The sequence below is a fragment of the Pleurodeles waltl genome, chromosome 3_1, assembly GCF_031143425.1.
Source record: "Pleurodeles waltl isolate 20211129_DDA chromosome 3_1, aPleWal1.hap1.20221129, whole genome shotgun sequence".
NCBI lineage: Eukaryota > Metazoa > Chordata > Amphibia > Caudata > Salamandridae > Pleurodeles > Pleurodeles waltl.
Window position 1 is genome coordinate 1,447,758,462 of NC_090440.1, and position 72,089 is coordinate 1,447,830,550.

Genomic DNA, 72,089 nt, shown 5'->3' on the forward strand with positions numbered 1-72,089 from the left:
AAGGTCTCACCATGAGAAGTAGACAGAGGCTTGAGTAGGACAAGAAGGTGGCAATTCACTATTTGGCCTAAAACAACACTAGAGGAGATGATGCTGACTAGTCTAATTACTGAATACAATACATGTGACATGCAGGTGGGCCATAGGCCTGGGAGAATGCCCATCTGAAAGACTGGAGCAATGAACAGGAAACAAGATCACAATGTGAAATCATCACAAGGCAGGCATGTCACATCACCAGTGCCACAACACAGACACACTAGTTGTACCCTATTTCATTGCAGAGGATGATGGATCTCCTGTGGATATGCCTGTCCAGGACTACCCTGAGGACATGGATGATGAGCTGACAAACATCAGCCACCAGAACCTCCATGATGTCCTTGGAACCATCCAGACCCCACGTTCAGTCACAAGGAGGAGCTCAGAACAAGCAGCCATCATAGAGGACCCACCCACAACACCAATTGTGAGACATGCCAGCCCCAATACAGCTGAGGACTCAGACGACACAGGCACCAGCTTTGAGAGAACTGTAGTCGGAGTACAGTGGGAGCTGGCCAAGGAGGTGCGGGTGGGGATGCAAACTATGGCAGCCAGCCTACAGGGGGTGAGTTCGTGCATGATGTCATCTGCAGATCAGGCAGCAGCCATGCAAGCTCTAACATCCATCCTGCAGGGACTACAACAAACTGTCAAGGAATTCGCCACTGCATTAAAGGAGTTGCCACAGCACCTCGCACCCCAAACTTTCCACTGCATGCACGAATGCAATCATGACCCCCTCAGGGCCGACCTGGCTGCCTACCATCGTGATGTGGCTGCTATTCTGAAGAATCAGCAGATCCTCCTTGCAGCAGTACTGCCCTTAAGACCTTCACAGGTAGCAGCAACCGGGTTGTCTGACTCCACATCTTCTAACACTGAGGTGTGTGTTGCCCCTTCACAACCACCACCACCAAGGACAGAGGAGGCAACACACACATCAGAAGAAGAAGACATGGAACAAATCACCTTCACACGGAAAAGTACCCGGAAGCACTAGTCCCTGCCACATGGCCAACTATTACCAAGGTCCAGCGTTTTGTAACACGCCAGTCTTACAACAACTGTACTCAATGACTGTTCTGCAAACCACTGTTTATCTTGTCATCCTGTACAGTGATTGTCTCTCACTTACTCATTGACAAATCCTGTCCCTCTGCACTGTCTGACACATCACCCCAGCATGTCAACTGCATTTTCCTTTACCACTTGTGTAGGATCACAATGGAAGGTGTCACTATAATGGACTCACAATCATGGACAATGTACATATACCACTACACCACTTTTGAATAAATAGCACTTACACAACCACTTTGTCTCTGTGTAATGTGACACATCAACTGTGCAGTAGATAACTGAAATGTGCCTCCTATCAAATTACGTAGCTTGTCAATACAACTGTCCTGAAATTATGTAGTCTAATAACTATGCACAGTGGCCTGGATTGCATCATACTCTGCCCTTCCTGAGGGTAATATCTGATGAAAAGAGAAACCATACACCATCATGCTGTGTTGGACAGAATAATGCTTCATCAAGGGATATCTAAGCCATCAAATAGTGGCAGCAAAATGTTGTCACCATGAAATACTAACACATATAACAGTGCCCACAAATCTAAGCAAACAGTAAAAAAACTGCATGAATGAAGGTGTCTGAGTTTACATCCAAATAAGTAATCATGCTGAACAGTGTCACAAATGATGTCTGTGAGTCATGAAGACGATACTACAAGAGAGCTTATGACCATTCACCTTGTAAGGGTTTCCTTGAACATCACACTGCAGTCAGACATAAAACAGCTCCCACAATACCAAATCTGGAAGCACTGTTTGTGGCTTTGAAAACATATGTAATGAAAAAAACACGTTGGGATCCATAGTAACTGTGATTGGTGATTGCAATGAATGGTGGAATCTTTGCAAGGTAGCTCTGGGGTAGCTGCCAATCTTACAGCTCAGTTGGGATTTGTTCGTAGCATAGGACACAAATGTAATAGAACAAAATTCATGTACACTTATGCCAAGGCCCTGACCAACAAGCATTTAACACATACTGTAAAGGGTTCACTATATATTTATGAAACGTTAATAACAGAAAAGGAAACTCAGGGAAAAGTCTTACCTACCCTAATCTACCCTAACTACTCATTACCCACAACTGTCCCTAACTAACCTAAGCTAAACTTACTTATCACATGTAACGAAACATTCTAAACATCAACCCCCCACCCCCCTTATGAGACGGGACACATGGAGGACAACAGATACTAACCTAAACACATACTATCCTATACTAAACAAATATATATTTTTTTGTTATTCTTATTTTTTTTTTCTAAATATACAAGACCCCCAACATAGCCCCCACCCCCACCCACACACTCAAAAAGAAAAAATAGAAATAATCAGGACCCCCCGCGCCCCCACCCACTAACACTAACTAAACTAACAGCCTATACTAAACTAACACTAAGCCCCCTAAGCCCACTAAGTATAAGAACAAGGAAAGAGGAGGGAGGAGAGGGAATCATGTCCATTTACAAAGTCTAGGGGTTGGCCCTCCGGAGGGTCCGCTTAATGGACTGCACACGTCTGTTCATATGGCGAACATCCTGGCTCAGGTGACTAATTTTACGGAGGACACAGTCCATTTTGCGCTGCATGTCCTGTAAAGCTGCAGGGTCAACTGTAGCAGCTGGGGCGGTCTGGGTATCAGCTGAGGACGTGTGTGGGCGTGTATTGTCAATGCCTGTGGGCTGCCCTGAAGGTTGTCCACTGCTAGGGCCTGGAGTACTTGCAGACATTGTTGGGACAACAGTCCCAGCTGTGTGTGGTGCCACCTAGGTGGAAGTGGTGGTCGTACTGGTGGTGGCTGTGGTGGGCAAAGTAGGGCCTTCCTGTGGGAAAGCCCTCCATGCTCCGGAGGCCTGTTTCTTCGGGCCATCCGTCTGTACCCCGACTCTACCAGCAGGATATACTGGTAACGCATTGCCTGCCTCTGGAACTGCATTGTGAGAAATGGCACAAGAAGTAAATCAGACAGTACATCTACTGTACTTGTAACAGCTCCTATAATCATGCAGATCATTGAATGTCCCTGAGGAAGTACATGGCAGGCCAGCCTACAAAGATCGTATCACACATAGCACATCCAAACCCTACAAGGTGGGTAACAATTGGCATTAATTTGGCATCAGAGTTCTGACAGTTGTCAGCTAACAATCATGCAGCACATCCTGCGCCAATGCCAGGGCTACAAATGTCAGTGTACGGGATGGAAATCTAGGGCCACATGATCTGCAAGTTGTAAATGGACTTGCTAGTATAGTACTCCTGTGCTATACCTGAGTGTGTATACTAGGTTCCGGCCAAACATTCACTGATTTACATGTCTGTGTAACATACTTGTATCATCAGTCCTAGGTACACTACTCACAAACCCATGCCTGTGTTTGAGGGTGTGGGTGTGGAGAAATAACTAACAATTTCAAACAACATGGACACCCAGGAAGCTTAGGAAGCTGGACATGTGTTTGGCTCTACATACACACCACAGGTAAGGTGTATCTACAAATAGGAGACAGCAAACCCTTGACCAATCACAGCGCCTCACATGTCTGGAAATGCAGACCTTTGTCCACATCATATACTTCCAGTAAGGCATGACTTACAACAGACACAGAGTTGCAAGAACACCCCTGGCCATGATTTGCATGCACACCTAGGCCATTGCACTCAAGTGCCACCTACTTGTAGCACTACATGTGGAGCTACATGCTGCTAGGAAGTTCACCCTACAGTTTCATAAGTACTTTGGTGAACAGGGAAGCAGAAGTCTGTGGGTAAGCATTTTGCAGCCCCATTCTGGAAGAATGTGGGTCTGACAGGCAGACTAAATCTGAGATTAGGTCCAGTGCGAATCTTGTTGATACAAGTGTTATCCACATGACTCACCCCAGTTCACATTGCGGGGCCTACAGGAATGACCTAGAATCCCTAGATAAGACAACAGGATAAGCAGTGGCAAACTCCAAAATGCTTAGAAAATGAAATCCAGCGCATCACATCTTTCTATGTGTTCAGCACACAGGAGTCCATCACACATCACCAGCAAACACATTACATAACAGACAGATCAACACTTACTGGAGTTGTCGGGGTCATCAAATGAAGCCACCTCGCCCACAGTGTAGGGTGCGGGTCCACCTGTAAGGCATGGAAGGAAGAAATGTGCTCAAAATCTGTGCACTGACCAACAATTCCAAAGACAAAAACTATGTGTAAGATGACATAAGTAAGTAAAGCCACTCAGACATGATGATACTGCATCCGATATAGCACAGCTAACATGTACATAGCATGGGTCTCCTGTGACAATTACTCACATATCTGCACAAATGCAGTGGCCCTAACTATTATGTGGTGGCAAACATGCTCCTTCATTAGTGAGCATACATAATAATGGCGTGTATTAGTCTCATCATGTGCATACAAGATGAGACATCCAAAGCCTGGTTACTTGAGGAGTTCATTACCAGTCAAACAGCCATTGTGGCCATGACACATTTATGACACATAGGTACAATGTACAGAGGGGCAGGGACATTTGTAAGCCCTCATGTTGTTACAGTTTCTTCATTTGATGTAGCCCAGCTATGGTGATTTGCACCAATCATAGAGATATGAACCCATGTGCATACCTTTGGCCTGCCATCCCTAAACGAAAGGTGGAACACCAAACACCAAATACCAGTGTAAGATGTTAGCTGAGGGCACCTTACACTTTTTCCCTAAGTTTCCAAATCCAGATCTGACATGTATCCAAAATGATGAAGGACCACAATAATCCCTAACATTCATAGAACTTCCGTGAACGCTTTCCTTACACACTCACCAGACACACATGAGACATATGTCTGGGCCACATTGCTATCATCAATTGACGTAAAGCCTGCACTCAATTTCTGCATCATGTAGTGTTTCGAAAGTCAGTCTAGCTGTTGCGTCAACAATGGTTGCCAATATTTTGGAAAATCTATACTTCACTGGCAAATGTGACCTATATAGACATGATTGGCTCCTAATTTGTGTTGCTGTCTGACACAAAGGTGGCACCAAATTACATTAAGCAAAAGTATTCAGTAAGTTTGCAGAGCACTTGCTTCCTGACAGCTAGCAATTGTGGTCCTTCACATAGTCCATCAATGACCATGTATGTTTCTGAAGCATTCCACACACTCAACAACTTAGCCGGTAGATATTGTACAAATCATCTGATGTCACTACAGAGCTTTTAATTGTGCACATTTACATGATTTGTACTCACCAACAGGGCCACCAATCACTATTCCCAGGTGGTCCAGCAGATCTTGCTCCCTTGTGATGAGGTCAGCCCAGCGGTGCTTCAGCTGGTGGTAATTCCTCTGGCTCCGATACACTCGCTGCAAGTGATGCAGGACCTTTCCCCACCGGATTTGACGTGCCTCGGTTTGATAGCCCTGTATCACCCTGCTCCCTGCCTCAATCATCAGTGGGAGGAAATGGCACACCAGCCATATAACCCCCCCAAGCTCCTCCTCACCCATCTTGCCAAGACGTGGCCTACCCAACATCTTAGCACCGAAAAGGGGAATAGGGGATAAAGAAGAACAAAGGAGAAAAGGGGGAAAGTAGAAGTACAAAAAAGTCAACTTAACAACTAAAAGAGCCCAACTATCCCCAAACTAGCACTACCCACAACAGACTCCCACAAACAACAAAGACAATACAATAGTGGACAACAGTACACAAATACACTCAGACAGTATACAACAACAATATTTATTTCACAAACTAACAAGTAATGGAGCACACAGGAGACAAAAGCACAATTTCACTGGACAAAACTCAGAACACAGCCACACAGTCTAGAAGAATCACAGACTGCAAAGTGAAAGTATCACCACTGTAGATATTATGTAAACAGGAAATCCTACTACATTACTTCCTGCATAAAATGGACGCCGTTTTTATCATTATGCGTCATAATTTTTCACGCATACAGTATGTGCGTCATTTTTTCCGATGCACAGGAGTCAAAATTAGGCGGCATCAATATATTTGGAAATAGTCTTAACACTTAACCAATTTTCAGGGCACTATGCATCGTTTTTTGGGCATACGCGTAATTTTTTGACGCCTGTGTGTCATTTTTTGACGCATATGAGTCAAAATTTCAGGGCAAGAACTGGTTTTGGGTATTTTTGCCATTTTAATGTAATGTTACATTTGTGACACAACTGAGATAGGCTGATTGCACCCACTTTGTTGTTGATGGTGTATGTTCACATGTGAGACATCATACTGCTGCGGACCATGATCCGCTACTTCCTTAACAGGATTCTCACGCTTGGCTGATGCACTAGATGGCCATATGTGTGGCCTACATATATATATTGCACAATATGGGCATGTTTGGCATCAGGAGAGGATAGCAAGGTGACGCACATAAGTACAATACCTCAATGCCTATGGCTCAATGTGTGTGCATTGGCTACTAATGTAGTAGTCAACCCAGTGTGTGTGCATCACAAGATGCATCATTGCAAATATGCTTGAATAAATGTGAAGTCAATATATCCAAATCTTAGATGCAAGTCATTGTGGAAATGAGAGGAGAGAGGACATGTGCTAGTCATACATGTAGCAACATCTGTTGTGTGCACTACCAGGATTTTGGGTAACGTAGACACCACAAATGACAAAGCATGCACCGGATAGATGGCAGACGCTTGTTCATGTCAATGGTCCACAAGCTGGCCATCCCATGTCCTAGAAATTTGGTAACTGCTTCCTAGGCACTTGTTGGTGAACCCACCGTGAGTCAGGCACATGCATAGACTAAGTGGGTACCATGTTTCTGGCACAGACAGCCAAAGTTCAACCACATATGTAATATGATGCCACAGTTGTGGTCATATGACTGAGCCACAGCTCTCCAGTGGCAGTGGTGGACCAGCAGACGAGGCAGCATGTGGCCAAATATTTCCAGTGATCAATTGCACAGAGGTGTCTGGTTCATGTATGTGGTCCAATGTTGATCCTGTATATTTTTAGGGGTGTATGTTGTCACAGTTACGTCCAGGTCTCATCATGAGTCAGTGGCAGCTATTCCTGTATCTAATGAGTAACCTTTGGAGATCAATGTGAGTAGCTATTCCTGTATCTAATGAGTAACCTTTGGAGATCAATGTGAGTAAAGTCGATGAGGACATGAGAACCTACATGGGGATGGTCCCACCCTGTCACTGAAGACGTGTTATGTTATGAGATGTCAACAGGGCAACCTTGGTGTGCTAAGTGAGATAATGTCTCAGGTGTCATGTTCCGGCAGGTGTCATTACATCATTTGTATACAGGTATCTGGGAACATCATAGCCTCTGTGTTGATTAATGTAGCAGCTATTCAGCACGCACAGCCCATCAATATGTTGTGAGCAATGTGATTCAGCGTGTGAACTGTCAGGGTCCTAATATCTGTGGACTTTTCATGCACATTATCAGAGGTAGCTGGTTCTGTTGGAGGCACCATACCTAATCCCTGCATACGGCCCTAGTACACTGTCACACTTTGTCGTTCATGCATACATGAGACCCAGACAAGGGATGGGCCATGATTTTGGTATTCAAAGACAATTTTACTAATATGGTACAAATAAAAAGCAGATGATGCTATACAATGTATTTGGGTATGCATTGAGAAAGCACATGACAAAATACCCTCTGAGGAATGAGAGGTTTGGTAACGCAAGTGTGGTACATATGTAGCCACAAGGAACCTTTAGGGTAACGCACAGACAGGTGCCAGTCAGGCTGACAGGATGCAGGGTCAATCTGGATCCAGCAATTTCACAAAGTACATAATCAGTGGTCTGACTTAGACTGGTCAGAGGAAGAACAAGACAGTTGACATGGAAAACTGTGTATGTCCTGTGTTTTTTAAGGTGACACATAAACCCAAGGGCTGTGTTACACGGCTTAATTACTAGCAATGCATAACGGTGTATTTGACAAAATGGAAACTTCTATGCTGTTCCAGGCATCAGCAGGGGCAGTGCATGTTCAAATGGGTGGTGTGCATGGAGGTGCTCACAGGTGTGTGCTGCATCAGTTTTCTCACACGTCCTGTATGTGATACTAGAATTCAAATGGCCAACAGTACCTTTCACACAGGAAGCAATCTACAGGTGATAACAGGGCTTAGAAACTACAAGCCAGTGTATTAATTGACCTGACTTCCATGCAGTCAGATGTACTATGACAATGGCATAACATAGGAAAGGGTGAGGCACACAGGATTAGTATTGTTAGTCTGTGTGTGTAGAGGAGGGAATATCGGGGTACTCATATTGCCATTTCAGGGACCTCTTCAGACAGGTGGGTTGTGACCAGGAGCATGGGTGTGTCAGGATTTAGGAAATGTGCTGACATGTAAATGGAATTTTATGTGCGCAATGCTTGTCATAAGTGTGGCACTTGTGCTGTCTAGGTTCTGCTTCTATGGAAGTCTAGTCACAGATAGTCCTTGCAAGAATCGGTGCTGTTAGACTTACTGCTATCAAGGGTCTGGTCATACATTCCTGTTACCAATGCAATAGCACATCCACTGCCATATGTATGAGGCTTGTGTTCCCCTTATTGAGTGATGGTGTCTTAGTTGTGTGCCACATGCTGTGATGAACCATGTTGCCAACATGTATGTGTGAAATAGGTGTGGTCCTCTGCTATTGCCCTTCAAAAGTGAAATGTACAGGATATATGTCATTTACATGTGTGTATGTGACTGTTGTATGATACGCATCACAATTACTCAGGAAATTTCTGTGTCCTGATCAGTATAACAGCAATGCTTCATGAGGCTACACTCTTATTCTGATAGTTAGAGATAAAGGTGAGCAAAAATGATTAGCCAGACCATGATATGTGATTATTATCGGTGTTTATTTACATTATTTAATACAGTGGTGATGGTGATTAGTTTTTAAAAAAATTGTTCACTATATGTTGGCGCCTACGCAATCCAGCAGCCGTGTTTTTTTGTTCCCCCTCATGTTGCAGGCCAGCATCCTCCTCTTCCTCCTCTTCAGGCATTTTGGCTGTGGTTCTAAGAGGGGAATGTTCCTTCGTATGCAAATGTTGTGCAGGTTGGCACATGTTAGAATTATCTTACAGACCATTTCTGGGGAATATAGGAGGCTGCCACCAGTGATGTCGAGGCACCTGAATCTCGACTTGAGGATGCCGAAGGTCCTCTCGACTATGCTGCGTGTCCTCCTATGTGCGTCATTGTAGGCACACTCTGTTGCAGTGTTTGGGTTGCCAAATGGTGTCATTATCCATGGCTGGATCCCATACCCCTGATCAGCTGAAAACAAACATGAATGGGATTATGTTGATGTAGCTTGCTCCATTGAAATCTCCTTGCATGGCAGTAGTTGTCTTGTGTTGTCTGGGACTCTTTTCTATTATTGTGTTCCTTTCTAGGCTTGTAGGATGTACCAACTGCATTGGGTTGTTTCCTTGGCTGAATGAGTGTTTGGCTGCTGACCGGTTGTCAGCAGTATGTTTTGGGATTTGCAGTACAGTGTGCACTCCCTAGCATTGTGTCTTGTGATACAGGTGTCTCTGTGTCTTCACTGGGGGTGAGATGATATTTCCATACACAGATTCATTTTGACAGTGTTGTGAACACGTTAGCATCAATGTACCCTGGACATCCCAATCCTTTAGACTTATGCAATGTAATAATTTAAACATCAGTGAGACGCTTACATTTTACAAGGTGACAAATAGGCAAACCTCTCCAAACGTTGTGATCATTGACGTCTTTACAGTAGACTGTACACTAATTTCAGATGTGTGACAGGTTCAATGCTGACCTATGAAACATGGCTAGCGATGTCACGACCTCAGTGTGTTCCTGTCCACATGTTGCTGTCATGGTGTATGTGTTGTGTGTCCTAGACTGTTGCTGTGTAGTGTGTATATAAGTAGGTTTTTGTACTTACCAACAAGTAGTCCATTGCCATATCGTCCATCCTGGAAGTGCTGATTGATGGTAGAGTGATGGAAGATAAATGAGTCATGGACACTCCCAGGACATTTTGCCACGATGTTGGTGATCCATCCTTGGTGATCGACAATGGCCTGCACATTGATGGAATGTGTGTGCTTCCTGTTGCGGTAGAGGTGTTCGGTTGCAGCAGGTGGCACAAGGCGTACATGTGTGCAGTCGATGGCACCAATGACGTGTGGGAAGCCACTAATGAGATAAAACCCCTGTTTTGTCTCCTGCAACTTCTGCAGTGTGTTTGGGAAGCAGATGTGGCGGGGTGTGAGTCCAATGATGGCATCCAGTACTTTGGGCAAGAAGGCAGAGAATGATGGCTGTGATATTCCGGCAACCAGGGCACCAGTTGTTTGAAAAGAGCCACTTGCCAACATGAGAAGTACAGCTAGCAGCTTGGTTTCTGTTGGGATGGTGCGGGGTGTCAGCAAGGTGGGTGCCAACTGTGGCTCTATGTTTCGCAGCAGCAGCTGCTGAATGGCCTGCCAGTTCAACTTGTACCTCTGGATGATGTCTTGTTCCCTGAGGCCATGAAGGGTTGTTCTGGTGCGGAATATCCTCTCCTGCCTTCTGTGCCTTCTGAGCTGCCTTTGGGGTCCCGGCTGGTGTTGTGGTAGCTGCTGTTGTTGTTGCTGGGCTCTGCGTCTGCGTGCACGCTGGATGAGAAGCACCTCCATGTCTCCCTTTTGCTGCTCTGCTGTTGCTTCTGTGTGTTCTGATTAAATAAAGGTGTGTTTGCCCCATTTTAACGCCTGCTCTGACCCTGACTATACGCATATCAGGCTTTGTGTCATTTTCTGGCTCCGCCTCCTGGCCGTGCAGCATTTTTGCCCGGAAGCATAAATACGACGCACGGCCTTTCAAGTCATTTTTTGATGGGAACGCCTACCTTGCATATGATTAACGCAAGGCAGGTTCCCAAATCCAAAAAATGACGCACACTGTAGGATTTTGAGGTCCGCGGGCTTGGGTGTCAAAGTTTAAATATGGGGCAAGGTTTTTGCTGCATGTGCGTCAAATCTTTTGACGCACATTCGGCGCAGACAGAGTATAAATATGCCCCCAAGTGTGCTTCTAGACCTGTGAAGACTCTGCCACAAAGAAGGACTGCTGTGTTGATGAAAGGACTGCCACTTTGCTGGACTGCTGCCCTGCTGGATTACTGCCTTGGTGAACTTCTGACTTTCCGGATTGCTGCCCTGCTGCCCTCCTGCCTGAGTCAGAGGGATTGGACCCACACATGAACCCAGGACTCCCAGAGCAACTCTAACGGCTAGTATGCTCAACAATGATGGCCATTCATGAAACCAGACCTCCTCTTTCTGCTACATTGATGACCATCTGCAGTTCTTCTCAGCTCCCTGTCCTCCCTCTCCACCGCAAACAGGACTCTTTGTGCTGGACTGAGAATCTAACTTTCCTGTGGGACTAACCTTGTCCCTGTCATCCAACCTGCACTCCATCGCAGTCGACCTGAACTTGTGACTTTCTCCTGGTTTCGCATGACCAGATAGTCAAGAGTGGCACGTTAGGCTTTTTGGTGGTATTTTCACTTAAATATTTAACATTGCATATTTCTGGTTCTCCTGATTGAATCTTTGTCGATTTGGTCTTTAATTATTTATTTAATTTGGTCAGTTTTTCTAATTTGGTGTTGGATTTTTCTTGTTTTGTGCTTTGAATTTATTACTGCTTGAAGTGCTGCACAAATCCTTTCCATATTGTTTCAAAGTTAAGCCTGACTGCTCTGTGCAAAGCCACCAGGTGGTTGAGTACAGGTTAATTTCGGTTTTGCTTGTGCCATACCTTGACAAGGATTGTCATTGCTGTTTCACCCCTCCTCAAGCAGCAACCCAATTTCTCACACTTTACAAGTGACAATGAAAGACACTTGATCAACGGAGGATGAAGTGAAGGAGGGAGCTCTGTTTAAAGAAAACGTGTTAGTTGTGCGATTATAGCTAAGACCCCATTTTTATTTGTAGTTGTGCCTGTTAATTGATTTGTACTCACCAACAGGGCCACCAATCACTATTCCCAGGTGGTCCAGCAGATCTTGCTCCCTTGTGATGAGGTCATCCCAGCGGTGCTTCAGCTGGTGGTAATTCCTCTGGCTCCGATACACTCGCTGCATGTGATGCAGGACCTTTCCCCACCGGATTTGACGTGCCTCGGTGTGATACCCCTGTATCACCCTGCTCTCTGCCTCAATCATCAGTGGGAGGAAATGGCACACCAGCCATATAACCCCCCCAAGCTCCTCCTCACCCATCTTGCCAAGACATGGCCTACCCAACATCTTAGCACCAAAAAGGGGAATAGGGGATAAAGAAGAACAAAGGAGAAAAGGGGGAAAGTAGAAGTACAAAAAAGTAAACTTAACAACTAAAAGAGCCCAACTATCCCAAAACTAGCACTACCCACAACAGAATCCCACAAACAACAAAGACAATACAATACTGGACAACAGTACACAAAACACACTCAGACAGTATAAAACAACAATATTTATTTCACAAACTAACAAGTATTGGAGCACATAGGAGACAAAAGTACAATTTCACTGGACAAAACTCAGAACACAGCCCCACAGTCTAGAAGAATCACCGACTGCAAAGTGAAAGTGAAAGTATCACCACTGTAGATAATATGTAAACAGGAAATCCTACTACATTACTTCCTGCATAAAATGGCCGCCGTTTTTATCATTATGCATCATAATTTTTCACGCATACAGTTTGTGCGTCATTTTTTTTGACGCACAGGTGTCAAAATTAGGCGGCATCAATATATTTAGAAATAGTCTTAACACTTAACCAATTTTCAGGGCACTATGCATCGTTTTTTGGGCATAAGCGTAATTTTTTGCCGCCTGTGTGTCATTTTTTGACGCATTTGAGTCAAAATTTCAGGGCATGAACTGGTTTTGGGTATTTTTGCCATTTTAATGTAATGTTACATTTATGACACAACTGAGATAGGCTGATTGCACCCACTTTGTTGTTGATGGTGTATGTTCACATGTGAGACATCATACTGCTGCGGACCATGATCCGCTACTTCCTTAACAGGATTCTCACGCTTGGCAGATGCACTAGATGGCCATATGTGTGGCCTACATATATATATTGCACAATATGGGCATGTTTGGCATCAGGAGAGGATAGCAAGGTGACGCACATAAGTACAATACCTTAATGCCTATGGCTCAATGTGTGTGCATTGGCTACTAATGTAGTAGTCGACCCAGTGTGTGTGCATCACAAGATGCATCATTGCAAATATGCTTGAATAAATGTGAAGTCAATGTGTCCAAATCTTAGATGCAAGTCATTGTGGAAATGAGAGGAGAGAGGACATGTGCTAGTCATACATGTAGCAACATCTGTTGTGTGCGCTACCAAGATTTTGGGTAACGTAGACACCACAAATGACAAAGCATGCACCGGATAGATGGCAGACGCTTGTTCATGTCCACAAGTTGGCCATCCCATGTCCTAGAAATTTGGTAACTGCTTCCTAGGCACTTGTTGGTGAACCCACCGTGAGTCAGGCACATGCATAGACTAAGTGGGTACCATGTTTCTGGCACAGACAGCCAAAGGTCAACCACATATGTAATATGATGCCACAGTTGTGGTCATATGACTGAGCCACAGCTCTCCAGTGGCAGTGGTGGACCAGCAGACGAGGCAGGATGTGCCCAAATATTTCCAGTGATCAATTGCACAGAGGTGTCTGGTTCATGTATGTGGTCCAATGTTGATCCTGTATATTTTTAGGGGTGTATGTTGTCACAGTTACGTCCAGGTCTCATCATGAGTCAGTGGCAGCTATTCCTGTATCTAATGAGTAACCTTTGGAGATCAATGTGATTAGCTATTCCTGTATCTAATGAGTAACCTTTGGAGATCAATGTGATTAAAGTCGATGAGGACATGAGAACCTACATGGGGATGGTCCCACCCTGTCACTAAAGACGTGTTATGAGATGTCAACAGGGCAACCTTGGTGTGCTAAGTGAGATAATGTCTCAGGTGTCATGTTCCGGCAGGTGTCATTACATCATTTGTACACAGGTATCTGGGAACATCATAGCCTCTGTGTTGATTAATGTAGCAGCTATTCAGCACGCACAGCCCATCAATATGTTGTGAGCAATGTGATTCAGCGTGTGAACTGTCAGGGTCCTAATATCTGTGGACTTTTCATGCACATTATCAGAGGTAGCTGGTTCTGTTGGAGACACCATACCCAATCCCTGCATACGGCCCTAGTACACTGTCACACTTTGTCGTTCATGCATACATGAGACCCAGACAATGGATGGGCCATGATTTTGGTATTCAAAGACAATTTTACTAATATGGTACAAATAAAAAGCAGATGATGCCATACAATGTATTTGGGTATGCATTGAGGAAGCACATGACAAAATACCCTCTGAGGAATGAGAGGTTTGGTAACGCAAGTGTGGTATATATGTAGCCACAAGGAACCTTTAGGGTAACGCACAGACAGGTGCCATTCAGGCTGACAGGATGCAGGGTCAATCTGGATCCAGCAATTTCACAAAGTACATAATCAGTGGTCTGACTTAGACTGGTCAGAGGAAGAACAAGACAGTTGACATGGAAAACTGTGTATGTCCTGTGTTTTTTAAGGTGACACATAAACCCAAGGGCTGTGTTACACGGCTTAATTACTAGCAATGCATAACGGTGTATTTGACAAAATGGAAACTTCTATGCTGTTCCAGGCATCAGCAGGGGCAGTGCATGTTCAAATGGGTGGTGTGCATGGAGGTGCTCACAGGTGTGTGCTGCATCAGTTTCTCAAACGTCCTGTATGTGATACTCGAATTCAAATGGCCAACAGTACCTTTCACACAGGAAGCAATCTACAGGTGATAACAGGGCTTAGAAACTACAAGCCAGTGTATTAATTGACCTGACTTCCATGCAGTCAGATGTACTATGACAATGGCATTACATAGGAAAGGGTGAGGCACACAGGATTAGTATTGTTAGTCTGTGTGTGTAGAGGAGGGAATATCGGGGTACTCATATTGCCATTTCAGGGACCTCTTCAGACAGGTGGGTTGTGACCAGGAGCATGGGTGTGTCAGGATTTAGGAAATGTGCTGACATGTACATGGAATGTCATGTGCGCAATGCTTGTCATAAGTGTGGCACTTGTGCTGTCTAGGTTCTGCTTCTATGAAAGTCTAGTCACAGATAGTCCTTGCAAGAATCGGTGCAGTTAGACTTACTGCTATCAAGGGTCTGGTCATATATTCCTGTTACCAATGCAATAGCACATCCACTGCCTCATGTATGAGGCTTGTGTTCCCCTTATTGAGTGATGGTGTCTTAGTTGTGTGCCACATGCTGTGATGAACCATGTTGCCAACAAGTATGTGTGAAATAGGTGCGGTCCTCTGCTATTGCCCTTCAAAGGTGAAATGTACAGGATATATGTCATTTACAGTGTGTGTGTATGTGACTGTTGTATGATACGCATCACAATTACTCAGGAAATTTCTGTGTCCTGATCAGTATAACAGCAATGCTTCATGAGGCTACACTCTTATTCTGATAGTTAGAGATAAAGGTGAGCAAAAATGATTAGCCAGACCATGATATGTGATTATTATCGGTGTTTATTTACATTATTTAATACAGTGGTGATTAGTTTTTTAAAAAATAGTTCATTTTATGTTGGCGCCTACGCAATCCAGCAGCCGTGTTTTTTTGTTCCCCCTCATGTTGCAGGCCAGCATCCTCCTCTTCCTCCTCTTCAGGCATTTTGGCTGTGGTTCTAAGAGGGGAATGTTCCTTCGTATGCAAATGTTGTGCAGGTTGGCACATGTTAGAATGATCTTACAGACCATTTCTGGGGAATATAGGAGGCTGCCACCAGTGATGTCGAGGCACCTGAATCTCGACTTGAGGATGCCGAAGGTCCTCTCGACTATCCTGCGTGTCCTCCTATGTGTGTCATTGTAGGCACACTCTGTTGCAGTGTTTGGGTTGCCAAATGGTGTCATTATCCATGGCTGGATCCCATACCCCTGATCAGCTGAATACGAAAACGAATGGGATCATGTTGATGTAGCTTGCTCCATTGAAATCTCCTTGCATGGCAGTAGTTGTCTTGTGTTGTCTGGGACTCTTTTGTATTGTTGTGTTCCTTTCTAGGCTTGTAGGATGTACCATCTGCATTGGGTTGTTTCCTTGGCTGAATGAGTGTTTGGCTGCTGACCGGTTGTCAGCAGTATGTTTTGGGATTTGCAGTACAGTGTGCACTCCCTAGCATTGTGACTTGTGATACAGGTGTCCCTGTGTCTTCACTGGGGGTGAGATGATATTTCCATACACAGATTCATTTTGACAGTGTTGTGAACACGTTAGCATCAATGTACCCTGGACATCCCAATCCTTTAGACTTATGCAATGTATTAATTTAAACATCAGTGAGACGCTTACATTTTACAAGGTGACAAATAGGCAAACCTCTCCAAACGTTGTGATCATTGACGTCTTTACAGTAGACTGTACACTAATTTCAGATGTGTGACAGGTTCAATGCTGACCTATGAAACATGGCTAGCGATGTCACGACCTCAGTGTGTTCCTGTCCACATGTTGCTGTCGTGGTGTATGTGTTGTGTGCCCTAGACTGTTGCTGTGTAGTGTGTATATAAGTAAGTTTTTGTACTTACCAACAAGTAGTCCATTGCCATATCGTCCATCCTGGAAGTGCTGATTGATGGTAGAGTGATGGAAGATGAATGAGTCATGGACACTCCCAGGACATTTTGCCACGATGTTGGTGATCAATCCTTGGTGATCGACAATGGCCTGCACATTGATGGAATGTGTGTGCTTCCTGTTGCGGTAGAGGTGTTAGGTTGCAGCAGGTGGCACAAGGCGTACATGTGTGCAGTCGATGGCACCAATGACGTGTGGGAAGCCACTAATGAGATAAAACCCCTGTTTTGTCTCCTGCAACTTCTGCAGTGTGTTTGTGAAGCAGATGTGGCGGGGTGTGAGTCCAATGATGGCATCCAGTACTTTGGGCAAGAAGGCAGAGAATGATGGCTGTGATAGTCCGGCAACCAGGGCACCAGTTATTTGAAAAGAGCCACTTGCCAACATGTGAAGTACAGCTAGCAGCTTGGTTTCTGTTGGGATGGTGCGGGGTGTCAGCAAGGTGGGTGCCAACTGTGGCTCTATGTTTCGCAGCAGCAGCTGCTGAATGGCCTGCCAGTTCAACTTGTACCTCTGGATGATGTCTTGTTCCCTGAGGCCATGAAGGGTTGTTCTGGTGTGGAATATCCTCTCCTGCCTTCTGAGCTTCCTTTGGGGTCCTGGCTGGTGTTGTGGTAGCTGCTGTTGTTGTTGCTGGGCTCTGTGTCTGTGTGCACGCTGGATGAGAAGCACCTCCATGTCTCCCTTTTGCTGCTCTGCTGTTGCTTCTGTGTGTTCTGATTAAATAAAGGTGTGTTTGCCCCATTTTAACGCCTGCTCTGACCCTGACTATACGCATATCAGGCTGTGTGTCATTTTCCGGCTCCGCCTCCCGGCCGTGCAGCATTTTTGCCCGGAAGCATAAATACGACGCACGGCCGTTTAAGTCATTTTTTTACGCCTACCTTGCATATAATTAACGCAAGGCAGGTTCCCTAATCCAAAAAATGACGCACACTGTAGGATTTTGAGGTCCGCGGGCTTGGGTGTCAAAGGTTAAATATTGGGCAAGGTTTTCGCTGCATTTGATGCACATTCGGCGCAGACAGAGTATAAATATGCCCCCAAGTACGCTTCTAGACCTGTGAAGAGTCTGCCACGAAGAAGGACTGCTGTGTTGATGAAAGGACTGCCACTTTGCTGGACTGCTGCCCTGCTGGATTACTGCCTTGGTGAACTTCTTACTTTCCGGATTGCTGCCCTGCTGCCCTCCTGCCTGAGTCAGAGGGATTGGACCCACACATGAACCCAGGACTCCCAGAGCAACTCTAACGGCTAGTATGCTCAACAATGATGGCCGTTCATGAAACCAGACCTCCTCTTTCTGCTACATTGATGACCATCGGCAGTGCTTCTCAGCTCCCTGTCCTCCCCCTCCACCGCAAACAGGACTCTTTGTGCTGGACTGAGACTCTAATTTTCCTTCTGGGACTAACCTTGTCCCTGTAATCCAACCTGCACTCCATCGCAGTCTGCCTGAACTTGTGACTTTCTCCTGGTTTCGCATGACCAGATAGTCAAGAGTGGCACGTTAGGCTTTTTGGTGGTATTTTCACTTAAATATTTAACATTGCATATTTCTGGTTCTCCTGATTGAATCTTTGTCGATTTGGTCTTTAATTATTTATTAAATTTGGTCAGTTTTTCTAATTTGGTGTTGGATTTTTCTTGTTTTGTGCTTTGAATTTATTACTGCTTGAAGTGCTGCACAAATCCTTTCCATACTGTTTCAAAGTTAAGCCTGACTGCTCTGTGCAAAGCCACCAGGTGGTTGAGCACAGGTTAATTTCGGTTTTGCTTGTGCCATACCTTGACAAGGATTGTCATTGCTGTTTCACCCCTCCTCAAGCAGCAACCCAATTTCTCACACTTTACAAGTGACAATGAAAGACACTTGTTCAACGGAGGATGAAGTGAAGGAGGGAGCTCTGTTTAAAGAAAACGTGCTAGTTGTGCGATTATAGCTAAGATCCCATTTTTATTTGTATTGTGCCTGTTAATTCCAACTTGTGGATATATGAAATTAATTAATTCCACTTTTGCAAGTGTGTAAATTCAATTAGCATCTCAGCAGTGGTTGATGTTGCTTCACTTAATTTCATATTGCTAAGTGTGTGATCTCACTCATTTTCTCTGGTAACGCATGTGGCCTGAGTCAATTTCTCAATAGTAGTTGTATCAATTCAGTTACTTTCAAACTTAAAGGGTAGCAATCACTACCTGTCAGAGAGGTAGTGTGGCAGCCATGAGCTCAGGGCTCAACAATCCACTAGCAGACTTAATTATTTTATTGTCTATTCCAGTGCTTGTATTTGGAAAAAGAAAGTACTTGTAATTATACAGCAGTTCTCCATATTACACGATTCATTCCAAAATGCAGGTTGGTACCCCAGTCTTGGTACTCTAGTGAGTGCTACAGTGCAAGTGCTCCTGGCACTTGTAGCCAGCTTCTGGACTCAAACAAATGATCCACACAGGAGCTGTGGCCATGACCTGGGCTGCTGTGCATATGAAGGCTGGTGCAGCCTATCCTGGCATCTATGCACAAACAAATAGTTGCAGTCTGACCTGGTCCGGTACAGATGCACAGTAGATTCATCTAGGAGAGTGGGTAGAGTCACAGTAGATGCAGTCCGACGTAGACTGATGCACATAGCAATGCATATGCACCCCACCCAGCGCCGATAGACAGGGCAAGGAAGGTGAAGTCCACCCCATGCTAGAACATGGATATATGCAGACTTTGATGGTTCTTGCTGGGAATCACAAAGGGACCCGTTGACCCACAGCAGCACAGGTTGTTCTTGCCTTAGCTCACTTTTGATGTCCGCTTTCTCTGCTCGTGTTAGAATCATCCTGGGCTTCTCCTCCTGGACAGTGTTGCCTTCTACCGAGCTACGAAGACTCCTCCTTTTTCTCAGTGTGCAGGAGAACAGCTATCAGCCAGACCCTCGCTACTTCAGAAGAAAATGCAGACTTCAGATTATGGGGGTGATTCTGACCCCGGCGGTCAGAGACCGCCGGGGCCAGGGTCGGCAGGAGCACCGCCGGCAGGCCGGCGGTGCCCCGCAGGGCATTCTGACCGCGGCGGTTCGGCCGCGGTCAGATGCGGAAGACCGGCGGTCTCCCGCCGGTTTTCCGCTGCCCTTGTGAATCCTCCATGGCGGCGGAGCGCGCTCCGCCGCCATGGGGATTCTGACACCCCCTACCGCCATCCTGTTCCTGGCGGGTCTCCCGCCAGGAACAGGATGGCGGAAGGGGGTGCCGCGGGGCCCCTGGGGGCCCCTGCAGTGCCCATGCCAATGGCATGGGCACTGCAGGGGCCCCCGTAAGAGGGCCCCACTTTGTATTTCAGTGTCTGCTATGCAGACACTGAAATACGCGACGGGTGCCACTGCACCCGTCGCACCTTCCCACTCCGCCGGCTCAATTCTGAGCCGGCGTCCTCGTGGGAAGGATGATTTGCCCTGGGCTGGCGGGCGGCCTTTTGGCTGTAGCCCGCCAGCCCAGGGCAAATCCCAAAATACCCTCAGTGGTCTTTCGACCGCGGAGCGGTATTTTGGTGGGGGAAGTCTGGCGGGCGGCCTCCGCCGCCCGCCAGACTTAGAATGACCCCCTATGTCTCCTAACCTCTGGTCACACAGAAGTCCTCACTCTGTAGAGCAGTACCTTCCTTTCTCATAAAGAACTTGTAACTGTAACAAAGTGGGGTTGTAATTTTGGTCCCACTATTATACACATGTTCCAGACAGGACATGGGGACCCACTGTCTCAAACTTCAGAACCACTTTGGTTCTCTTTCAAGTGTCCATGCCAGGTTGCTCATAGGAGGTATTTCTGTGAAGGTCTTCAAACTGGAGTCACACAACAGGAAAACAATGCATTGAGAAGTTGCTGTACCTGATTGTAATAAGACTATTTAAAGTGGTAATAGGAGAAGACAAAAGAAAAGGTCCTATCAAGAAACTTCCTAAAACAGCAGAACATACAATTTCACCATTCAACTCTATCATCGGGCAAATAGCAGTACTGAGGAAGAATCTAATCAGCAGCTCCATGCTAAGAACATCTCTTGAAAATTCCAAAGGTAGTCCTGTCTCCATCTTCCTCCATTCTCCAGCCACAAGAATGCAGGCAATACACATTGCACTGTCTGGGGAAACTGGCCTCGTCCTCCATCCTTTGCCATTGTAAACTAGAAACACCCTAAATGGATCCCATTAGCTTCAGTTCTAAGTCTTATATACAGAGTCCTCCTACAACATATTTTCTACATGCATAATACATACACACCAACAGACATATAGACTGGAAAATGATGCAAGAGCGCTGGGTTTTCACATGAAAGTGGAACTATACGAGAGGGGTCGGAGGGCCACACTCTGATGGAGGCAAATAAAACAATCTGGTCAGCTGCATGAAATCACAATATAGGGTATTCTGACAACACTGCATTCTGTGCTAACGCAAGACAGGTGCAAATAGTCCTTTGTTCATTCTGAGGTTGTGCTTAGTGAACTCCTCCAGGTCAAAAATTGTTCCTGGACCCCACAATGTCAGAGGCAGGCCTAGGCCTCTACGCCCATGTTTGGTTAGTGTGACACCAGTGTAGAGGATAAAAGTCTGGATGCCAACTTCAGATGCTGATGAGCACTCAAGGGAGGGGACATTTCTATCCCAACAAGACCTATGCAAAATTGTACTTTTGCTAGTGAAATGTGTGAAACACTCAAATGTTACAGCACACTAAGGCTCATATTTATACTTTTTTAGCACCCCATTTGCATCGTTTTTTGACGCAAAATCGGCACAAACGTACAAAATACAATTGTATTTTGTAAGTTTGCGCTACTTTTGTGTTTCATCAAAGTTTGGAAAAATCCACAACAAACCCATATGCAATTTCGCACATCATTCAACTTGACATGCAGATCCATTGACATGGATTACAACCTGATCAATGTCTTTCACCACTTCCTTCTTAAAATACATAGTAGGAAATACAATATTTTCCCATTAAACTGTTCACACTCTCCTACTAAATATGTAACAGTTTTTTCAGAACTTCTCTAAACCACCCCTTTAATAAAAAACACATCAAGAGAAATGAAAAAAAAAGTTAGAACTGGCGCCATCTGTATTTTGAATTGTATTTATTTAAATTGTCCCCTGAAGGTTCCAAGTGTACAACAAGGCCCATCAGTTAACAGCCACTCAAATATTTTAGCATATGACTTGTCAAGGTTCTCCAAAATTCTTAGGGACTTCTAAAAAAAATGACAAAACTATGCTTCTAAGCTTCGGTAACTTAATGTAATACATTGTTTATTGTGCCCTAATATGATGGATGAACGTGTGATGAAAGAACGGAGATTTGTACAATGTTTTCTTTGGAAAGTGGTATTTGAGAAGGGATGGCTTTACGTGTAAGTGGTGGAGTTTTTCTTGTTGTTTTTGTCCTTTCTCTGATCAGCTTGCTGCAGGCTGTTGTGGTTCTACCTCAATGTCATTTTGTTTTGTAGTTTTTGTTTGAATACCCTGTCTAAAATACATTGCTTCATTTGCGGGCATGAACATAAACCCATTTCTACATGTTTCCATGATCTTGAGTCATACTTGGTGGATTCTGCCTTTCCTTACAGCGATTTGGTTTCGTTAAAGCGTAATCTTCGTGTGTGTGTATGTATATACAGTATACATCTCTCTCTCTCTCTCTCTCTCTCTCTCTCTCTCTCTCTCTCTCTCTATATATATATATATATATATATGTGTGTGTGTGTACAGGAAAAAACGCTACAGATAGGTAGTGGTGGGTATTGGATCATGAATGTTGACATTCGGGTAGGTGTCACATTCGTCCTGACTTCTGACATCGAGTTGGAGTCCGGAGAGAAATTATCTGCAAAAGCATGTGAGTCCTCTTAGCTGGTGGTAAAGAGACACATTTACAAACCAGGCACCCACCTCAATTTGCAAAAACGAAAAAACCTTACACCCCCAACGATGGTTAACACAGGAGCCCGGCTTGCCTAAGTAGATGGGATTGACGCAGGTCCCCTCCTACAACTCTACCAATCAGCAGGTGCGCTTGGTGATGAGAGAAACAGACCCAGATAATCTTGGTGTGGTCGCTGCCATCGAGCTGCCAACAACTGGCAGACCTCAAGAGTCTTTTCTTTGTGGCTTTTCAGGAAACTCTTTTAGCCCCCGAAATGACTATTAGAGTTGAACGAAAATGCCTAAAGCCGGTTGGACATACATTTAACAGTAATACAGAGATTTTAAATCTTCACCCTTTAATCCCGAAGAATGATGCCAAACCCCTCTGTTAATCATCACCTTGGACCTTTGAAGACAGTAACATTGGTGAAGTTACGACCTCACAAAAAATAGCACTGCAAGATTAGAATGTGCTTGAAACCTAGGGCCAGATATAGCAAAGGTTTAGCGACTCGCAAAAGGCGAAAATCGCCGTTTGCGAGTCGCTAAAGCCACTTTGCAATGTAGAAATGCATTTTGCGAGTCGGAACTGACTCGCAAAATGCATTTCCGACTCGCAAATAGGAAGGGGTGTTCCCTTCCTATTTGCGACTCGCAATGCGATGTAATTCCATTTGCAGTTACCATCCACTTGAAGTGGATGGTAACCCAGTCGCAAACGGGAAGGGGTCCCCATGGGACCCCTTCCCCTTTGTGTCTGGTATTAAAAATAATTTTTCAGAGCAGGCAGTGGTCCAATGGACCACTACCTGCCCTGAAAAATACCGAAACTAAAGGTTTCGTTTTTTTTTCAAAGTGCTGCTCGTTTTCCTTTAAGGAAAACGGGTTGCACTTTGAAAAAAAAAAACTGCTTTATTTAAAAGCAGTCACGGACATGGTGGTCTGCTGTTCCCAGCAGGCCACCATCCCCGTGAGTGCCCTGAATCACTGAATCGCAATTTGCAACCCACCTCATTAATATTAATGAGGTGGGTCTTTGCGACCCCATAGCGACTCGCAGAAGGTGTCTGAGACACCATTCTGCATTCCAAATTGCGAGTTGCAATTAGCGAGTCGTTGGGACTCGCAAATTGCAACTCGCAATTTGGAACAATGCTACATCTGGCCCCTACTGCCTTAGTTTGCTGGCGATGTGCCATCTTGGTTTGAGGACCTTACACTATCCACAGCTGCGCTATTTGTTTTGCCGGTATACCCCTTACACACACAGCATCCTTTCCATGTTTATGTCTTGCTTAACATTGCAGTAGTCTGCAGGACATATTGTTAACAATTCTTTAAAATATACAAAGGGGGCTTTGATTATGCCCAGAGACTATTGCTCTCTCTTACCTCCTACTACATTGATATTTGGTGTATCCTTCTGCCCTCCAGGAAGTACTTCCGCTGGAATGTATGAGGAACAATTTCACATTTAAGTAAACTAAATCGTCACTTTGTCACAAAAAGATCTCCAGCTCTCATATTTTCTATAATGTAATACGTTCTGCTAAATTGTTCACAATACTGGCAAAGCCAATATGCCTGTTTTTTTTTTGTTTTACTTTAAAGCAGCATTTGCACTTGCAAAGCACGTAAATAGCATTTGTGAATTAACAGTGAATGATAATTTATCATCCACTGTTAATGCAATAAAATGTTGAGCAGCAGGATCTGTAACCAGAACTTGACTGGCATCTTAGATAAGTAAAATAAAATGTTTTTCAAAGTATGTTATGTGCGTGCATGTGGGTTAGAGAGATTTTGGTGAGAGAGCATGTGTATGTGTGAGCATCTATGTTAAAATGCGGAATAGTGTGCTTGTGTTTGCATGTATGAAAGTAAGCGAGTAAGTATATGTGAGTCAGAGGGATCAAGAGAGTGCAAATGAGTGATTTAAGGATAAGAGTGAGAACAGTTAATGTGATGCCATTAGGGCTATGGCCAGGTGACATCCCTTCCTGTGACGACATTGAGGTCAAAGAGTGTATGATGTGGCTTCCTCTACTGCGGGCATTTTGGTGAATCGACACCCATGTTTAGAGTACAAAGGCTATCTATGCTTGTCGAGTAGCCTTTCTTTCTAGACACAACTGCTGAACTCATCCACAGACATTCCATACATACCTTATGCCTCTCATGCAGAAATCCTGAAACTCTTTGTTTTCATATTTAACTCATGTTTGTGAAGGGCAGCATTTACTGTATTTCAAAGGCTGCTACATAATTCATAACAATGGTAAATGCAGCCTTCGAGGGATGTTGGTAACTACAACGCATGTCTCTGTTCCCTAGATATGAGAGCTCTGCCATGTTCATTCATAATACCATTGAATAACGTTGAAGCAACAATTTGAGTTGCATGCCAGGCGCATCACTGCCAATAACCTCCTTAAAAGCATGTGCAATGTGTTTTAACCCCCGTTTAACCGTAATGTTTGCTGTAAGTAAAGCAGAGGATAAGAGGTGATTGAAGCTTGTCCAGCTTGACTGAACACTACTGTGCCAGTTTTGTGCTTGACAGAAGAGATTAGCCTTAAAATACAGAAGGCTCATGAGAAACTCAAGCCCTCTTTGCATCGAGGCCCATATTTACACCTTTTCAGGAAAAGCTACGCTAACGTAGTTTTGCGTGAAAAAGTTTACCATCGGCAAGCGCCATACCAAGACGCCGGCCGGGCGCCTTATTTATGGAATGGCGCAATCCGCCACAAAGGGTGGGCTAATGTCAAGGAAAATTATGTTAGCCGGGTGGGGTGGTGGTATGGGAGAAGGGGGTTTTGCATCAAAAAATCACATTAGGCTGGTTAGAGTGAAAAATGATGACTCTAACCAGCCCAGCATAATTTCTTGTCACAAAACCTACCAAACCGCATGACTCCTGTCTTCTCAAAGACAGGAGTCATGATCACCACCCCAATGGCCAGCACAGGGCACAAGGGTCCCCTGGGCATGGCCACTGCACCCAGTGCCATGTAGGGGAGCCCATTTCAGGGCCCCCAATGGCACCTAAAAAAAAAAGCAAAATACTTCTACTTACCTATACTTACCTGGGATGTGGTCCCCATTCCTCCGCTGTCCCTCTGGTGTGGGTGGGGGTGTCCCTGAGGGCCTGGGGAGGGCACCTCTGGACTCATTCCATGATGTTCCACCATTGTAATGGGCCCACAGGTACCCCAACGCCTGCCTTGACCCAGGCATTAAATAATGGTGCTAAGCAAGCTTAGCGCCATTATTTAGGCTTGCCTTCCTCCTATGGTCCATTTTTGCATGGGAGGATAAATAAGGCGCCTGGGCTTTAGAGTCATTTTTTGCCTTAGAACACCTACCTTGCATCTCATTGACGCAAGTTAGTTTCCCGCATGCATAAAATGACTTTAAGTTCATAACTTTGGTGCTAGACGGGTCTAGTGCCAAAGTATAAACATAGAGTTAGGTTTGCGCTGAATTAGCGTAAACAAATGATGCTAATGAAGCGCAAAGCTAGTATAAATCTGGGCCCTTGTCCCTTAGCCATGATGCCCCTTTTGGCCTCCTTTGCTCTTGTTATTGAAAGGTCCTCTGCCAATGCTTAATCTATAAACAGTATAAGTGTAGGGACTAGAAGTCTTTCTCCGGGGTCACAGTCAGTGCTGACCAATATTGTCAAATACCAAGGCTGCCTCATCTTAACTCCACCTCATGCCTCTTTCTTTATCCATCCCACACTTCCTGTCTTTTTGTCTCACCGAGTTTTTTCATCTTTGCTTTCTCTTAAATTTCCTGTTTCTTCCCTCCTCTTTTTTGCCTTTGCTTTCATGCTCTCTCTTGCTTTAGATTGTAGTATGATAATTAAAAATAAGCCCAAATCACAAAAATGAGTGTAGACGCTCCCACCAGCACAAATTACGCATCTCGGAGTATTAATCTGTAGCCTCACCCCATGCATCACCATTGTGCTTATGTAAAGTCAAGGAACCTTCTTACAACCTCTTGGGGCAGCGAAAACTCCCATCAAAATCAAGAAACTGTCAACATTAATAGACTTCACATGCAATCGCTGTGTACATTACAGTTGGTTTCATGGTCAGTAGTGCAGATGATGAACAACCCTAAAATGTTTAATATGGTCAAAAATAACTTGTATGATGTAGAGTGTTAGGCTCCATGCAATGTAATAGTGTACTTAGGAGAACCTTCTCTTCTCGAAAATGCTAGACGGCTGGGCATAATTTCTTCAACATGGTTAATAAATAACATGATGCATTAGTTGCTCCATATTGCCCTCAGAGAAGAAGTAAATTACTTCTTCTGGGTACTCACAATCGAAAATAAAGGGTTTACTTTAATATCCACTTCACCATGACGCAATATGACATCATCTTTCATATGCGTGCATGAGTGCCCTTTAGAATGTTGTGTGCCCATGTATGGTCATTAATAAAATGTTGTCATTTCTTTGATGTCCAGAAATGTAGTTATCGTAATGGCTGAAGTTATGTTATGTTAAGAATAGCGCTCGAATACCTGTGGGTGTTTTGACGCTAGCTCTGCTGTACAGATAAAGAGAGGTTTCACTGAATATTAAACAGCCATGTTTTCAGGGCTTTCCGAAAGGCTAACAAATTAGTCTTGGCTTTTATAATGAGAGGCAGGGAGTTCCAAGCTTTGATGGCCGCAATAACAAAGCTCCTTCCCCCCCCCCCGAAACTCTGTTAAATATGGGGTTTACACCATTTCTGGACATCGCTGATCGTAAGGCCCTTGTTTGGATGTACCAGTTGAAACAGTTTTTTAGAAATTCGGGGCCAAACCATGTATAGCTTTTTATGCAATGTATAAGACTGTGAAGGTGAGTCTCTGGCGGACCAGGAGCCAATGAAGATTTCTTATGACCTCAGAGGCTGACTGAAATTTAGGAATTTTCAGCATTAATCAAGCAGCTGCAGTCCGTAAAGTTCGTAGCTTGTTCAGTAACTCCTGTTGCTTATTAAAGTATAATCTGTTAGAGCAAGGAAAGTGACAATCAGTTTCTGTCATTCAGGAGGGATGGAAGGAAGAATCTTTTTAATGATTTTTAAGGAATAGAAAGCAGACAATACTACAGAGTTAATATGGTGTTTAAATTCAGCTTGCCGTCGATTAGTGCTCCCATATTCCATGCTTTGCGGACCGGGGTAGGGAGTGCACCTAATTCTTGTGGCCACCAAGCTGGTGTCCAAAAATAAGTTTGATTGCTAAATAGCAAAATCTCTGTCTTCCCAGAGTTTGATTTCAAACAGTTATTATCCATCAACCACCAACATGATGTCGTGGAATCTGGACTCTATGTTACTATTGCTACTAGTCAGGGAGGTGACAATTTGAGTGTTGTCTGCATTGGATGTAATAGAAAAGTCAAAGGACTTTAGTAAATCAGCTAGGGGCGTGACATAGACATTAAACAAGGTTGGACTGAGTGAGAACCCTTGGAGGTCCCTGGCAAGGTAAGGAGAAGGAATGAGATTCATATTCACTTAATACTACTGACTGTTCCCGGCCAAGGAGGAAGGAGTTTAGCAGACCCAGTGCTGTTCAATTAATCCCAATCTGAGCGAGACGATCCATCAGCAGCCTATGATTACCCGTATCAAACGCTGCCAATGGATGAGTAGGATGAGCGCTGCTCTTCCTCCTTGGTCAAGTGACAGTCTTATTTCATCGATAACTTTGATAAATGCTGTCTCAGTACTGTGGCCAGTTCTCAGTACCGATGCACTAGTTTCAAGTTGACTGTTACAATCTATAGTCAAATTTCACAGAACTTGTGTCAGGTAGGATATGGATTAAACAAGTAACTTAAAACAAAGCCAAAAGTGAAGCAAAGTAACAATGTAAATTGAGTATTTAAACCTCACACACTCTTACGAATGGGTTGGGAACGTGACTCTACTGACTGGAATGGAAGAATTTTCTCATATGCATTGAAAATTTAATATACGTAATACATTATTCATTTTGGTCAGAAGAATGAGCACAAAATCTCACAATCTAAGTATGCATGGTGATAAAAAACAGTCACTCAAATATTTCTGCATGACTATTTCATCTTCACAGGAAGATGCTAATAAAGAAGTCATTTCTTATGCCATATTTATACTTTTTTAGCGCCGCATTTGCGCCGCTTTTTAACGCAAAAGCGGCGCTAACTTACAAAATCCTATTGTATTTTGTAAATTTGCGCCGCTTGTGCGCCAAAAACCTGCGCAAATGCGACGCTAAAAAAGTATAAATATGAGCCTAAAATTTCTTAGGCACCCTCCCTTTCGGAAAGTATGGAGGAGCTCTGTAAAGCTTCCATTTCAGCGATGCTATTGTTCACCACCACTCTTCATGTACTAACACTACTCAAAACCACTCATCAATAATAGACGAACTTACACATAAAGGCGTACGTTGCGAAAGAATTGCAGTAACACATCTGTCACGACCAAACACGGGTAATCAAAATAAAAACACAGGAATAAGCTGCAATTGTAAGTCTTGCTTTAGGAAATCTATGATAAACTTGGGAGTGAATGCCCCGCTTTCTAAGACCACATTCAGCTAAGAATGTTAAGGTGTATTTATCCAGGATCAAAAACTCAACCATGCTTAAGCAAAACAAACAGAATTTGCAAAAATGTATACATACTGACGTAGAAAAGCCCTGCAGAGTTCAAGTGCTGTAGAGCCTTCTTGTCATCATGTCTGCTCGTTTTTCTGTCCCAAAAATAACAAATTTACCCAGTGGCATTCAAATCTTACATCTAAAAATACTGATATTTTCATCACACATTGTAACATGTATCATAATAGATCAAAAAGCTGGTGAATGTGTATCAAAGGGCTTAAAAAGTCCTCTCGTGTTTTTGGTAAAGAAGTACTGAATTAAGTGGCTGTAACCTTGAAAAGAAACCTTCAATATATTTTCTGGCGTGTTCACTGGCACACCAGGGATCCACAGTCTTCCTGACTCCTCTGTTGGGCCCGGCCCCGCCCATTCGTTAGATATTCCTACACTCTGAAAATCTATAAAGAGGCTTCTGGTAACAAGCCAGTGCCATACAAAACGATTAAATAAGTACATAAAGCACTCTCCGTTTCACTCATTGCCATCCTAGTAGAATGTAGAAGAGATGGACCCCAGAATTTAGCATAGCCACTCACTCCTGTTCAGTTGCCGCCCAGCTTTTTCCTCCATGGGAAAGGCGCTGAAAACCTCCCTCTTCATTGCCTTACATGGTACTAACTGTTAACAAAAATCTAGAGGAAAAGCTCAGGAGTGCAGTTGTGGTGCAACAAGGCAATGTGTTTTCTGTTAATCTTATGTATGAAGAACACAAAAGGTCACACTAGACCCTCCAATTAATAGGTAAATCTTCGCAAGCAATGGGCGTTAGAAGCGATATATATATATATATATATATATATATATATATATATATATATATATATATATATATAAATATATATATATATATATATATATTTATAAAAAACTATTACATCAAGCCTGACAAAACAAGGAAGCATAATATAACAAATGGGCATGTGAGACCAGTACCCTCTACACAACAAAATCCCATGGTATACCAAAAACAGGTGAGAGAGTATAACTTGGCTATGCCATTATTTTCTTCTAAAATGAAAACCAGGGAGTAATCAGCTTTGAAAATAATGTGCGTAAATGACTTTCATAAAATATGGTGCACTGAAATGTATATTAATAAAGTGCACACATGACTAAAGCTTATGACTGTTTCCATGTAAACCACATTTATTAATCCTTTCCCTAAATACTTTTTTGATATAGCGTTTAGAAATAATATTTTATAACCATACTTATTTATTGCATTATAAGATAAATAGGTATAGTCATTTAAATCAAGTATGCATTTATGTCTGTATTAATGTGGCTGAAGTGAAGGCCTGCATTTTTTTAAATGGGTTAACTCTCAATGAGGAGCTTGTTTTACTGCACATTTTTTTAAATGTGGTGCGAAGATACCAGCTACTGGTTAATGAACAATTCATTGTTATTGCATAATAAAATTGCTTGGGAAGGGGTTACCAAGGAAAAAAAAAACAATGTGGTGAAGGTAGTGGAACTCCCTTTCAAATTCCTGAAGCTGGTGGGATACCTAGGATGAGCACATCTTGGATGAAAGGATGAAAGTGTCAATTAGACATATAATTTATAATTTTGTTTTCCAATGGAAGGTTTTGGCCATGATGTCAGCCTTTGATGATCAAGGGTTTAAACTATTGTTTAGTTAACTGAGAATTCAGATTGCCTTTGCCCCTTGACTGGAGTGGATCTATGAGAAGTAAGGACTTCACGCTCTTTGCTAAATTCTGTGGCTACATGCTGCACACATCCTCTACAGACAAATCTGTAATGATGAAATTTTCTTTCTCTAAAATCCTTTTGATTGAGAATAGTCAGGAACACAGAATAGAAATTAAGCCTGAATTAAAGGCACCATATGCTTTTTCATTTTCTGTATTTTCACTATAGAAATGTTGGTCTTCTACATGTTAACATGTTAATCAAATTTCATGTGGTTCGTCCCTTTGATTCGCCTTTGGTAATACTTTACATTTATGGAATGTTTTTGAGACTCGTATGTAAGTCTGGCTTTGACTTTTTAAGAAAATCCTTTTAAACTTTAAATCGGTCTCTGAGATTGAATGTATGACCAAATGGGATACACTGGAAGTGATGTTTGAAATTTTATGCTGATCTCTTTACCCCTTGGAACAGAGAGAAAATAAGGTTCATCAGCCCATGAATTGAAAGTAGCATCATCCGCCCTATCAGATGGCAGCAGTTGTGGATGGTTCTCTTTCCAAAGTGAGGAGAACCAGAAACAGGCCCTTAAGTAATTAGTCCCATAGCCCAATCCCTAAAGCCCGTGCTTAAAGTTGGAGGATTGGCAAAATAATGGAATCCTTGAGGCGATTCATGTTGGCGGCAGACGTGTGAGTATTATTAGGGTTGTGAATTGCCATTGTTTCTGAGGCAGTTTGAGGTGTTTGTGAGTCTGGATGGTGTCTTGAGGAGGTGTTTTGCATGTTGTGCGAGTGTTGTGAGTTATAAATATGTTGAAAGGTAATCGAGTCCAGCATGACCTAAGATCCTAGGAGAGTATTAAAAGGTGAAGAAGACACCATATTAAATTGTCTGCTAACTAGTTGTGTTCATTGTGAGAAGTCGTCAACAGCACAGTTAAGATAGGGATTTCCTTTGTGTGAATGTGAGGTAAATAGTATAGTGAATATAAATGTGCATAGAGAAGCTGTACTCATTTAGATGAATACCATGCAGGTCGAGGTTTCATTTGAAGTGTTTGGAGACTTCTTGTGTGTCTGAAAACTCTTAATTTTCTTAGGGGAACAGACAAATTTTATCGCATTGTATTTTTGTACCTCTATGATATTGTGGGAAGAGTGTGCGTGCAGTTTGTAAATGAGGGGCAACTGCTGCAAGAGCAAGGTCTACGTCATAGTGTGCCATGCTTGTGTAGGTCGGTTGGTGTGGTGCAACGCTGTAATTGATTGAAAACATCATAAGGAGTTGCTCTGCGGGTGGTGAATGCTCCAGAGCAAGGGATTGTGCATAAGCCATTGTTTTGCATTGAAATGGAATTCCTGAAAATTATCAACATTAATTAAGAAAGTGAAATGCTTTAATATCATGCAAGATTTGTTCGGAGGTGATGTTCATTTTCCTGGCAGGGAAGGTGAAAAGGCGCCTCCCAAAGATGCCACCGGTCACTATATGGCTATAAATATAGGGCTATGGGTGTGTGTTTGTCTTGGTCAATGGCACAAGGTCACAGAAAAAGAGGGCGCATAGAGATCTCCCCCATACGGCACACTTGATTTGACACTCATTGAAAATTTGAGGAGGGTGCTCTGTGAAATGAAGTCACCTCCTAAACCTGCACAAAATGAAGCACTTTAATGCTTGGGAGTGTGCAGCACATGCTAGAGAAAAGGAGGGATACCAGAGTAGAGCACAGAAAGCTATACACACTTTAGCGGACAATAGGTCGGATGCTGAACAGAAAAGATGAAGAACAGACATGATTGAGGGAGTTAGACTTTATTCAACCTTAACCATTGAAAACGCAGAAGGAGAGGTGATGAGGGAAATACCAGGAGAACAAAGGAAGTTAAGTCAACAGAACAGGGTGATATGAACAAAGCTAGTCATACAGTGTGTGGAGAAAGTTTCTTGGGTGGGCTATGTCAGAGGTCAGGGTGGAAACAATGGTGCGGATGGTGGTAGACCGATTACTTTTGCTTCAACTCAAACTAAGATGGCATCTAGTCCTGTGGGAACTACCTCAGCTAATCTGCCTCAAGGATTGAGAAGTAAGGGTTTGAGAGAGTGTGTTCCCTTGGATCCTACAGAAAGCTCTGTAGATGCCCTGACCTTTCGAGTTACTATTGGCCCAGTAGTTTCTATATATAAATTAGAGAGGTCCAGAAACAACACTTAAAGTTTGGCTGTGCCTAGTTCTGTTGGTGTACGGAGGGGAGTTCCAAATAGCCCAGATGGTAGAGAATTTCTCCCTTTGATCTCGACACCTACTAGTACTCAATGCAGATCCAGTACAGATTTGACATTGATTATGTCAGGATGTACCTTCATAGGTACTTATTAAAACATATCTACCCATGTGACACCAATATGAGAACCACCATTTAATCTTGGAAATGGTGCTCAAGGAAATGACATTATATCCAACATTCCTGCAGGGACCCAAACAATTACTGATGAAGAGACTGATGAGTGGGTGAAAGCTTTCAATCAGAACACTCCATCTAGAGAAAGTGTGAATACTGAGGTGAGTCAGGGAACGATTCAGTCGTCAACGAAAGAAAGAATGTTAGACGTGACAATGCTTATCATGGAATGGGATGCCAGGATTGTTGAAAATATTGACTTAGATCAAGTTGTATCAGGAAGGTGAACTTACATTCATGTGTAGGGAGGTAACTAGATGAGCAGGACAGATCTATGATAAGTTGACAGAACTGACACACACATTTGAAGTGGATTTAAATAAAACCAAAGCTTTGCAAAGGAGCTACTGATTGTGCTTCAGTGAAAAGGACATTAGTGAGATGAAAATACCAGGGATGAAAACTCAAATTAAAGAATTAATCCAAAACATCAGAAAATGGAACAAGTTAGATAAGTGGGAAAATAAATTGGCAAAAAAGAAGGAGTTAAAAAAAACTCCTGGGGAACCACATTTGGGAGTAGGAGAGAGGAGTCACAACTTTTCCCTTAGGGCAGGTGCCTGGTAGAGGCTATGTGCATATACTGTGGAGAAGAAGTAATCTTGCATAATTAACAAATGATTTTTCCAAATTGAGAGCGAAACCAGTGGAATGATATAGACATGTCAAAAGATTTGTGAAAATATCACAGGTATTGAGGGTTGATTTCAATACGTTGTTTCACATTGCTGTTCCTAGTGATTTCAGGATGCAGTGTAATGTATAAGTCCAGTGGCCTGAGATGAAACCAACTAGAAATCCAATTACAGAATGTCCTTCACCTTTGGTGATAATGAAGTATCAGCAGGTCATGACATTTTTGAAAGAGAAGATGCCTCCTCAGGATGTTGATTGGATCAAGATTGACAGGATGACACAAGACTCAAAGGAGTCGATTCATGCCTTTTAACAATGTTTTTTACAAACTTTAAAATGGTATAGTGGTTTGGAGACATTAGAGACCAAGGTTATGGGCCATTTTGTTTCAAGGTTTGTGACAGGTTTAGGGCCAGAGATCAGCATGATGATCCAGCATCATTTGATTTGTTGGCAAATTAAGCCCCTTGATAAAATATTGTGAGATGCCAAGTACTGCCACAATGAGATTGAGATGAAACAGAAAAAGTTGAAAGAGAAATTGATGGTCGCTCTGATGAAGGCAGCTGAAGAACTAGCCAAATGACCCCAGTTGCAAGTAACGTGGGGACAATGCAGCATGTTTATCTGCAAGCACCAAACCCAATGAGGGCCAAATAGTTCTTATTGATCCAAATACAGGAATGGATGTCACATGTGTTATAATCTTGGACATTGGAAGTGGGAATGTTGTTTTAATTTAATCCAGCTAATCAGATTCAAAATGCAGGATTTGTGCATTCTCAAGGTAATAATCCTAATCAGATGCAGGGCGTACAATGACCCACGAGTCACAATTAAAATGTGCCTTAGGCTTCGATGGTTCAAGTCCCACAACCTCCAATGCCACAACAAAATACTGTTGTGCTTAGACGGAATTTAAATCAGGGATTAAGAATTAATGCCAATATGTCACAGGATAATAATCCTTTCCAACAGTTTCCTTCATTTGAATCAGGTGAGAGGAATGATTCCGATCAGTTAGTCTGATGGTGCCTGGGAGGGGAGGAGGACTGCAAACTTGGTGCAGTTTTAGAGGTAGACCAGAGTGGACCATTCAAAGATAGTGAAGTGGATGGTCACCCCATGTCATTCTTGTTTGATACTAGTGCTACCCGTTCTACTCTTAGAACAGTAGAAATCCCAAAACTGCCCTCTCTGGAAAAACAGTTCAAGTTCTTCGTTTGGAGAATAAACAGATGGTAAGTCAGGAAACTGCTCCAGTTACAATAAAGATAAGGTCCTTTGAAGATAAACACAAATGTATTATATTTGACTCAAGCCCAATTAATCTCTTGGGAAGAGATTTGCTTTCCAAACTGAATTGTGTTATCTTTGCACGTCTACAGGAACTGAGATACAAACTCAAGATGTGGGTGCTGTCTTTCAAGTACTGAGAGTATGTCACGCTGTACCTTGTTGTCTTTACTGCCTGTTGATGATCTTCCCGTAGATCTGAGAGAAAAAGTCAAGTATGAAGTGTGGGTTTTTACATGAAAGGATGCCTGACTGATAAAAGTTGTTGAGCCTGTCCAAATTTCTATTACGCCAAATGATGAGTTTCTGAGAAACGCCAAGATACAATTTAAACCCTAAAACGATTGCTGGGAAAGCTCATGTAATCGAGTCAATGATACAACAAGGAATTGTTAGAGAAATAATAGGCAGTCCTTGTAAATCACTGTTAGACCTGAGAGCCTTAGGGCCAGATGTAGGACGCCATTTGCATGGTGGAAACTGCGAAAATCGCAGTTTGCGCCATGCAAACAGCCTAATGCGATGCTCATTCAAAAATTGCGCGTCGATACCGACTCGCAATTTGTGAATGCGACTCGCGAATAGGAAGCGGTGTTCCCTTCCTATTTGCGACTCGCATCGCAATTCAGAATTGCTTTGTGACCGCGAATGCGGTCGCAAAGCAACTTGCAGTTACCACCAGTGTCACACTGGTGGTAACTCATTCGCAAAAGGGAAGGGGTCCCAACGGGACCCCTTCCCCTTTGTGAATGTGGGCATAAAGGTTTTTTCAGAGCAGGCAGTGGTCCAGTGGACCACTGCCCACACTGAAAAAACGAAACCAAATGGTTTCGTAATTTTTTTCATTTTGCAACTCGTTTTCCTTTAAGGAAAACGTGCTGTAAATGAAAAAAACAAACTGCTTTATTGAAAAAGCAGTCACAGACATGGAGGTCTGCTGACTTCAGCAGGCCACCATCCCTGTGAGTGCAGGGACTCGCTATGGGGTCGCAAAATGCGACCCACCTCATTAATATTGATGAGGTGGGTCTTTGCGACCCCATAGTGAGTCGCAGACGGTGTCTGAGACACTGTTCTGCATCCGATTCTGCGAATCGGAAATTGCGAGTCGGACAGACTCGCAATTTCCGATTCGCAAAATGGGTATTTGCTACATCTGGCCCCTAGTGTGGTCAACCCCAACTTTTTGCCTGCCTCCCTCCACTTTCTGACCCTGTTTTTGATGGTTTTAGGACTCTGCACACTTTACCACTGCTAACCAATGCTAAAGGGCATATGCGCTCTCCCTTAAAAACATGGTGACATTGGCTCAAATTCAATTGGCATATTTAATGTATTTGTAAGTCCGTAGTAAAGAGCACTGGATGTGCCCAGGGCTTGTAAATTAAATACTACTAGTGGGCCTGCAGCACTGATTGTGCCACCCACATAAGTAGCCCTTAACCATGTCTCAGGCTTGCCATTGCAAGGCCTGTGTTTGCCGTTTCCCTGCCACTTCGACTTGGCATTTAAAAGTACTTGCCAAGCCTTAAACTCTCCTTTTTCTACAAATAGGTCACCCCTAAGGTAGGCCCTAGGTAGCCCATAGGGCAGGGTGCTGTGTAGGTAAAAGGCAGGACATGTACCTGTATGTCCTGGTAATCGAAAACTCCTAATTTCTTTTTCGACTGCTGTGAGGCCTGCTCCTTTCATAGGCTAACATTAGGGCTACCCTCATATATTGTTTGAGTGGAAGATTCTGATTAGAAAGGGTTAGACAGGTCATATTTAGTATGGCCAGAATGGTAATACAAACCCCTGCTAATTGGTGAGATTAGATTTTATGTTTCTATTATAGAAATGCCACTTTTAGAAAGTGACCATTTCTCTGCACTTAAATCCTTCTCTGCCTTACAGTCTGTCTCCAATCCACATCAGGGCTGGGCTGGTTGAAAGCTCCCTTGTACATTTCACCCAGACAACCACAAACACAGGATGCTCAGTCACACCTGCATACATCTGCATACTGAGTGGCTCTTCCTGGGCTGGTAGGGTGGAGGGCTGGACACTTATATTTTAAAGGACAGTGGCCTGCCCTCACGCAATAGACTGCCAAACACCCTACTGCACCCTGGCAGACAGGGTTGTACTGAAAGGGGACCTTGTGCACTTCAAAACCTCCCTTTGAAGTCTCCCCCACTTCAAAGGCACTTTTGGGTATATAAACTGGGTCCCTGACCCTACCAGCTCAGACACTTCTTGGGACAGACACCCTGCACCAGAACCTGCAACCTGCCAAGAGAAGCAGCTTGGCTGCCCAAAGGACTCACCTGGGCTGCTTTTCTGTAAAGGACTGTTGCCTTGCTGATACCCTGCTGCCTTGCTGGCCTCTGGCTGTCCTGAGAAGTGCTCTCCAAGGGCTTGAACTGAGCTTGCCTCCTGTTTCCTGAAGTCTCAGGGCCAAAAAGACTTCATCTCTGCTAAGAAACTCCTTGAGTGGCGAAAATCGACGCACAACCTGCCGGAACCAATGCACAGCCTATCCAATAGTGAGAAAGTCACTGCATCGCCGAACCGGATCGACTCAGCCCAGCTCCCTGAGTGGAGATCGACACAGACCCAGCGTTGCGACCAAAACTTCGACGCGCAGCCCACCGGATCGATGCATCGCCGACCCGGAAGCGCATGGGAAAAAATCGACGCATCGTCTGCACGCGCAAAGAAATCCGACACACACCTACCTTTTTTCACGCATCTCCTCCTCTTAGGTCTTTGTGCAAGTAATTTTGAGGCAAACCAGGTAATTTGTGCTTGCAAGAGACAATTGTTGCTTTTAAGAATTAAAGACTCTTTTATAATTACAAAAAGTGATATTTCAACTTGTGATTATCAAATCTTGATCATTTTGACATTATTTAATCAGAAAAGTATCTTATATTTTTCGAACCCTGTGTGGTGTCTTTTTGTGGTGTTCTCACTGTCTTATTGCATGATATATTGCACAAATACTTTACACATTGCCTTATAAGTTAAGCCTAACTGCTCAGTGCCAAGCTACCAGATGGTGGGCAGAGGGTAATTTGGATTGTGTGTGACTTACCCTGACTAGGGATGTGGTCCCTACTTGGACAAGGGTGTATACCTCTGCCAACTAAAGACCCCATTTCTAACATTCACCAATCATGAGTATCCAGAAACTGAGTGACAAATATAGGATTGTTCAGGGCCTTCAAAAAATAAACAACTTTGGTGTTCCTTGTTTTCCCATGGTCCTGAATCCAGCTGCAATATTATTTCAGATGCCATGTGAGGCTGAGTGGTTCATTGTTATTGATTTCTGTCAAGCCTTCTTTTCAATGCTGTTGCATGAGGATAACCAATTCCTCTTCACATTCCAATTCAGATATAGGGTCCTGGCATGGTGCTGAGTTCCACAAAGGTTTTGCCCTGTAATACAGTCCTGATCCAATACATAAGCAACCTAATGGTGGTATTGAATACAGAGGGAACTTGTCGAAAGGATACTATTGCATTATTGAACCACCTAGCTGAGAATGAATACAAAGTATCCCCAGAAAAGTTGCAATATTCCCAAAAAGAGGCCCAATATCTTGAACACTACTTTAAGAAAGGAGTGAGAAAAATTTTGCAAGACAGAATCTCAGCCATCTTGAGCATGGATCTGCCAAACACACAAAGAGAAGTCAGGATGTTTCTGGGAATGGTGGGATATTGTAGACAGTGGATATCCAATGTTTCCCGGGTGACCAACTCCTTATGGAGACTGACACACAAGGATGTGCCTGATTCAGTACCATGGAATAACAACTGTCTCATCGTGTTTCTAGAGCTGATAGAATGTCTCTGCCATACCCCAGCTTTAGGGATGCCTGATTATAACAAATATGTTGTTCTTTTCTGCAATGAGAGGGAGAGCAGTGCTCTCTCAGTACTGACACAAATGCACGAAAATGAGAGGAGACATGTGCCTTAGTTTTCTGTCATGCTGGACTCTGTAGCTTCTGTACTTCCTGGCTGCCTTAAATCAGCAGCCACAGTCAGCACTATCACAGAGAGATGTGAAAATATTGTTATGGGTCATCCAATTACTGAGTATGTTCCCCACTCAGTGGAATTGTTGTTGATCAGAACCAGAACCTCACACCTTAAAAGCTGCTGGGTCACTAACATGAGCAAATTATTTTGGCTACAGAGAATTTGACTGTCAAATGTTGTGGTATCCTTAACCCCTATAACCTATTTCCAATACTGGGGTTAGGAAGTAATGATGATTGTGAAGGGGACCATGATTGTCTCAATGTCACTAAATTATGCACCAAGATTAGACAAGACATATGTGATGAATCATTACCTGAATGTGATATTGTACTTTATGTAGATGGTTCATGCTTACATGACAGTGGTGGAAGCTTAAGAGCAGCTTACGCTGGCTGCATACTTTATGGAGCCGTGGAAGATTCTTGGCTGTAAGGAGTATTCTCTATACAAGTGGCTGAATTGATTGCTCCTACTAGAGCATGCTGTGTTTCTGATCAATTGAGAGTAACAATCTTTACTGGTTTTCAGTATTGCCTTGATGTTGTTCATGACTTCGGACAGCTATGGCCACAGAGGGGGTTTATGACATCTCCCAGATCTCCAATTCGGAACGGCGAACAAGTGAGAAACTCCTCAACACATTACAATTGTTTGACCTTTGAGCAGGTTGCAGTGGTCAAGTGCTATGTAGACTATTTTGGAGGTGATCATGTGACATTGTGCAATAGATACGCCGAGGAGGTTGCGAAGTATTGCGCCGATAATGTGTGCACATTTAGTGGTGAATTTACAAATGAGGGTTTTGATGAGACTATCTTCAACCTCTTGTTGACAACAGCTGAAACCTGGGAGGAAGAGAAGCAGATGTAGGGGGAAGTGCTTAAGAAAGAGCAGGAGAGTTAGGTTAGAGAAGTTTAGGTCAAAAGAGATGATGACATCTGGGATTCAACGGATGGAAGACCAGTGTTGCCGAACAGTCTGTTAACTGCGATTGCTAGACATTGTCATGGTCCAGCTCATATTGGCAGGAATGCTATGGTGAGATTGTTCAGACAAACTTGGTTCAATCCTAAATTTAGGTTAATGGCTGAGGCGTTGTGTCACAGGTGCCTTGTGTGCCAACAGAACAATGTTGGGAAAAGAACAGCAGTTATCCTTAGTCACATAGGAAGGTCAGGTGGGCCTTTTAACAGGATACAGTCGGATTTTATAGATATGTGTGTATGCAATGGGTTGCGATATGTTTTGGTTGTTGTGTGCATCTTTTCCTGTTGGGTAGAGGCATATCCAACAAGCCAAACTGATAATCTCATAGTGGCTAAATTGGTGTTAAAGGAACGTCTCCCCAGATTTGGTTACCTGACCTCTTTGGAATCAGTTAGAAGAACTCATTTCATCAATGAAGTCCTGAGGCTGTTGTGTACAGTATTGCAAATGGAGCAGAGACTACATTGCAGCTATAGACCTGAGGCTTTGGGTCGTGTAGAGCAAGTGAATGGCATGCTGAAATCCAGGCTGGTAAAAGTGTGTGCTTCGACATCTTTGAAATGGCCTGATGCTCTGACTCTTGTGTTGATGAATCTTCGGCATGTACCTGATCAAAAGACGGGACTGTTGCCCCACGAGAGCATTATGAGGAAGGCAATGAGATTGCCAGAGATTTCTGCAAATGTAGTTGTGAACATTACTGATGATATGGTCCTGGACTATTAAAAAGGACTACGTGATGTAGTGTGTTCTGTGCCTCATCAGGTTGGAGCCCCATCACATCAGGAACAGTTTCATGATCTCAGTCACAGTTACTGGTTCTTGGTGAAGAAACACATCAGGAAGATGTGCCTGGAGTCCTGTTGACATCAACCGCACCAGGTGATCCTGGTTACTGCAACTGCTGTGAAGTGTTGAGGTCTCCCCAAATGGATTCACACTTCCCATGCTTGCAGATTCTTATGTCCCCTTGATTCAACACACCTGTTCCAGAAGGACATGTGTTGAGAGAGAGGTGACAGGAGCAGGTTAGTCAAGCTTTCTGAGACCAGCAAGAGCCAGAAACTTCCTTTGGTTAGTCTGAAGAGGGTTGTGAACAAGCTACAATCGAAGCATGAACAGAAGTGAACAAGCCTTTTCCAGTGATGAACAAGTCAAACTCAGAATCAGACCTTAACGAAGGACCAAGTGATGAAAGAGAGAGAGTGGAAGCTGGAGACCGATGGCCAAGAAGGCAAGAGGGAGTGAGAGTGAGCTTGCCTAAAGAATGTGTGCCTTAAACGATCGCTGAAGAAACTGAGAACTCTGATCTAAGTGAAAACAAGGATGAAAGTGCCGCTCTGAAAAGGTCAAAGAGAACAAAGTGCCTAGTCGTAGCTGCTCTTCACCTAAGTGCACCTACTTTGCAAATGAAACAGAAAGTGAGTTCTGGGTTTATTGGAGTCAATGTACAAGTTCAGATGAACCTTTTTGAATTGAACATTGTGGTTAAACTGTACATCGAATTTTCATTGCCAATTTATAACTTGGTCTGTGAGAACATTAGAGACATTTACATTGACTGGGACAGATAACTGAGAAAGATACCTAGGACCAAGTAAAAGTGGAAAAAAGGTTGTCATTTAGAAGAACAAAGAGTAGGGCTAGGGATGTCTCATGAAGATATGTACATATGTAAATAAACCTTTGAACATTTAAACTCTGTGCTGTTCGTATTTCTGAATCAATGTAGACATATCTTGCTGCTGCTGTATTTAATAGATAATAGATCTGGTTATGTAGACGTAATGGAGCCAAATCAGAAGAACAGCCACGAGTAAATAATAGGTGCTTTAGTGCTTACTTTCCTTATGACATTACTAGTGCTGGTGACAGTTGTGTTTTCCCCTGGATCTCCCATAGAGAAAAAGGTGCACACATGACTAAAGCTTATGAATGTTTCCATGTAAACCACATTTATTAATCCTTTATTTAAATAAGTTTATCCTATGGTGTTTAGAAATAGTATTTGTATAACCATTTATATTCATTGCATTATAAGAGAAATACATATACTCATTTAAATCAAGTATGCATTTATGTCTGTATTAGTGTGGCTGGAGTGAAGACCAGAATTTCTTTAAACGTTTTAATTTTCCATGAGGAGCTTGTTTTGCTGGACATTTCTTTGAACTGCAGGTGCGAGAATACCAGTTACAGGCTAATTAACAATATATTGTTATTGCATGATAAAAGTGCCCAAGAAGGTGTTACCAAGGACGAAAAGAGCAGTGTGAAGAAGGTAGCAGAACTCCCTTCAAAATTCTTGAAGCATGGGAGAGACCAAGGATGAACACATCTTGGATGAAATGATGAAAGTGTCAATTAGACATGTAATTTATTACTTTGTTTTCCAGTGAAAGGTTTTGGCTGTGAGATCAGCCATTTGAGGATCCAAGTTTTTAAATATTCCTTAGTTAACTGAAAAATCTGATTCCCTCGGCCCCTTGACTGGAGCGGATCTATGAGAAATACAGAGTTTGAACTCTTTGTTAAATTCTCTGGCTACATGCTGGACATATCTCGCTTGCCATATCCCCTACAGATGATTCTGTAGGGCTGACATTTTTTTCTCTAAAATCCTTTGATACAGAATAGTCAGGAACATAGAATCAATGGTTAGGAAGGAGAACCTAAGCCTGAATTCATGGCACCATATGCTTTTTCTCATTTTTTGCATTTTTGCTGTTGAAATATTGGTCATCTACATGTTAATCAAATTTCATGTAGTGCACCACTTTGATTCACCTTTGGTAACACTTTACATTTATGGAATGTTTTTGAGACTCATGTATGTAAGTCCGACTTTGAGTCTGTAATAACATCTTTTTAAACTTTAAATCTGTCTCCGAGATTGAATGTGTGACCAAGTGGGTTACACTGGAAGTGAAATTTGTGTTGATCTCTTCACCCGTCAGAAAAGAGAGAAAAAAGGTTAATTGGCCCAAGAATTGAAAGTGGCATCAACCGCCCTATCACAGGCATTCTACAATAGGCAAACAGAATGTGACACATAGGCTTCATTTAACAACTGGACACAATGCAAGAATTAGACAAGTGTCTTAAAAACATTAGATTAGCAGAGTGCACTGACTACAAATAAGGTCACAGCTTTCTCACTGTCATCAGGCATAACTTTCTTGTACAGTTTTTCCTTCTACTAACAAATACCAACTATACCTTAGTCAAACCAGTGTAATAAAAATTCATGAGGACCACAAGTCTTTGAATGATTTTTTTTGGTACGTAAATACCAGGGATTTGAAAATTAAGAGCTTGATTTAGATCTTGGCAGTAGCGGTGTTGTCCTCAGTTTGCTGTCAGAAAAACCGTCCGTCTCCTTGGCGGTCCGCCCGCTCGATTTAATGTTGGCGGGACCATAGCTGAAATACCACCCGAGTCCAGCTGGCTCTGCCTGAAATCTTCAACCATATCGATGGTGCTATTGGAAATAGTGGCGGGCTTCCAGCCACCTTTCCCACTAAGCAGATTACGATGTGCCTTCCCACGAAAGCTACTGTGGTGGTGTTACCTCCACATCTGAGTTGGAGAATTGGAAGGGAAATAAGGTAAAAACCTACTTTTTTCCCATTTACACTTCTGTTTTTGACTGTACAGGACTGGACAAGACCTGCCATCGCTGCTTCCACTGGAACACGAAGGACACATGACCCCATTGTTGCCAGACATGCAGGTATGCATTCCGCCTTACTTGTGTACGTTGTTTGGGCATTCCACATGAGCCCGCGGCAAGTGCAGTCAAATACATGCCACAAATTTTTTTTTATACATGAAACTTGCATATGTCTGGAAAATATCTGTGTCAGACATTGACGGGAACACACTGGTATGTGGCACAAATTGATAACATGAACAATTTTTATTTTGGTGTAAGTATTTATTACCAAGTTAATGCATGCACCAAAATTATGATAACATCACAGTTGTCAACAATGGCCATGTTTGCAGAATGCAATAGGACCTTTGCTTCCAGTTGTGCAGATGAGTCCGTGCATGTGTGGTTGTGTGAGTGGATTGGGTGTCTGAGGTACAGGAATCTGCAATGGATGATGTGGGTGTGTCAGTATGTGTGCCACTTGCATGTGTGTATAATGTTTGTTGTGTACTTTTGGTTGTCTGTTGTGTTGTTGTGTGCAACATTCAGGTGAATGTTGTTGTGTGGTCGTGGTTGTTGTGATGTTTGTTCTTCACTCTTCTGTGACTGTCTTTGTATTGATAAGTATGTAATTGTGTTGGCTGTTGTGGTTGTGTTGTATGTGAGTATGCCATCAATAGTGTGTGTACATTTTGTCATGGATGTATGGCAATGTTTGTTTTCTGCATGTTCATGTGTTGTGGTGGAATGGCAATGGATAATTTGTGTATGTAGTGTGTTGCGTAGTGTGTTGTGCAGGTGGACACATATGGCTAAGGTGCAGTGTGTGTGTGTGTATCTTACCTCTACTCCATAGCCACTCTATTCTACACTATGCATTGGCTCCTGTGATGGGCTCCTTCCCTCAGCAATCTGCAGCCAGAATACCGCCTGTAAAACTGTAACATCTGAATATGGTTGGCGGCAGCCCGCCAGCCTGACAGTTAGGAAGAGCACTCCATTGTGGCAGTTGGTGGCTCAGCCATCATACATTTAGTACAGCTGTCGGAACTCCGTCAACTTGACGGAGTACTCAGGTCTACCGCCATGGCGGGACAACTGTAATGCCACCAAGATCTAAATCAGGCCCTAAGTTCCTGTTGACGTGGTGTCACCAGATAACCTCATCTACATAAAATTAGTAGCCATTCTTTAAGTACAGTGATAACTCACACCACTTAATGCAAAGTGAGTAAAGATGAATAATGTCTACCAAAGGCAAGAATTCCCCCCAGATCCCAGCTTCATACACTAATTTCCATATCTGACAGACAACAGTGATGCACAAGGCCCACAAGCTTGCCAGCACACACCTTGCAATTGAGTCCTGCTCCCTTCCACCACTTACACAGAGTAATAGTTTGCCATTATGGAACTGGTGTGATAGGGAAGCACTACCTAGACTTGATTACATGTTTGTGTTACGTCATCTTGCTGTGCTTCGTGGTGTCACAATGAAAGGGCAGGAATGTGTCTTATTTAAAAGAATACAGTGAATTCCTACCTTTGTCCCTGCGCTGGTGCCATTTTGGTAGCTTAGCACCATGATGGTAGGGTGCCTGCATTGTAAGGAGGGTTGTTTTTGTAGAGGAAGGGGCACTTTTCTGCACAAAATTATCCCCTGATGCATTTTTCTCTTTCTATATGTGCTGCAGAATGCGGCACACATCAAAAAAGGAGAAATAAAGATATTTCTTCTTGTTACGCCTCACCTAGGAAGGTGTAGCATTCTGGTGCATTTTCAGGTCTGCCACTTCTGATAAATCTGGAAGTGCATCAAAATCCATGGATGTTGCATCAAGAAAGTGCTGAAGTAGATGTCTTAATTAGAAATCACTAATGAGAGTTTATGTATTTTGAATAATGACTTATGTAGAAAATGAATAACGTAGAGAAAAAAATAATGTGCACATTTGAAATTGTGACCTCGAAGAATGGTCACCAGTGTTCACGAATTGTACTAAAAAAGTATTAATACTTACGAAATATTGAAAATGTATTAGATTAATGTAGTAATATGTCATATTAAGGGTTATGAAGTATGTTCTAGCTTATTAATTGTAGGCCTTAACCAAGCAAGTGTCTTGGCCTAGTTTTGCCAGGCCTCATGCAGAAGCTGTATTTCTTAGAGTTAAGTAAAATGCTGACAGATTGAACTAACTGTGAAATGCTCATTGTCTTGTTAAAATGCTTATCAGAAGCCTTCCATGAGAATCCACTAACAGGAGACAGTGGCCCTCATTTTAACCTCGGCGGTCTTTTTGGAAGATTGCCAAGGTACCGTTGTGCTGAAGACCGCCAGTGCAGGCGGTTTTCCGCACAGCGTATTATGACTGCTGGCAGCCCTCCGCCGCCAGCAGCCATGCTGGCGGTCTGCAGGGAAGTGGATGCTGCTCCATTTCCACCGCCACGTCATCAGAACACCTCCCACCGAATCACGTACCAGGATTCGGTGTGGCGGTGTTCTGGTGACGGGGTGCTGGCAGTGGAGCAGCCCCCATGGATCCCGTTCCCTCCTGGAGGATCACCGGTCCAGGTAAGGTGATTGTCCATTAGGGAGGGGGGCGGGGGGTGTTGTGGGTTGTGTGCGTGCATGGGGGTGTGAGTGTGAGTGTGTAGAGGGGGTGTGTGAGTGCGTGTATGCATGCGGGGTGTTTTGTGTTTGAAAATGTGTGCGTGTCTGTCTGTATGTCTGTATGTGTGCATGTATGACTGTGTGTGTGTCTGTTGGTATGTTTGTTGGTATGTGTGCGGGTATGTGTAATGGTAGTGTCTGTGTGCATGTAGGGTGGGGGGGTGTTTCTATGTTGGGGGGTGAAGAGGGTGGTCCTGCCACCTTTGGGGGAGGGTAGGGGGGTCAGGAGATTGGAGGGAGGACTCTGGGGAGAGAGGGGGCGGGGAGACCCCTATCACTGCCAGGGAAGGAATTCTCTGGCACTGATAGTGCCCACCGCCATGGATTTCGTGGTGGTACAGAACCCCACGAAATCCATGGCGGTACGCTGGGTTGTGATACCGCCGACGGTGTTGTGGCAGCCGCTGGTCTGGAGACCAGAGTCTCCAGACCAGCGATCGTTTCCACCCTGGCAGTCAGAGTGGAGAAGTGGTGCTTGTAATGCCATTCTTGTTTCCGCCCGGCCTGTTGGCGGTATTACCGCCATTTCTCCATCGACCGCCAGGGTTATAATGAGGGCCAGTGTCCTTAAAATGTATTGAATTGTGTGTAATGTGTGCAAGAGGTTCTTTTCCAGGACACGAACAATGAAGACACATACTGGTGAAGAAAATGCAACAAATTTGATACCTGACGAGCCAGATGATGAGAACATCGAAAAGCAGTCCAATCAACGTCATGTGAAGTATTCATAGATTTGGTATAGAAATTTTACTGGATAGAGTAATAACATACGATTAATTGACCAATTGGGAATTAGGGAATAGTTTGGATGACTTTGATATAACAACGTGACAGAGTAAAAAGACTTCAGTACTTATTGTGATTTGTGTTGCGACATTGGGAGGAGAAGAAATTCAAGATTCTGTCATTAAGCTCATAATCTCTGACTGAGTGCCTGATGTTTTGCTGCTCGATTGATGACCTGAGGACGAAGACTGATTCTATTTGCCGTTTACTTATTAAGGTCCGACGCCCTAACAGACATTGTAGCAGACTGATGGTTAAGTCTCTTCGGGAGCTTGCCATAGGTGTCCGGAATGGAGTGGCAGGCATTAACAGTTGTGATAAGAGATTGGACAGGTGTCCCTAGTTATGGTAATAGTTTGAGATTAATCCATTAAGAGTCCAGTAGTATTGAGATTTGGATTTCTTTTTCAATGATGACGTTGGTAAAGAGAATGATGTTCCCTTAGCCCAGAAATGACTTTCCCAGATCCTGGATCTTGCTAGTAGTGTTGGGTATGTTCTTGGCGTTCTAGTGATAGAGTGAGAGAGATAGGTTGTGCTTGCACAGCTTATGCAAATCGCAGGTGAATTGTGATGTATGAGACGATTTAGGGAGTTTGTGTACTTCAAATGAAGTTTTAGTAGGAGTGTGCGTACTCCGCAGTATGAGAGTAGGGAAGTCATCGAACTTCACATGTGTGTGGTGCTTTGTACTAAAAAATTGCCCACTTGGTTGTTGATGTACGGACCCTGCGTGGTCTAAAACTCTGGAGTATATTGAAAGTGTATGAGACACTTGGTTATATGTTGTAATCTGTCTGGGTTTAGTAGGTTGATCGTGCGTGGTCAACAGGTTGGTGTGTGAGTAAAGTGGGCAAGAGGAAATTACGACTAAGATTTGGTGAGTCCTATGTTCACCAGGACAGACCCATTGATCAGTTGAGAGTAAAACATTGCGGCTCGAATTTTGCTTGCAAATCTGCGAGACTGAGAAAGAGAAATAGCTGCATGAGCGTAAGGGCCATCAGTGAAAATCCGTAAGGTTTCTGAAGCGATTGTATTACCTTCCTGTTGTGAACCAGCAGGTTTGTTTTTTGGTTTTGTTTTTTGATTAGTGCTTGAAATACTTTGCATTCGTTTGTGTGAATCGAAGTTTTAGACGATGAGCCGCAAGACTTTGTCAGCTTCAGTACCTGTGAGTGTGAAGTCATTGGAGCTGCGCTGGGATAGGTCAGTTAGTGAGAAGGGTCGTGCACGGATTGGCAGCCGTCCAAGAGATGCAATTGGTTGAGAATATGGGTGAAAGGAATCTTGGGAGTAATAGTAATTTCCTGATTTGTTTTGAATATACAAAAAAAATAAAAAAGATGAAGCTTTTCAATGCGATGAAAGGTGTCCTAAGGGGAGATACTTATATTAGAGCACAGGTAGGAGAGCCTAACCTGCCGGAAAATACACCGGCTTACATTGTAATGGAGGAGTGAAGTGTCGCACCATATCTTGGGTTAAAACAATGGTGCAAGTTGACAGAGAAAAATGGGAGCTTACTGTTTCCTAAGAATGGGACGCTCAATTTGAGAGTTTTGGAGCAAGTGCGGATGGCGCTACATAAATAGAAGCCCCTTCCAAGACCAGCAACGTTTGAGGCGTTAGCAGTTTGGGAGCAGGTAGCTGGACAGCAACAGCAAATTAAATTCAAGAGGAGAGTAAGAAAGGTAGGGATGTCATTAGCGGAAGCAAGATGGAATTGGGAACAGAAGGAATGGAGATCCGTGACACTGCAGGATGTTAAGTTGTTTCCACCAATTAAGCAGGAAGATGAGATGGAACGAAAGAAAGCAACTAGAAAGACTAATAAGAGTCCGTCTCAGAGTAAGGAAGTAAGAAAATCTTCCATAGTAGAGGAGGAATCAGATGCTGAACTACTCATTACACAAATACTGAGAGATCGACCACCACCGTATGCAGCGCATGAAAGTGGTTAGAGAACTAGTGCTGCTCCAACAGCCCGGCACAGGCAGTGGGGACATTGAATCCGGTACTGGTTAATACTAGCCAGATACAGGGTGTGGTCCAAGGTAGTCATGATGTGCTGACTACTCCAGTAGTACAGGCACAGATGAATCCGCCACCCATGGAGAGAATTTATCTTGATGAGCCTATTTTAGAGACGACTTTGAACGTAGTGGTGCCTACGGAGCAAATGGTTCCGAGACCAATGTTGGCTCAGACTGAGCCAACTCCGATTTTGTTGCCCCAGATACAGCTTCAGGGAATGCCGAGATTTACGCCAATGACAGGGACACAGTCAGGCTTGACTCCGGTGATGAATCAGAGTTTGGGAGTTACTCTTCCACAGTGTACAGGTGCCAGAGCAGCCCCAGATGCAATACCTCTGCCGATTACTGTTGGTCCAGCGGTACCATTATATGCGCAGAATAAACAAATTATGAACAAGGAACGATGTCTCAAAGTTTAATGAGGAGGGGACCAGATCAACAAGTGCCGGTAGACTCTTCTATGGGTCAGACCCTTGATGGATCAAGGTCTTTGTTAGATCTTAGTCCACTTGTTGCACTTCCGTATGCTGTGAAAGGACCTGGAGCAAGTCAGAGCTTGAAGCTATTGACACCGCAGACAACGAATGCAGTGGTACAGCAGATGCCACCAGTCCAAAGGAGTAATATTTTGAAACAGGGCTTGATATCCCAGCAGCTAACTGAATGGTTAGACAAGCTGAATACTCCACAGGATGCTTCTACGGGTGAGGAGCAGATCAATTGTGTTAGATTGAGCATGGAAGCAGGTGAACTAGTTGAGGGAACAATGGGGGTGAATAGATTAGAGTCCTACACAGAAGCAGAGCTGAGATACTTATACCCAAGAATCACAAGAGAGGTGGGCAAAGTACACCAGAGATTGGCAGATTTGGCAGAGAAGCATGGCATAGAAATTAAGAAAATGAAACATTTAAAGAGAAGTTACAGATTAGATTTTGAGGCAAAGGATTTTGAACACATGAGGTCAGCCGGAATGAAGGCGCACCTTAAGGAATAATTGCAGAGTGCTTAGGTTTGGGGAGTATTACAGAAGTGGGAAGGCAGATGGGTGGAGAAAAGAGACAGAAGGCAAAGAGATTCTTTAGAAGTGATGGAAATTGTACAACAGGACAAGGATCCGGTGAAGATTTTACCAATGAGAGAAATCCCAGGGGGAATTTTTTTTAACATACCTTGAAGTAGGAATGATATTCTATCATTTATGAATGATTATCCAAAATTGAGAGAGAAGCCAGTAGAGTGATATCAACAGACAGACAGGCTTGTGAAACTTGCAAAATATTTGTGGGAAGACTTGAACACCTTACTGGAGATAGTGGTTCCAGCTGACTTGTGTGTTGAGTGCAAGAGAGCTGTAGATTGGCCAACAAGTGAACCAGAGAGAGATAAGAGTACAGGTGCACCATCTCCTCAGCTAAAGAAATATTACTATCAGGTAATTGAATTCCATAAGACAAGGATTTCACCCAAAAACATTGATTGGCAGAGAACTGACAGTACAGTGCAGGAGGTGAAAGAATCGATACATGCGTACTATAAGAGATTGTTGAAGGCATTCAAGGAGTACAGTGGCAAAGAAGCATTTGAGCTGAAAGACATGCTGTATTTGTGTGCAGATTTGTGGAAGGACTGAGACCTGAGATAGGTCAGATGATTAATAGTCATTTGATTTGCTGGCAAGCGAAGGCGATTGATGAAGTGTTACAGTATGCAAAATACTGTAGAGATGAGATTGAGTTGAATCAGAAAAAGTTGAAAGAGAAGGCACTGGTAATGCAGATTAAGGCAGATTAAGGAAACTAAGGGGTCGTGGAGGCAATATGAATCGTGGTCCAGATCTGAATACTGTAGTGGTTCAAAATGATGTGCAGGGGATGAAAAAGCTATTGCTGTGTCACATTTGCGGAGCCGTGGGACACTGGAAGCGGGAGTGTCCGATGATGGTACAAGAGGGTGTTGTTCAGCAAGGTAAAGACGTCAATACATTTCAAAATGTCAGAGGACCAAGAATAAGAAGTCTAAATCCAAATTCTCAGAATAATGTGAATCAAGTGCAGAATTTCCACCCCATGCAGCAGATGCAATGGCCCTGTGCACAAGTATCACAGTTGCAGACGATGCAGCAGTAGGTTCCCATGGTACCTAGACAGCAAATGCAGATACTTAAAGCCCCAATGGAGCAGCAACAGATGATGCTTTCTGACCAGCTCACAGGTCAGAGACAAGACAAATGTAGTAACACAGTGCACCAATTCCCGTTACACAGTGAGAATGAAATAAATGGTGAATGGATGAGTGACAGGTCAATTTGAGGAGCTATGTGTGCTTGCAACTTCTTTAGAAGTAGATCAGAGAGGACCCTATGTGAGGGGAAAGGTTATGGGTCACAGAGTTTCATTCTTGGTGGATACAGGAGCTACACGCTTTACAGTGAGAAGTGCAGAAGTCCCAAATTTGCCTCTTTCAGACAGAATAGTTCAGGTTGTGGTGGTAGCGAATCAGTATTCGACAAACCCGATTACAGATCCAGTGCAAGTTTAGATTTGCAACTTCCAGAAACTGCATAAATTTGTAGTGTGGGATTCGAGTCCAGTATCCCTACCGGGAAGGGACTTACTGTGTAAGACAAAGGCCCTCATTACAACATTGGCGGACGGCAACCTCCGCCCGCCAAGTTGTAACCGCTGTGCAGCCGCCAATGCAGCCGCACTCCCGCTGGCCATTACGACCAGTTTCCGCCCGACGGCCCAGCGGGGATGTCGGCTGCAATACGGGAGCCGGCTCCAAATGGAGCCTGTGGTGTTGCAGCAGTGCGACAGGTGCAGTTGCACCCGTCGTGGACAGTGAAAAGCTTCATGGGGCTGTGCCAGGGGGCCCCTGCACTGCCCATGCCAGGAGCCCCGCGACTCCCCTTTCCACCAGCCTTTTCATGGCGGTTCCTACCGCCATGAAAAGGCTGGCGGGAGGGGGACTCGTAATCCCCTGAGGCGGACAACCACCAGGACCAACGTGGCGGAAAACCGTCGGTCCCGGTGGTGCGACCGCGGCGCTTCCGCCACGGTCATAATTCACAAGATTGCACCGCCAGCCTGTTGGCGGTGCAACAGTCTTTGACCGTCAGGGTTGTAATGAGGGCCAAAGTGTTTGATTACTTGCTCAAATGATGGAATTGAGATTCAGACAAATAGCGATGATGAAGAAGACCCAGCCCCAGAAACTGAGTGTGAAACTACCAATGAGGAGTACCCCTTGATTGAGTTTTTCCCAATGTTCACAGTGAGAGAGCTTCATTCTGATTTGCAGAGAACAGTGCAAGAAAATGTGTGGGATTTGACAGGGATAGAAGTGGGTTTAATCAAGGGAGTGGAGCCGATTAAGGTTACCTTGAAGCAGAATGCAGTGTTTCCGCAGCTCCCACAGTATAACATGCCACAAGATGCCCTGATGAAAGTGGCTCAGATAATTGCAGATTTTTTGAAGCAGGGAGTTTTGAAGGAGGTGTTGAGTAGTCCATGTAATTCACCAATAATGGGTTTGAAGAGGCCATGCAGGAAGGTTTGAATTGTTCAGGATTTGAGAAAGATAAATTACATTGTGGTCAAGTGTTGTCCCATAGTGCCCAACCGAGCTGTAATAATGTTCCATATTCCATGTGATGCAAAGTGGTTCACAGTGGTTGATTTGTCACAAGCGTTCTTTTCTGTGACCCCACACGAGAATAGTCCATTTCTCTTTAGTTTCAAATTCTTAGATCGGGTCTACTGCTGGTGTAGACTTCCTCAAGGGTACACAGAATCACCTTCTTTGTTTAACCAGATCTTTGAAAAGAATTTGGAGTCGTTAGAGTTACCTTTTCAGTCCACTCTGGTACAGTATATTGATGACTTATTGATTGCATCCAAGAAAAGGGGCAAGTGTAAGTTTGATTGCCCTGCTGAATCATTTGGGAAAGTATGATCATAAAGTGTCACCACTGAAATTGCAATACTGTCAGAAGGTAGGGAAGTATTTGGGTCACCAAACTGAAAGGATTATGATGACACTGCAGATAAGTCCCCCAACCTCACAGAGAGATATCAGGATGTTTCTGGGAATGGTGGGCTATTGTTGCCAATGGATCCCAAATTTTTCAAAAATTTCAAAGCCATTGCAGAAGTTGACCCATGAGGATGTCACCAATCTCATAGTGCTAGACCAAGATGAGATAAAAGCGTTCACTGAGTTGAGAGAGAGTTTGTTTAGAGCTCCAACATTGGGTATGCCTACCTACACGCAAGCTTTCACATTGTTTTGCTTTGCCATGAGCGTGATGCATGTTCATTGTCTGTCTTGACTCAGGTCCATGGAGGTGCTCATCACTCAGTATCATATTTTTCAGCTACTTTGGACCCAGTGGCAGCAGACTTACCAGTTTGTTTGAGTGCAGTTGCCGCGGTTGGTCAGAGTCTTTCACAGTGTGAAGGAGTAGTGATGGGATACTCCCTGACTGTAATGGGCCCTTACTCGATTAAAATTTTACTGACAAGGATAAAAACCCAATACTTGACTGGTGCTAGGTTGACTAGGTATGAGACAAGTATTTTGGGATGTCAACGTGACACTGAAAAGATATACAGTGCTGAACCCGGCAACTTTACTTCCAAGTGATACTACTGAAACTGAGAAAGGAAGATGTAGAACATGATTGTCTCGAAGTAACTGATTTGTGCACAAAACCGAGACCTGACATTAGAGATACCCGATTGGAAGAAAATAACCACATATATTTTGTTGATGGTTCTTGCCTGAGAGACAGTACAGGGACACAGGGAGCAGGACATGCTATATGCACAATTACATGTTCCTTGGAAGCACCCTGCCTTCGAGGAGTGTATTCTGCACAGATAGCGGAATTGGTTGCTCTTATTAGGGCATGCCATGTTTCTGCTCGATTGATAGTCACCATCTACACAGATAGTCAATAAATATTCGGAATAGTTCATGATTTTGGCCAATTGTGGTCGCAGAGAGGTTTTTCTAACATCTACTGGATTGCCAGTGAGAAATGGTGAGAGAATAAAGGAGTTGTTATATGCAATTCAAATACCTGAAGAAATTGCCGTGGTGAAATGCAGTGCACATCTAAAGTCACAGGACTACGTATCCTTGGGAAATGGATATGTGGATCAAGTCTCAAGGTTCTGCGCATTGAACTGTATATCATTCAAAGACAAGTAGGAATTGTTACCTGAAGAAGACACAACTTGCACGAGTTTTGCATTAAAAGTAGTTGACACTTTAGAAGAGTTAAAAACGTTGCAGAGTAATGTTGACAAAGAGGAGAAACGTTCATGGAGCAAAATGAAATGTGTTCAAAGACAGGATGAGTTGTGGGTTTCAGAAAAGGGTCAGTTGGTTTTACCAAATACACTGTTGTCTCAGTTGGCGAGGTATTATTATGGTCTGGCACACATTGGGAGGGATGCCATGGTTCGTCTGTTCAAAATTGATTGATTTAACCACAAGTTTAGACAAGCAGCTGAAGCAGTTTGCCATCGATGTGTCATTTGTCAGCAATTAAATGTGGGAAAAGGGACAGTGGTTAATTTGAACCACACTGGAAGAGCAGGAGGTCCATTCAGCAGAATGCATTTGGATTTCATTGAGATGCCTGTGTGTGGAGAATTGAGATATGTGTTGGTGATTGTGTGCATCTTTAGTCATTGGATTAAACAGTACCCTACACAAAGAAATGATAGCCTCACAGTAGCGAAACTGCTGCTTAGGGTACTGATACAGCACTTCGGATTTCCGATCTCTTTAGAATCAGATAGGGGAACACACTTCAATAATGAGGTGATTAAACTATTGTGTTCAGCGTTGAACATCGAGCAGAAGTTGCATTTTAGTTACCGCCCTGAAGCATCAGAACTAGTGGAGCAGATGAATGGTACCTTGAATTCAAGAATTGCAAAAATGTGTGCAGCCACAAATTTAAAATGGTCCGATGCATTGCCTTTGGTGTTGATGTCAATGAGAAACACACCTGACAGGAAGACAGGATTGTCGCCCCATGAGATCATTATGGGTAGAGCAATGAGGTTGCCAGCAGTTCCAGCAAATGCACTTGTGAACATTACAGATGACATGGTGTTGGATTCCTGCAAGGGTCAGGCTGATGTAGTCTGCTCTTTCTCTCAGTAGGTAGAGGCCGCCACACTGCCACTGATCCATGATCCAGGGCACAACCTGAGAGCTGGTGACTGGGTTGTTTTCTGGAAGCATGTGCACAAGACGTATTTGTAGCCTCATTGGAAGGGCCCGTACCAAGTGGTCCTAATGACTACGACAGCTGTGAAGTGGGCTGGAATCCCAAACTGGATTCACGCATGTCCCAAAAAGAAAGTGGCATGTCCACTGGATCATGACGCAGCGTTGTTGAGAGTACTAACAATTGTGTGACAAATTACAGCACTGGAACAGGAGCAAGGAAGAATTGGAGCTGAAACTGAGCTCGTTGAAGACAGTTTCATCACCCCTGTGAGAGATGAAGGCGGAGATCTCCAGGAGGGTGCTGGAGAACCTATCTCAACTGAACCAGCAGGAGAGCCTAGTACCGAGGGGGTTCTCCCAGAAGCAGATGATTCCGAGAGACAAACAGAGCAATTGCCAGATCCAGAAGGGGAGGGAGTTGAGGTGGATCAAAGTCAAAGTGACTTGACTCCTCCTGAACTGGTTTCAGGACTGTCAAGAGAAAACACTCCAGAAAAAGATAAGGATTCAAGTTCAGTCCTGAAGAGAATATTGACAGAAGGTACACGAAAAGGAGATATGTGGCCGAATTTGCAAGTGGAAAAAAGGAAGGAGGTGATAGTTGAACCAACAATAGAGGAAGAAGTAGACACTATGAGAAAGGAAGAATTAAGTGAAGGAGAGTTGAATGGTGATCGTAAGTTGAAAAAAAAGATAAAAGCAAGCCGAAGATATGCCGGTCCTGAATGGGCATATGCAACTACAAACTAATGGCAGCAAGAGTTTATGTCTTTTTGTTTTTCTAGGGAAGTTCCGAGTCAATATTTTGAGGTGACATGAAGAAGACTGATAAACTGAACTGTTGAAACAATCTGAGAAATCATTTTTTGGGGAAAAGAGACTGTTGAAAGTAACCGGAAAAGACATTGATAACCTGATTTGACTTTTGAAACCTGATTTGACAAGCTGCTAACTGATTTTGACAAGGAAGAAGGGTTCCTAGAAGTGAAACTGAACTGCTTAAAGAATTGTCTAATTTTGATTTCTGCTGCAAGTTTATGAAGTTACTTCTGCTTTCTGATTCTTTACAGATCATGGCTGACGTAGATAAGAAAATTAGGGATGCTAGGCGCTGTAAATATATGAGCATTGGTTTGGTAATTATGTGTGGGATTTTGATTATAGTATTGATTGTGGGAATGTCTGTTCTTGATGTGAAAGGAGCCAACCATACTTCTGCTTTTGAGACTACCACACTAACGGCTTTAGAGAGATTTAAGTTAGATGAGAAATATTTGCATGACTATACTAATGCACAGGGAGAACTTTCTTCTAATGATTTCTATCGCTTGTTGAGTGAGTATGTTGAGGAGATGAATGCAAAGGATTGTCTTCTGTATACACAGATTCCTTCATCAGTCAAGGAAGGAGTCACTTATCATAGTCGTCCATTAACATACAAGATAAGTTGTAGTCTGTTACTAACAAGGTTCTATAACAAAGAGTATATTCAGGGCCATATTTATACTTTTTGATGCACAGCTGCTCCAACGCAATTGTGCGTTAAACTTTTTACCACTGGCTAACGCCATGCCAACGTGCTATGCGGTCGCCTTAGTTATGGAATGACGTTAGCCGGTGCTGCGGACTAGTCTGAGTAAAAAAAAATGACTCACACCAGGCAGCGCCGTCGTATGGGAAAATGGGGGTTGTGCATCAAAAAATGGTGCAAGTCAGGTCTGAGACAAAAATCAGGCCTCAAACCGGACTTGCGCCATTTTTTTTTACGCACAACCCCCATTGACATGACACCTGTCTTAGCAAAGAAAGGAGTCATGCCCCCTTGCCCAATGGCCATGCCCATGGGACTTCTGTCCCATGGGCATGGTCATTGGGCATAGTGGCATGTGGGGGGCCCAAACAGGCCCCCCATGCCACTTAAAAAAAACAGAAAAAAATACTTACCCCAACTTACCTCAACTTCCCTGGGATGGGTCCCTCCATCCTTGGGTGTCTTCCTGGGGTGGGAGAGGGTGGCAGGGGGTGTCCCTGGGGGAAGGGGAGGGCACCTTTGGACTCCTTCTGAGTCCACAGGTCCCTTAACGCCTGCTCTGACCCAGGCGTTAAAAACAGCGCACAGCAGGCTGTGCGCCGTTTTTTAAGGCCCACCCCCTCCTGTGCGTCAAAATGACGACGGAATATAAATAAGGCGCACAGGCTTTAAAGTCATTTTTTGGCAGGGAACGTCTACCTTGCATATCATTAATGCAAGGCAGGTTCCCTCTTCCAAAAACGGACGCTCGTGGTAGAATTTTGACATCCGCGGGGTCGGGCGTCAAAGTTTAAATATGGGGCAAGGTTTGTGCCGGATGTGAGTCACATTTTTTGACGCACATTCAGCGCAAACAGAGTATAAATAGGCCCCTCAATATTTCTATTCTAACCACAATCTTGTGTTTTTGTTTGTTCCTATTATTACGTATTTGAGTAGAACAGCTAAGGATAATGATATACTACTAGTTAGAGGATTCTTTGAACCTACACTAACGTTCGGCATAGCATATGCGCATAGAAACAACCTAACATGCTTGCTTACATCTTTAGAGAAGAGCTTCTTAGATCATACTGATGACAGAGAGGAAGCAACTGAAGGAGAAATTAGAAAAAGGCTTAGAGAAAAGGACTTACAAGAATGATTATGCTTACACTGCAATTAAAACGCAAGGGAAATTAGCTTTAGATGCATTACACATAGGTAATCTTTGTATATATAGGCCAAAATCACGCACTGACACATTATTTGTGGGTATGACTGAATGTAGGCATGTGTTTCTGTTTCAAAGTAAATTGACATTTCTGTTGAATGGGCAGGACTCTGCGATTCCAGGGATATATTATATCTGTGGACTTAATGCTTATTATCATTTTCCAAGAGGATGGTATGGACATGTTATTTGGGGATAGTTTTCTCAAAGATTTACCATATGGAGGATTTGAAAAAGTTTCCAAAAATAACAGAATTAAAAGAGACAGAGGAGGGAGTCTTCTGCAATAGTAGGAGATATATTTGGTATGGTGATTCCTTCAGTGGGAGTCATCCTGAATTCGATCAAGATTCGAAAGTTGTCTACTATTGTGGATAACATGATGACAAATTATTCAGGGGCAATACTCCTGATAGATACTGAATTGGCTGCGGATAGAGCTATGACTCTTCAAAATTGTCTTGCTTTAGACATTCTTTTAACAAAGGATGGCGGAGTCTGTAAAATGATTAACTCTAGGCATTGTTTCTCGTACATACCTAACAATAGTAATGAGATAAGAGACTTACTTACTAATCTGACTAATGCAAGTAGTGATTTGAAGGAATTGAAAGAACCAGGTGTTTGGGAAAAGGTTGGTAAGGGGTTTGCCTCAGTGGGAAATTGGCTTAGTAGTATCTGGAATGGGGTGCTAAAATTATACAGGGAATATGAATTGTTGTGGGTTGTCTATTAGGGATACGGGGATTGTGTAAATTATGCAAAACAATTAAATTGAAAAGGTCTAAAAAGAATCAGAGGAGGGAATAAAAGAAAAGGGAAAGAATTTATAGGCAAAATTCAAGGAGAAGACAAAATGTCAAAGAAATAGAATTATAAAATCGTGAGAGGTAATTAGTGTGATGACACATTTAGTCATCAGAGGAGATATTGCTGAAGCAGATGTCTTAATGAGAAATTACTTCTGAGAATTTATGTATTTTAAATAATGACTTATGTAGAAAATGAATAACACAGAGAAAGAAATAATGTGCACGTTTGAAATTGTGACCTCGAAGAATGGCCACCAGTGTTCACGAATTGTACTAAATAATTATTAATACTTATGAATTATTGAAAATGTATTGGATTAATGTAGTAATAGGTCATATTAATGGTTATGAAGTATGTTCTAGCTTATTATTTGTAGGCCTTAACTTAGCAGGTGTCTTGTCCTAGTTTTGCCAGGCCTCATGCAGAAGCTGTATTTCTTATAGTTAAATAAAATGCTGACAGAGTGAACTAACTTGAAATGCTCATTGTCTTGTTAAAATGCTTAGCAGAAGCGTTCCATGAGGACCAACTAACAGGAGACAGTGTCCTTAAAATGTATCGAACTGTGTGTAAGGTGTACAAGAGGTTCTTTCCCAGGACGTGAACAATGAAGACACTGACTGGTGAAGAAGATGCAACAAATTTGATACCTGAAGAGCCGGATGATGAGAACATCGAAAAGCAGACCAATCAACGACTTGTGAAGTATTCATAGATTTGGTATAGCAATTTTACTGGATAGACTAAGGACGTATGATTAATTGACCAATTGGGAATTAGGGAATCGTTTGGGTGACTGTGATATAACAACATGACAGAACAAAAAGACTTCAGACCTTATTCTGATTTGTGATTCGACAATGGGAGGAGCAGAGATTCAAGATTCTGTCATTGGGCTCATACACTCTGACTGAGAGCCTGATGTTTTGCTGATCGGTTGATGACCTGAGGATGAAGTCTGATTCTGTTTGCTGATCCATACTGGGAATAGGTAGATATGACAATATGACTGAATTGTATTTGTATGCCTTTTCTTTCTAGGCACCAACTGCGCTGTCTTAATAGTTTTCCTTAGTCAGATGTTTTAAAAATTTGTGTTCTAAGTTGTTTTTCATGAAGCCCCACATCCTGATGCTAATCTGGGTTAGTTGAGGCTATTCACATGATGACTGACGAATTGCAGGGAAAAATGGTTGACAAGCTTCCTTGCTAAATTCGATGTATGTGATTACTTCATAGCAACTGACTTTGCTATTGATCTGTACCATTGCTTTAGAATGTGTTGTGATTCAAACCTTGATTAGATTGCGTTTCTTTCGTTGCTTTGGTCGACCAGAACTGTTTTTAAATGTGTTTTATTTGATTTTGAGATTAATCTACATGACTTTAGCATAGATAATATAAGAGAAATAAAATTACTAAACTTTTACCAAAGGTGTGGCTGAAAGGTCATGGTGCATGACAATTACTAACTCCATTGATTATTGATTATTGATTTGATTAATGATTATTGATTATTGTGTACTGATTATTGTTTCAAGTCTGGAGTTATGGTAGGAACACCCTGAATGAGTCAAACGTTTCATCAACCTATACGTGTCCCCTTGAAAGTTTACTTATTAAGGTCCGATGCGCTAACAAAAGTAATTCAGTGAGCGACTATGGAGGGCATTGAACTGAGACAAGCCTTGTGTCAAGCTCTCTGTCCTTATTGCTCAAGCTCTCACTCCACAACTGGTGACAGTCCTTCTTCCCTACTGTTTGGGAGAGCTATTCGAACCAAACTGCCAACTGCACAGTGGACAGTCAAACGATCTTTGGATGACGATAAGGGTTGGACCCTGGACACTTCTTGAAAACACATGATGAAGACATAGTCTGATCGACATCGCCATCCTCAGGAAACAGTCTTCGATGAAGGCAACTGGGTCCTGGTTAAACAAAGCAAAAGTGAAAAACAGACACTCCATCCGATGTCGAATGTCTGGCTGTAGTGTCTTGCAAAGGACACGTGCTGATGGTCCAGCGTCCCGGTGAAATCATCATACGGGACTCGCCATATTTCAGGCACCTAACTAGACATTCATCAGTGCATACAATATTTGATTTAGGTGACTCCACCTGACAGTAGAGGTCAATCATCGGACGCTGGTGCCCGATCAAAGTGCAGTGTCATCTCCTCACACCACGAGATCTGGTTGACTTGTGCGAGTGCTTTGATGACTCATGAAGAACTCATGTAATTTTGTCTGTACTTTTTAGTTTACAAGGAGGGAGCTGTAGTGTCATGAGACTAGGGGCCAGATTTACAAGAAACTGGTGCATTAGCTCCTATGCACTAGTTTTCCTGCATTGCCCATGTCCCACATAACAACACCATTGGTCCGCTGTATTTACATTCATTAGGACAATAGCATCATCATTTTTCACGCTATGCAGCACAAGCGTCCAACAATTTGACACTAGTACAGCAAAGTACAGGGATTCCCATTAATTTCAATGGGTCCGTCATTTTAATGCCTATTCTTAGCAGGTGTTAAAATTATGAAAAAATGGAGCAGGGAAATCTTGTAGATTTTTTCGGGCCTCTTTGTGCCAGAACTCCCCCTTTGCATACATTATGCCTGGCATGAGCATAATGTGGCGCCAGGGAGTGCAAAGTGGTGCAATGCATGCATTCTGCTTCTTTGTACATCTGGCGTGGCAAAAATGCCTTCCTAATACCATATTAGCATAAGAAAAATTATGCCAATGTGGTACAAGGAGGCACTAAGGGCTTTCAAATATGCCCCTTCATGCGCTGGGACCCTTGGGGTTCTGGGCAGACTTAAACAGGAGATTGATCAACTTTCTGGAAGTTGTTAAGGCAGGGGTTGTCAAGCAAGGGGGCGGGCTGTCCTAGGGGGGCTTCAAGTGATGCCAGGGGGTGCCAGGCTCTGGCCAAAAGAAGCGTTATGCTGATAAACAGGCTTTGTTTTAAGCTGAATAAAATGAGCAGCAGTAAACCACTCTGTAATGGGCCATCACTAACATGTTTTGCCATTTATATCCAAGCTGGGAGTATGTGTTGAAAGGGAAGAGACTCCAATTACTCTTCAAAACCCCAACCCCACATCTAATAATCACACTGTGGGTACGTTTACATGTTCATAAGGCCTGCCTGACCAGAATACTATGTCTGGCATCAATTATTTGATTACATTTTTAAAACAGTAGTAGAAATTACCTGCAATGTTTAAATAAGTCCAGACATATTTAAACATTGTCAATTTAATAAAATAATTGTGAAATATTTGGAGGGGGACTGATGACTTTTTTTCATGAAGGGGGCGTGGCATTCAACATTTTGAAGATCACTGTGTTAACCTGTTCTGTGCCTTGGACGAGGTGACCTCGTACAAGGCTACAGTTCCCCTGTGCCTTGGATGAGGTCACCTCGTCCAAGGCACACGGGAACTTGGGGGAGCGCTAGCGCGCCCCCCCTGAGTACCTCCCTCCCCCCCAAGGCGGGGATGGAAGGGGAAGACTTTCCCCTTTCACCCCCGACCCCCCCTACCCCTCCTGTGATGTCAGCGCGCGAGCGCGCACTGATTTGTCACAGGGGCCTCCCCCATCGCGCTGGAAGCAAAATGCAAAGCATTTCTCTTTCAATCACGTGGGGGAGGCCCGGAGGGGCTTCAAAGGGAAGGAAATGTATTTCCTTCCCTTTGAAGTCTCTCCCAGGGTTTCAAAAGCCGGATTGCTTGCAATCCGGCTTTTGAAACCCCACTAGACACCAGGGATTTTTTTTTTCAGATATTGACATAAGGGAGCGACCCCTTCGGCAAGGGTCACTCCCGGGGGGGCATTTTTCGGGAAGGCCTTTTCTGCCCCCCCTGGAGGCAGAAACCTCTAGGCACCAGGGTTCATTTTTTTTTTTTTTAATGTTTTTTTTTTTTTTTTAGGTGGGGAGCGACCCCTTAGGCAAGGGTCGCTCCCCTAGGGGGCAAATTATATTTAGGCCATTTCTGTCCCCCTTGGGGGCAGATTGGCCTAATTTGATGAGGCCAATCTGCCCCCAAGGGGGGCAGAAACCACTAGACACCAGGGAGTTTTTTCTTTGCGTGAATTTCACGCAAGGGGAGCGACCCCTTAGGCAAGGGTCGCTCCCTGGGGGGGGGGGGGAAACTATTTCAGGCCATCGGCCTATTATTAGGCCGATCAGCCCCCAGGGGGCGCAGAAACCTCTAGGCGGCAGGGCAATTTTTTTGTGTGTTTTTTTTTTTTGTTTGTTTGTTTTTTTAGAGGTGGGGAGCGACCCATTAGGCAAGGGTCGCTCCCCTGGGGGGCAAATTGTATTTAGACCATTTCTGACCCCCTTGGGGGCAGAAACCACTAGGCACCGGGGATTTGTTTTTTGGTGCCAATATCACGCAGGGGGAGCGACCCCGTAGGCAAGGGTCGCTCCCGGGGGGGTGGGGGGCAGATTTATTTTAGGCCATTTCTGCCCCCGGGGGGGCAGAAACATCTATGCGCCAGGGCAATTTTTTTTTTGTGTGTTTTTTTTATGTTTGTTTGTTTTTTTAGAGATGGGGAGCGACCCATCAGGCAAGGGTCGCTGCCCTGGGGGGCAAATTGTATTTAGACCATTTCTGCCCCCCTTGGGGGCAGATTGGCCGATTTTAGATCAATCTGCCCCCAAGGGGGCAGAAACCACTAGGCACCGGGGATTTGTTTTTTGGCGCCAATGTCACGCAGGGGGAACGACCCCGTAGGCAAGGGTCGCTCCCAGGCAGAGGGGGTTTGGGGCGGGTGTGGGCTCAAATTTATTTCAGGGCATTTTTGTCCCCCCCCTGGGCCGGCTGAGCTAGAGGCCAAAATCCACAGATAGGCACTTTGCAAAAAACACCTCTGTTTTCTGTGAAAAAATATGTTGTGCCCACGTTGTGTTTTGGGCCATTTCCTTTCGTGGGCGCTAGGCCTACCCACAGAAGTGAGGTACCATTTTTATCGAGAGACTTAGGGGAGCGCTGGGTGGAAGGATATTTGTGGCTCCTCTCAGATTCCAGAACTTTCTGCCACCAAAATGTGAGGAAAATGTGTTTTTTTAGCCAAATTTTGAGGTTTGCAAAGGATTCTGGGTAACAAAAGCTGGTCAGAGCCCAACAAGTCACCCCATCTTAGATTCCCCTGGGTTTCTAGTTTTTAGAAATGCGCTGGTTTGCTAGGTTTCCCCAGGTGCCGGTTGAGCTACAGGCCAAAATCCACAGGCAGGCACTGTTTTCTATGAAAAAATGTTATGTGTCCACGTTGTGTTTTGGGCCATTTCCTTTCGTGGGCGCTAGGCCTACCCACACAAGTGAGGTATCATTTTTATCGGGAGACTTGGGGGAACGCTGGGTGGAAGGAAATTTGTGCCTCCTCTCAGATTCCAGAACTTTCTGCCACAGAAATGTGAGGAACATGTGTTTTTTTAGCCAAATTGTGAGGTTTGCATAGGATTCTGGGTAACAGGACCTGGTCAGAGCCCCACAAGTCACCCCATCCTGGATTCCCCTAGGTCTCTAGTTTTAAAAAATGCACAGGTTTGGTAGGTTTCCCTAGGTGCCGGCTGAGCTAGAGGCCAAAATCTACAGGTAGGCACTTTGCAAAAAACACCTCTGTTTTCTTTCAAAAAATTGGATGTGTCCACGTTGCGCTTTGGGGCATTTCCTGTCGCAGGCGCTAGGCCTACCCACACAAGTGAGGTATCATTTTTATCGGGAGACTTAGGGGAACGCTGGGTGGAAGGAAATTTGTGGCTCCTCTCAGATTCCAGAACTTTCTGCCACAGAAATGTGAGGAACATGTGTTTTTTTTAGCCAAATTGTGAGGTTTGCATAGGATTCTGGGTAACAGAACCTGGTCAGAGCCCCACAAGTCACCCCATCTTGGATTCCCCTTGGTCTCTAGTTTTCAAAAATACACAGGTTTGGTAGGTTTCCCTAGGTGCCGGCTGAGCTAGAGGCCAAAATCTACAGGTAGGCACTTTGCAAAAAAACCCTCTGTTTTCTTTAAAAAAATTGGATGTGTCCACGTTGCGCTTTGGGACATTTCCTGTCGCGGGCGCTAGGCCTACCCACACAAGTGAGGTATCATTTTTATCGGGATACTTAGGGGAACGCTGGGTGGAAGGAAATTTGTGGCTCCTCTCAGATTCCAGAACTTTCTGCCACAGAAATGTGAGGAACATGTGTTTTTTTAGCCAAATTGTGAGGTTTGCATAGGATTCTGGGTAACAGAACCTGGTCAGAGCCCCACAAGTCACCCCATCTTGGATTCCCCTAGGTTTCTAGTTTTCAAAAATGCACAGGTTTGGTAGGTTTCCCTAGGTGCCGGCTGAGCTAGAGGCCAAAATCTACAGGTAGGCACTTCGCAAAAAACACCTCTGTTTTCTTTCAAAAAATTGGATGTGTCCACGTTGCGCTTTGGGGCATTTCCTATCGCGGGCGCTAGGCCTACCCACACAAGTGAGGTATTATTTTTATCGGGAGACTTGTGGGAACGCTGGGTGGAAGGAAATTTGTGGCTCCTCTCAGATTCCAGAACTTTCTGCCATAGAAATGTGAGGAACATGTGTTTTTTTAGTCAAATTCTGAGGTTTGCAAAGTATTCTGGGTAACAGAACCTGGACAGAGCCCCACAAGTCACCCCATCTTGGATTCCCCTCGGTCTCTAGTTTTAAAAAATGCACAGGTTTGGTAGGTTTCCCTAGGTGCCTGCTGAGCTAGAGGCCAAAATCTACAGGTAGGCACTTAGAAAACGGAGCTGTTTTTTGCAGTCAAAAAATGGGATGTGTCCACGTTGTGCTTTGGGGCATTTCCTGTCGCGGGCGAAAGGCCTACCCACACAAGTGAGGTATCATTTTTATTGGGAGACTTGGGGGAACGCTGGGTGGAAGGAAATTTGTGGCTCCTCTCAGATTCCAGAACTTTCTGCCACAGAAATGTGAGGAACATGTGTTTTTTTAGCCAAATTTTGAGGTTTGCAAAGGATTCTGGATAACAGAACCTGGTCAGAGCCCCACAAGTCACCCCATCTTGGATTCCCCTAGGTCTCTAGTTTTAAAAAATGCACAGGTTTGGTAGGTTTCCCTAGGTGCCGGCTGAGCTAGAGGCCAAAATCTACAGGTAGGCACTTTGCAAAAAACACCTCTGTTTTCTTTAAAAAAATTGGATGTGTCCACGTTGCGCTTTGGGGCATTTCCTGTTGCGGGCGCTAGGCCTACCCACACAAGTGAGGTATCATTTTTATCGGGATACTTAGGGGAACGCTGGGTGGAAGGAAATTTGTGGCTCCTCTCAGATTCCAGAACTTTCTGCCACAGAAATGTGAGGAACATGTGTTTTTTTTAGCCAAATTGTGAGGTTTGCATAGGATTCTGGGTAACAGGACCTGGTCAGAGCCCCACAAGTCACCCCATCTTGGATTCCCCTAGGTTTCTAGTTTTCAAAAATGCACAGGTTTGGTAGGTTTCCCTAGGTGCCGGCTGAGCTAGAGGCCAAAATCTACAGGTAGGCACTTCGCAAAAAACACCTCTGTTTTCTTTCAAAAAATTGGATGTGTCCACGTTGCGCTTTGGGGCATTTCCTGTCGCAGGCGCTAGGCCTACCCACACAAGTGAGGTATCATTTTTATCGGTAAACTTAGGGGAACGCTGGGTGGAAGGAAATTTGTGGCTCCTCTCAGATTCCAGAACTTTCTGCCATAGAAATGTGAGGAACATGTGTTTTTTTAGTCAAATTCTGAGGTTTGCAAAGTATTCTGGGTAACAGAACCTGGACAGAGCCCCACAAGTCACCCCATCTTGGATTCCCCTCGGTCTCTAGTTTTAAAAAATGCACAGGTTTGGTAGGTTTCCCTAGGTGCCTGCTGAGCTAGAGGCCAAAATCTACAGGTAGGCACTTAGAAAACGGAGCTGTTTTTTGCAGTCAAAAAATGGGATGTGTCCACGTTGTGCTTTGGGGCATTTCCTGTCGCGGGCGAAAGGCCTACCCACACAAGTGAGGTATCATTTTTATTGGGAGACTTGGGGGAACGCTGGGTGGAAGGAAATTTGTGGCTCCTCTCAGATTCCAGAACTTTCTGCCACAGAAATGTGAGGAACATGTGTTTTTTTAGCCAAATTTTGAGGTTTGCAAAGGATTCTGGATAACAGAACCTGGTCAGAGCCCCACAAGTCACCCCATCTTGGATTCCCCTAGGTCTCTAGTTTTAAAAAATGCACAGGTTTGGTAGGTTTCCCTAGGTGCCGGCTGAGCTAGAGGCCAAAATCTACAGGTAGGCACTTTGCAAAAAACACCTCTGTTTTCTTTAAAAAAATTGGATGTGTCCACGTTGCGCTTTGGGGCATTTCCTGTCGCGGGCGCTAGGCCTACCCACACAAGTGAGGTATCATTTTTATCGGGATACTTAGGGGAACGCTGGGTGGAAGGAAATTTGTGGCTCCTCTCAGATTCCAGAACTTTCTGCCACAGAAATGTGAGGAACATGTGTTTTTTTTAGCCAAATTGTGAGGTTTGCATAGGATTCTGGGTAACAGAACCTGGTCAGAGCCCCACAAGTCACCCCATCTTGGATTCCCCTTGGTCTCTAGTTTTCAAAAATACACAGGTTTGGTAGGTTTCCCTAGGTGCCGGCTGAGCTAGAGGCCAAAATCTACAGGTAGGCACTTTGCAAAAAACACCTCTGTTTTCTTTAAAAAAATTGGATGTGTCCACGTTGCGCTTTGGGACATTTCCTGTCGCGGGCGCTAGGCCTACCCACACAAGTGAGGTATCATTTTTATCGGGATACTTAGGGGAACGCTGGGTGGAAGGAAATTTGTGGCTCCTCTCAGATTCCAGAACTTTCTGCCACAGAAATGTGAGGAACATGTGTTTTTTTAGCCAAATTGTGAGGTTTGCATAGGATTCTGGGTAACAGAACCTGGTCAGAGCCCCACAAGTCACCCCATCTTGGATTCCCCTAGGTTTCTAGTTTTCAAAAATGCACAGGTTTGGTAGGTTTCCCTAGGTGCCGGCTGAGCTAGAGGCCAAAATCTACAGGTAGGCACTTCGCAAAAAACACCTCTGTTTTCTTTCAAAAAATTGGATGTGTCCACGTTGCGCTTTGGGGCATTTCCTATCGCGGGCGCTAGGCCTACCCACACAAGTGAGGTATTATTTTTATCGGGAGACTTGTGGGAACGCTGGGTGGAAGGAAATTTGTGGCTCCTCTCAGATTCCAGAACTTTCTGCCATAGAAATGTGAGGAACATGTGTTTTTTTAGTCAAATTCTGAGGTTTGCAAAGTATTCTGGGTAACAGAACCTGGACAGAGCCCCACAAGTCACCCCATCTTGGATTCCCCTCGGTCTCTAGTTTTAAAAAATGCACAGGTTTGGTAGGTTTCCCTAGGTGCCTGCTGAGCTAGAGGCCAAAATCTACAGGTAGGCACTTAGAAAACGGAGCTGTTTTTTGCAGTCAAAAAATGGGATGTGTCCACGTTGTGCTTTGGGGCATTTCCTGTCGCGGGCGAAAGGCCTACCCACACAAGTGAGGTATCATTTTTATTGGGAGACTTGGGGGAACGCTGGGTGGAAGGAAATTTGTGGCTCCTCTCAGATTCCAGAACTTTCTGCCACAGAAATGTGAGGAACATGTGTTTTTTTAGCCAAATTTTGAGGTTTGCAAAGGATTCTGGATAACAGAACCTGGTCAGAGCCCCACAAGTCACCCCATCTTGGATTCCCCTAGGTCTCTAGTTTTAAAAAATGCACAGGTTTGGTAGGTTTCCCTAGGTGCCGGCTGAGCTAGAGGCCAAAATCTACAGGTAGGCACTTTGCAAAAAACACCTCTGTTTTCTTTAAAAAAATTGGATGTGTCCACGTTGCGCTTTGGGGCATTTCCTGTCGCGGGCGCTAGGCCTACCCACACAAGTGAGGTATAATTTTTATCGGGATACTTAGGGGAACGCTGGGTGGAAGGAAATTTGTGGCTCCTCTCAGATTCCAGAACTTTCTGCCACAGAAATGTGAGGAACATGTGTTTTTTTTAGCCAAATTGTGAGGTTTGCATAGGATTCTGGGTAACAGGACCTGGTCAGAGCCCCACAAGTCACCCCATCTTGGATTCCCCTAGGTTTCTAGTTTTCAAAAATGCACAGGTTTGGTAGGTTTCCCTAGGTGCCGGCTGAGCTAGAGGCCAAAATCTACAGGTAGGCACTTCGCAAAAAACACCTCTGTTTTCTTTCAAAAAATTGGATGTGTCCACGTTGCGCTTTGGGGCATTTCCTGTCGCAGGCGCTAGGCCTACCCACACAAGTGAGGTATCATTTTTATCGGTAAACTTAGGGGAACGCTGGGTGGAAGGAAATTTGTGGCTCCTCTCAGATTCCAGAACTTTCTGCCATAGAAATGTGAGGAACATGTGTTTTTTTAGTCAAATTCTGAGGTTTGCAAAGTATTCTGGGTAACAGAACCTGGACAGAGCCCCACAAGTCACCCCATCTTGGATTCCCCTCGGTCTCTAGTTTTAAAAAATGCACAGGTTTGGTAGGTTTCCCTAGGTGCCTGCTGAGCTAGAGGCCAAAATCTACAGGTAGGCACTTAGAAAACGGAGCTGTTTTTTGCAGTCAAAAAATGGGATGTGTCCACGTTGTGCTTTGGGGCATTTCCTGTCGCGGGCGATAGGCCTACCCACACAAGTGAGGTATCATTTTTATTGGGAGACTTGGGGGAACGCTGGGTGGAAGGAAATTTGTGGCTCCTCTCAGATTCCAGAACTTTCTGCCACAGAAATGTGAGGAACATGTGTTTTTTTAGCCAAATTTTGAGGTTTGCAAAGGATTCTGGATAACAGAACCTGGTCAGAGCCCCACAAGTCACCCCATCTTGGATTCCCCTAGGTCTCTAGTTTTAAAAAATGCACAGGTTTGGTAGGTTTCCCTAGGTGCCGGCTGAGCTAGAGGCCAAAATCTACAGGTAGGCACTTTGCAAAAAACACCTCTGTTTTCTTTAAAAAAATTGGATGTGTCCACGTTGCGCTTTGGGGCATTTCCTGTCGCGGGCGCTAGGCCTACCCACACAAGTGAGGTATCATTTTTATCGGGATACTTAGGGGAACGCTGGGTGGAAGGAAATTTGTGGCTCCTCTCAGATTCCAGAACTTTCTGCCACAGAAATGTGAGGAACATGTGTTTTTTTTAGCCAAATTGTGAGGTTTGCATAGGATTCTGGGTAACAGGACCTGGTCAGAGCCCCACAAGTCACCCCATCTTGGATTCCCCTAGGTTTCTAGTTTTCAAAAATGCACAGGTTTGGTAGGTTTCCCTAGGTGCCGGCTGAGCTAGAGGCCAAAATCTACAGGTAGGCACTTCGCAAAAAACACCTCTGTTTTCTTTCAAAAAATTGGATGTGTCCACGTTGCGCTTTGGGGCATTTCCTGTCGCAGGCGCTAGGCCTACCCACACAAGTGAGGTATCATTTTTATCGGTAAACTTAGGGGAACGCTGGGTGGAAGGAAATTTGTGCCTCCTCTCAGATTCCAGAACTTTCTGCCACAGAAATGTGAGGAACATGTGTTTTTTTAGCCAAATTGTGAGGTTTGCAAAGGTTTCTGGGTAACAGAACCTGGTCAGAGCCCCACAAGTCACCCCATCTTGGATTCCCCTCGGTCTCTAGTTTTAAAAAATGCACAGGTTTGGTAGGTTTCCCTAGGTGCCGGCTGAGCTAGAGGCCAAAATCTACAGGTAGGCACTTCGCGAAAAACACCTCTGTTTTCTTTCAAAAAATTGGATGTGTCCACGTTGCGCTTTGGGGCATTTCCTGTCGCAGGCGCTAGACCTACCCACACAAGTGAGGTATCATTTTTATCGGGAGACTTAGGGGAACGCTGGGTGGAAGGAAATTTGTGCCTCCTCTCAGATTCCAGAACTTTCTGCCACAGAAATGTGAGGAAATGTGTTTTTTTAGCCAAATTTTGAGGTTTGCAAAGGATTCTGGGTAACAGAACCTGGTCAGAGCCCCACAAGTCACCCCATCTTGGATTCCCCTCGGTCTCTAGTTTTCAAAAATGCACAGGTTAGGTAGGTTTCCCTAGGTGCCGGCTGAGCTAGAGGCCAAAATCTACAGGTAGGCACTTCGTGAAAAACACCTCTGTTTTCTTTCAAAAAATTGGATGTGTCCACGTTGCGCTTTGGGGCATTTCCTGTCGCAGGCGCTAGACCTACCCACACAAGTGAGGTATCATTTTTATCGGGAGACTTAGGGGAACGCTGGGTGGAAGGAAATTTGTGCCTCCTCTCAGATTCCAGAACTTTCTGCCACAGAAATGTGAGGAAATGTGTTTTTTTAGCCAAATTTTGAGGTTTGCAAAGGATTCTGGGTAACAGAACCTGGTCAGAGCCCCACAAGTCACCCCATCTTGGATTCCCCTCGGTCTCTAGTTTTCAAAAATGCACAGGTTTGGTAGGTTTCCCTAGGTGCCGGCTGAGCTAGAGGCCAAAATCTACAGGTAGGCACTTCGC